The following is a 72,089-nucleotide window of genomic DNA, read 5'->3' as shown; positions in this document are numbered from 1 at the left end:
TTTTTCCAACATATCATGTTTTTAGCGTTTTTATGAAAATTATTAAGATCACAATATCCTTTATCATTCCATACTTTACGTATATTGGACAATAAAACAAAAGGAAAGGAAATTAATCGATTGGTGTGTACAAAGCCGCTTAGCCAAGAATAGTTTTCGTAATATTTATTATTAAATATACGCGTTACTTTATCACCTTTTTTTGGGATATTTGTAACATTGGTACACTCCTTCCTTTGCGAATGATTTCTAATTTTACGATATAAGTAGGGATAGAAATTAAAGTTTTCTCTAAGTACTTTTTCCAGGCACACTGAACCCAAACAAAGACCGCACGAATATGCTTTCATTATAAAATGAATGAATAAACTATAAATTAACCTTAACACATTAAACTATCACTGCTCAAACTTTTATAAGTTACTGAATTTATGCACTTGAACCGTTTATTTATCACCAACGCCATACAGCATTGTTCGAAGGTAAACAATAATGGCGATCGAATATGCTAATGATAATATTGCAATCGAAATTAGTCAAAATATGTCTTTAATTTTTTGTAAGTATGGGTACGAACGCTATTTTATTTTGATATGTAAACAATAAATAGAAACCATATTTATTGTTAACTCTCTCACTCTCCAATGATTCCTGGAAAACCTAAATTATTCATTTTTCAAAATTGAGACAGCGTTTGGTTTCATAGATTATTTTCAAAACGAAAGACTAATTCGATAATATTAGATCCTTAATTTTCTTAAAAGACACTAAAAGGTATTTACATTTGTGAATAATGTTTTTAATTCTAAAAAAAGAATAATGACCTTTAACAACAATAACAAACCAAGCAAATCATTTTATTCATAGAAAAAATGAAACACGTAATTAGAGAATAGAGAATTTATGAATGAAACTGTTCACACAAGACCGATGCTAATCTTGTAAGTACAAGCGCACGATTATAACATTACACGACACACACTACTAACTTGCACGCACACATCTAGCAGAACGATTCTTTCTTTGGGCGTGCTTATTTTATTTGATATTTCTATGCAACAGTAGAGGGCGTCATATGTCGAGTGATTCATAATAATTGATTTACCCTGCAATAGATAACATGAGATTTTTACGTGTTTTAAAAGGTAAATGTTTAGCATTTACGGTTAAAAATTAAAATACGCTTTTAGAGATATACGCTAAAGATTTTATTTTGTACGCTATGCGCCTCGCGCGCGCTGGTTGCGCTGTCGCCTGTCTAGCGACAATTGACCTAGAAGTTTGGCCGCTCATTACTAGATGGCGCTTTCATATATTTTTTACTTAGTGTTTTTTTAATTACAAAACTTTAATGGTCCTATCTGAAGGCTCTTTAAGACCCTGAGGGTAGGGTATGCACTGCTTATTTGCATATATGCAATGCACGCCACTGTATATACTAATTATTAACTACTTTTAACTTATTCTTCCTAAGTGGCTTCCGCATTACTGGGTAGGGTAGGTTATTTCTTCTTTCATAGTTCTAACCGACTTCAAATAAAGGAAGAGGTTATCAATGCATTTTTTTTTTTTTTTTACTTAGATTTAAGAATACACTATAATATCAACCAATGGATTTCAGAAGCTTTCTACTTCTCCTTAAAAACATTTAACATGAGATTGTACTTTCGCTCTATCTACATTTTCTTTAATACCTATACTTATAATTGAAATGTTCTGACCAAAATTAATTTTAATGAATATGTTGGATTTGATTGATTATTAATGTTGGCGTTGGTGCGTAATAGTTACGCGGATTTGCCTTTAACTGAAGAAAAATAAGTGTTTACAAACTCGACGTAGATATTCTAAGACTCGTAATCTGTCTAGATTTAAGAATTAAGGGGGATGGGAGAGATGGGGGTAATAGGTCAGGGTCTAAAGGGGTTACCATCCGTTTGACACGGGAGGACGGGGAGACCAGGCAATTTCAATGTGAACATGCTCGGATGTGGTTTATTACAGTTTAAAAGACTTTTACTTTTAACCAGTTTACTGGGGAGTCTTGAGTACATTATTATGATATTTTCATTTATTTATTTGATGGGGAAAGACTTTTTACCCTTAGCACATTTGCACGCTCGCAGTCGTAGTCGATTTCGCGTATCGAAACAAAACTTCTTACTGCAATCGTTTTAGTGTCGCAAATCCTGTATTGATTTTTATCCACTTACAAACGTTCCTTTTAGATCTACTGTCTAGGCTGTTGAAGTGTTTATAGGCTTTAAAACAGGGTTTGGATATACATTCAATTTAACTGAAGTATACTGCTACAATACTCGAAAGCAACTGTACCAGCGACGCTGTACTGTATTGCCAGTGAACAAACTTTTACTAAGGGTAGAAACTGTTACTTCCTAAAGTTGTATAATTTTAAACACTAACTCTTTTGATCACATTGTCCGTGCAGTCCTGGCTAGGAATAAGACTGCTCCAGATCTTTCCGTGGTGATGGATGGAAAAGGATGATCACTTGTGATGATGGAGCGACTAAACTGGAGAGCTCTACAGATATTCATGTAAACAGCATAAATAACTTTGATAAAACCTTAAACAATGTTTTTTACGTTCCGTAGTTGTCTGCAAAATTTGTTTTCTGTTATTAAATTATGTGAAAGAGGCATGGTTGTGATCATGAATGTAGATGGGTGTTTTGTCCATGACAGTTGTAGTATACAACACCAGCCTGTTATATCTGCCAATCTATGTGGGTGTATATAGAATGCAGTAGCGTGCATTGAGGCTATGTACAGGGTATGCAGATGATATAAAATGAAGAATTAATGAAAATGAAAATTAAATAAACATTTGCATATACTTTACATACCCTCTATGCACGTCACTGATAGAATGAATGTTTTGTTTTGCAAAAGAGCAATCGATGACTGTCCTACATCAAGCGCAGGAAGTCAATATTGCAAAGTTAGTTAAGTCTAATAATACTTAACATGAACACTGATTTATGGCATAGACGGTTAGGGTATCATTGTCTTAAAGGTATGTTCATTTCAGGATGACAAAGAAGATTTCAACAAGTTTGCGCCTGCCTGGAAGGAAAGCCTGTGGCCCGGGCTCCGAAAAGATCTACGAAACGTGTTGGCCGACCCTTGGAACTCATCCATAGTGACGTGTGGAGCCCTATGAGAGACTCCAGCTGTGGAAATGCAAGGTACTTACTCGCCCTTACTACTAATAATTTTTCTCTTCAAAACTTTAGATATTTATTCAAGAAAATGTGTGAAGTGTAAGATTGCTTTATCAAATAATTATTACGTAAGTGCGTAACATATAAATGCCTGCGTTTTGATAACATTGGTTTTGATTTTGAATTACCATAGGGGCAGTGTTAAGTGTTTCCTAGAGAAGAAGGGAACAGCTCACCAGCTTACCTTACCGCATTGTACTCAGCAGATGTATTTGAATACCAGAAGCAACACTGAGGAAGTGTGGTCCCGACACACTATTTGTAAAGGAAACCTTTGTTTTTGGATGCATTGCCTATTCATTAATCCCGCAGTCTAGTCTACATAATAAATTGAACGCTAAGAGAAAGTTGTGCATTTTTGTCGGTTATTCAGCGTTACCGATTTATAGAACCATTAAATAAATCCAAGGAAGGTTATTCTGTATAGTAAAAAGCACATTCCTAATGTACTTTTTATTGAAAATAAATGTGCTGACATTGATGAATATCGTAATTCTCGTCTTATATAATATAAATAAATCACATGATTTTTATATGAATTAACAGATGGTGAGTCTGGCGATGACTGCTGCAACAACAGTGAGGTAGAGCAGGCCTCTACTGATGCCGAGTCTTCTGCTGAGGAAAGGCGGAAGAGAGAAAAAACGACGCGAGACGTCGGCGGCGCTATAGTTGGAGGGGAAGTGGCGACTAGTACAGAGGAGTCTGTCAGCTGCCGATCCATGCGCAGTACACGTGGTACACCGCCGACGAAATATGGCGATTATAAAATAGGTATGTAGACCAGAATTTTTGAGAAGCCACAAACATATGTGTAGGCAATAAAGTTATCAAACTCCTCTGGTGGCAAAAAGCTATGAATGTAGAGTATCTGTCACTTTTGGAGAAAAAAGTTTGGAATTCAGTTGATCCACCTGCTGATAGTAATGTTATAAAGTTAGTTTAAGTGGACATACAAATTGAAATGTGATATAGGGAGAAATTTGCGGAAAAGTGGGTTGCGGGAATAATAGTCTTTTCGCAAACTAGTATCTATGTAGAACGTTGTAATAAAATCTAAATACTACCTCTTTTTCTAGAAGTACTATCAGCATTAAAAAGTTTTTGGAATTTATTTTCTTCCTTTGCATAAATTAGGCATAGGTAGGTAGGGACATAATCCCATTGCTATAGAAATTTTGGGGTTTCTGAAATCAAAAAACCGCGACAAGTAGTTTTGGCAGTCCTCTCGTGATGTTAACCTGACACTGCCTAAAGAATTCTGAAGAGACCGAAACAGGTGGAAATCTGAAGGTGTAAGGTCAGGACTATACAGCGGATGCATTACCACCTCCCAGCCAAACTATCTTAATTTTAGCTGAGTGGCTAAAGATGTGTTAGGTCTAGCGTTATCATGATGAAAAACCACACCTCTTCTGTTGATTAATTCCGGCCGCTTTCTCTAAACTTCTTGCTTTAATCTCATCAGTTGTTCGCAGTAGAATTCAGAATTGATGGTCCTGCCTGGTGGTAACAGCTTATAATGAATAATGCCCTTCCAATCCTACTACTACACACACAGCGTCACCTTGTTGCGAGTTAACCCGGGTTTCGCCACAGTCTGTGAAGCCTGATCGGCCTTTGACCGTGACCTTTTTCGCACTTTCTTGTCGTACATGATCCACTTCTCATCACCAGTTCAAAAATGGTTCGGTCATGATCCACTTCTTATCAGCTCCGTCAAAAATGGTTTTGTGGTCAATTCCCAGTTCTTCAGCTACATTGTACCTACTGATTTGCCCATCTTGGTCCACTTTTTCAAAAATGGCATCCATTATATCCGTCATAGGGCTCCTCCTAACCAGAGCGAGGTGCATCTTTGACATCAAAATTTCCGGATTGAAAACGCTAAACCCAAATTTTTTTCGCGGCTTGCGTTGCATTTTTACCTTTTTTGTAGTAAAATTTTAAAAGGTAAAAAGGAATTTCTTCATTAGATTCACTCATCTTCACACATTTTCCTAATTTGATACCAAAACCAGCCAGATACAAATAGTATAGCCAAAGAGATTTTATTACATGTTCATACATACTATAATGCGAAAAGACTTTTTCCCCAACCTATTAGATTTATTAGCTATAAATTTCATAAATAGTTCATAAATAATCGCTTAAATAAGCTTAAGTTATAAAATAAACACTGAAACAAGTATGTACATTGAACAATTTTTAATATTATTTTCTCTTCGTTACAGATTTGACTCTGTGTTTGTGAACGCGTGTGCTGAGTGGACTAATGAAGAGTTCGGTGGTTTAAACATACCCGCCGGTCGGGTCGCGTACGTGCACGGTTCGGTCGATCCGTGGCATGCGCTATGTATGACTACTACGCAGGACAACTACACGCCCGCTATCTTCTTTGAAGGTATATACTCAGTGGCGTGCATAGCCCTTGGACCCAGGGTATGCACAAGGTGTTCAACACAAACATAAAGTAAAATTAAAATTTAGATTTTAGATAGGTATGTCGGTTTATAATCAAATTACTTTACGAAAGTTATATTTTTGATTGATTTAATACTATCGTCTATCTACTGCTAATTGAATAAAAGTACATACCCTGATTTACGTCACAAAATTATGACACACCATTCGGCAGCATTTTCTAAGCACACTGATGATGATAATATTTTTCCAACATATCATGTTTTTAGCGTTTTTATGAAAATTATTAAGATCACAATATCCTTTATCATTCCACACTTTACGTATATTGGACAATAAAACAAAAGGAAAGCAAATTAATCGATTGGTGTGTTCAAAGCCGCTTAGCCAAGAATAGTTTTCGTAATATTTATTATTAAATATACGCGTTACTTTATCACCTTTTTTTGGGATATTTGTAACATTGGTACACTCCTTCCTTTGCGAATGATTTCTAATTTTACGATATAAGTAGGGATAGAAATTAAAGTTTTCTCTAAGTACTTTTTCCAGGCACACTGAACCCAAACAAAAACCGCACGAATATGCTTTCATTATAAAATGAATAAATAAACTATAAATTAACCTTAACGCGTTGACTGCTGCCTAACATTAACAAATACGGTACACGAGTGCGGCAGGATTACACGCTAGGCGTGTTTTCAGCACTGGTGAAGCGTATTCGAAACAGGCGCTACGAGCATGCGGCCCCACACGCCTGGCGTGTGTAAACTTATCGCGACAGCTATGCGGCCTTTACGCAATAGGTGTGTTATTACATCACTCGTTTTTTCTCATTTATTTATTGAATAACATGAAAACCCAACACTTGTTGCATTTGAATAGCAATTTGTTTTTTTTTGTTGGATAAAATAGAATAAAACTTAAATGTAGTCAACACAGATTTTCTTTTTTTCATAAATAATTATTTTGTAAAGAGCTTTAAATATTACATCTGGTAGGTACACTATTTTACTATATTCAAAATCGCGGCAACGTTAACCTGTGTGTAACTTGTGAATGTCATTGACGAATCATGATAAATAAATAAGTAAAAAAACAGTATTAATGGTTCCACACAACGAAAATTGTGGCGGGAAATTATTGAATGGAATTTTGGAAGTTTGTGAACTGTGATGGCTGAAATAAAAATATTTAAAACACCGTAGAATAATAATTCGGTGTTTTACATATTTTTATTCCAGCCATCGTAGTGTGCAAAATAGTTCTTTTTACTTATTTTTTCGTATGCAGATAGAGTGAAGAAAAAACAACATAGGATTTGGTTATATCTTTTATTATTTTTATACATGTTTTAAAATAGTTATTTTTCTTAGTAATGAAATTTTACTAGCTTCTGCCGCAAAAGTTCTGTTTTTTAAAATACAAAACCTTTTAATGCATATTGCTAACACACTATTAAGAATATGAGTAGTGTTTTCAACTTTATGAGTCATGCATCCATCTAACCAGCTGAACAATATTCTGTCCTTTAATTTTCTATTTAATGTTTTTTTTAACTCTCCCGTGTGTGAATTCATATTCAAAAATTCATTAATGTAAGTTGCACATAACTCAACGCATTGTATGAACTCAGCAGTAACATAGTTCAAGCTAGACTTTCTTTCATTATATTCCTTAAAACTATTAAATATGTGCACTGGTTCTATAGAATTCGATAGCATAATTTCTTTGCAACTCATACATGTATTGTTTTTAAGTTTTTTAAATACAAATCCACATCCAAAGGCACATGCCTGGTTCTGTCAATGTCAGTAACATCAATATCGTACAACTGATTAGGTGATGACACTGGTACAGGCGTTCTAGTTTTCAAATATGTGGTCATATTAGTTAATAGTGTGTTAGCATCATCTTCACAATTTTTACTATTACATTTATATTTTAAATTATTTACAATGCTGGTTTTCAAACCAGCAATAAATTGTTGCACATTTGGGTTAGGATTGGAACCAAAGCGGCCCCGTATACAACCAAAGAGATTTCTAAAGGGTCTTGGTTTAGTCTTCGGGTAGAAATTGCCTGTATTTTTAATTTTTGCAAATTATGCCAAAGCCTTTCTACAGCCCCAATTGTTCGTATCCACCCATTGGCCGAAGGATGGGTACAACGAGCCCCAATAAATTTAACATTCTTAAAAAATGTTTTTAATTCTGAGAATAGCTCTAAATGTCCACTTGATTTACTGAGATTTGATGAAAATTTCTTCCCTCTTTTTAAATCTGGATCTTCAGCATTTAATGCATCAAAAATAGAATCTATTTTGCTGATGAGTGTTGCTGTAACTACAGCATCAGGGGAAATGTGATCTGAAAGATACAAAATGAAATAAAATATCAAACTAACCATAATTTAATTTTAATAAGCATAAATTGATCTGAACAAAGGAAAAGTAAATTTCTATGCCTGCTTATTTCCTTTACTAAATTGTCATACAATTTTCGGTTGTTATAAATATCTGATAAACTAAAGTAACTACTGAATATATAAGTTCAAAATCTATAATAATACCATGCTAAAGGGTGTGCATTTATGTTTTTTTTTAATTCAAGGTCTTTTGTTATGATATGTAGGACTTGTCCTATTTGTAGCAACTCAAGATACACATTAATATATAAGCAACTTACTTGAAGACACTTTAGCAAACAATCCTGCAGCAACCGAATGACTTAAAACTTGTGCTGCTAACTTCACTTTCATTTTTTGCTTCCCATTTGGATTAATATGTTGTTCTGTGAGTGCAGGTTCAAATACGAAATTGGGATTTTTATTGTCCACTTTAAAAAAGTCTTGGATATGCTTCCATTTTGCCAGTCCTGAAATCGTAAAACAACATTGTAGTACCTACCAATTTACTTTTTATTGTCTTATTTACTATTGCAGAATACAATTTAATCATAATATATAAATTTAGATGGTACCTGTTGTTCCATGTATTGAAAAATTTTCTGGACATTCAATATTGTGTTTTAAAAAGTTGTTCCTAAAACACTTGAGGAGATGTGGGGGATCCATAATAGTCACAATTTCATTTCCTTGAAGTTGAAAATAAGGTGTCTCTAGTGTGGACCCTAGGGAATTTATGGCTCTTACATTTACTCCATCCATGTCACACACTGTTGCTACAACTTTAAAATTGTTTAAGTAACATTCTGCCAATACCTAAAATAAAAAAAAATGTGATTAAATAAATATAAAACAGGCATAGAATAATACAAAGGTACTTTCCACCATCTGTTCCTCTGCTTATATCTTTAAAGGTAGGGTTATTATGTATGGGTTTAATATTATTTAAAGTTAATATGTTAAAATATTACAGTAATTGTTCAAGGTATCTTTTAGAAGGTAATTGAAATTTTGCTGATCATACTTCTCACCCCCTACTTCTACTGTATATGGAATAACTACAAAGTTTAGTAAAGGGAGTAGTTATAAAATATTAGTGTTTATCTACGCACCTCTTTAATAATTGCTTGAAGTCTATCAGCTGTTACCGATTCTCCTGAGAAATAGTGGGCTATTGGTTGCTTCCACCTTTTTCTTAATCCTACCAACATAAAAACCAATGCATGTGATGCTATTTGTTGGCTTCTACCTTGGGAACCATGATCCTGGTATCCTTCAATCTTGTCTGTTCTTGGATTATATAACAAATTTTTTCGAATTGCCATCTCGTCAAACATTAATGTACACAAATTATCAGTTTTTGACTGTGTTAGTGTAATTTCCTTTAAATTTGCCATAACTTTACTGCACTACAATCTATAGCATGCACTGGATTTTTTATACATAGCCAGTGCTATGATTTTTTCATTTAAAGTCCAGCGACAACCATTTAATTTTCTAGGTGTATTAACCATTTGGCTTTGTAAAAGCACACCAAATGCAGGTTTTAAATTTTCATTCAATTTTTCTAAGTACTCACTCTGTCTGTATATTTTATTAATATACTTCTTGCATCTTTTAAAATGTTTGTTAATTTTTATGTTATTCAAATTGACAGGTTGAGTCACAAAAGTAATCTGGAATACAGAAATATCCATTTAATTTATATTACAGTTTGTATATTTTACTTTGTTTAGCAATTACATGTCACTTGCGTTGATGGTGAAGAGTAACATTGTGAAGGAACCCACATGCCTGAAAGTTGCATGTATGATGATGTTGGTGAAGATTATGAAAAAACATTGTTATGAAGCATAACAGAACATCCAAACTAATAATAATAAAAATACAAATACAAGGTTATTTGATTGTTACACTTTCACACTCACTGTTCAAGTGATCATCATGAAAATTTTTAATGCAAATTGTTACAAATGAAGAAAACAAGATTTCTTCCAGTAGAAAAAAAACCTGAATTTTATTTACATTTATCTATTTGAATGTGAGTGAAGCTTCGGGCAAAACTATTCATAGTAATGCAATCACTAACCCGTCTGCCCAGCATGGTGATTATAGACATACCCTTCCCTCTTGAGGGCTTTAGTCCAGCAGTGTACTGTTTTAGTCTATGGATGATGCATGATACTTACGTCCAATTGCTGTGATTGAACTTTTAGAGGAGAGTTAGGCAGATATTGTATAAAAGATTGCGAAGACACTGAAGTTGTCTGAAATAAAAAATGCAGATAAAATTACAACCCTTTTTTAAAGAAAAAATTTATAAAATTAACAAAAAAGTGTTAAATATCATACCGCTGAATCTTCCATTTGTGACAATTCAGCTAATAATGGTGGGAACAACAAATTTGGAACAGCATTAGGATTTAACCTTTTCATCGTCTCATTTGTGAAGGCACTGCGATCAAAATGCTTACTACACAATAACTTATGGCTCTTGTGCAAGTCTTTCAACTCCACTTCAGCAATATTTTCAAAACAATATTCAGCCCAAAGCCGAACCCTGAAACAAAATAACAACACTAGTAAGTAATATAGCAAAACCACTTTAGAAGTTAAAGAAATTAATGGTGTTTTTAGGAAATATTTTAGTCATTTAATAAAACGGCGAAGTGATAATTACATAAACTATATTATCTACCTTGCTTAATTAGATGCCTTTCCAGCTCTCGGGAAAGAATGAAAAGTAAGTGTAGGGTCTTGCGCAGCAGATACACCACACTTCACACACTTTCTATATTTATCTGCCATGTTTAACAACAATAGAATAGAGTCCTTTCTCACAATAATAAAAGAGTCCTGTCTCACAATAAAATTAGTCCGTCGTCTTGATCTATTAGGCTCAATCGCACTGCTGCGAGTTTCCTCAAGCAAACAGGGAGAGAAAAGTAGAAACACTTCGGAACAGAAAAACTTTTTACAAAGAAAATATGAAAAATTGCCGTTCGCTCCAAACGAAAACTTTTCATGTAAACTTGTGAACATAATATCCAGTTCCGACATTCACTTGTTTTATTGCCACTACTCTAAATTCCAGTACCGATTATCAGTGCTGGCAATACGAGAAAACATCGATTGAAATTGATTATGTAAAAAAGATTTTCAACTATTTTAAACAAATTAACACATGACGTTTATCAAACTATAGTTTTGAGTAGTAAAATTTTGAAATATGATTGTTTTACTATTATTTTAAACAAAAATATATTCACTGAAGTCGATAATGATGATTAATGAAATCGATTATTAAATTTCCATCGACTTTTTTTCTAATGGTAGCACCACTGTTTTTTTTCTCTTTTCCTCTTGTATATCTACCATTTCATTCTAAATGTTTCGACATACAGTCTGTCATAGCTTCATACAAAGTTGTTACCCCCTGGTAGTGTGCAAGCAGCTTGTGCCGTTAGCTCGTGCTAGACTGACGCGAATGAACTGTCTACCTGTGAACTAATAGATAAACGAGGCAGTTATTATTATACCAAGAAGATTAAACTTACCATGAGTTTTTTTTTAATATCACTATTATATTTTGGATTGGTTGACGGTATCAATCCGCCATCACGACTGCCCTATTACCTACCTATTGCGTATTTTATCAAACCCTGATTGTTATCACAGATATTAAAGATTACTCACGATAAAATATAATAGTCGAAAATCTTAAAGCCATGTTATTAGGTAGGCGGCATTGATAAGATATTTTTTGTTCAAGTAATAAAGTTATTAGATACAATAAAATTTTCGAGGCTTGTTCTGTAGGAATGGGTCAGTTAAAATAATTCAGGATCTGTATTCTATAATAACCTGTACAGTCAGTGGCGTGCATAGGGTTATCGGTCAGGGTATGCATTAAAAAAAAATAGGTACTGAACATGCTATTTTGATGTTACTGTATTAAATTTATTTGTGAGTAGGTACCTAACCTAACATTGTTTGTGATACCCATGTAGATCTTCTCATCATCTCCTATTTCCAGTATAGTAAGCTCTGAGACGACCGACCAGCGAGTTTTTAAAAATGTCTGCCATTGCGGCAATAAATAAATAAATAAATAAATAAATAAATATACTAAGACAATACACACATCGCCACCTAGCCCCAAAGTAAGCGTAGCTTGTGTTATGGGTACTAAGATGACTGATGAATATTTTTAGGAATTATATATAAATAAATACTTAGAAAATACATATAAACACCCAGACACTGAAAAACACTTATGCTCATCACACAAACATTTTCCAGTTGTGGGAATCGAACCCACGGCCTTGGACTCAGAAAGCAGGGTCGCTGCCCACTGCGCCAGTCGGCCGTCAAAATTACATTAAATAATGTTTTTTGAGTAAACAATAAACAAACATACTTATTATTATAAATAAATAATGAAACAAAAAACTGATCAATGCTATTCGCCTGTTTATGTAAGTCAGTCAGAGGTCTTTTTACGTGCCGCTCCTTGAAGGTGCATTCCTTCCTTTACGAATAACCTCAATTAAACGTTAGTTAAGAATTAGCTCTAAACTTACCTACATTTTCCAAGCACACTGAACCATCAGATCACACGCCGAATATAAGAACTTTCTTACACTAAGAATATTCCTCACAATCATTTACAAACAGTACACTGTTTGTAAATGATTGTCACAAAGGTTAATGTTAACAATAATAATTGTAACTAGTAACAAACAACCGTACAGCAAACGAAAAAAACAGTATTCAATTCTAATTCGGTGAATATGAGTTGTTATGACAGAAGAATGAAGGGTAGAGGTAAGGAGAGTCATCTGTGTATATGAAAAAGTGTCGTCAAAATGTATTAAATTAGGATGGCGCCACATTTGCATCAGGGTAACTCTTAAAAGAAGCGCCAAATATAAATATTGTTAGAGTAGGCTTGAAAAATAAACAAGGAAGTATGGAGATACAAGGAAGTAAGGTTATATTTACCACAATATTTTGTACAACGTAAGTTGTTGAAATTCTCAATAATTAACTACTTTAGTCGATAATGACATTAAATTTTTTAACTCGGCATACTTCAATTCATCTACGATTGCTACATTCATACCATACCCTGTGCATCCACCAGCGCCATTGTGGAGGATTTTTGAACTGTTATTTAGCGCAACAACTGGACCCTTTTTCAACTTTTCTCCCATATAAGATGACTCTCCTTACCTCCACCCTCCATAGACAGAAGGTAAAAGGTAAACAATAATGGCGCTGAGCGATCGCCAGCGATAATATGGAGGGTAGAGGTAAGGAGAGTCATCTTATATGGGAGAAAAGTTGAAAAAGTGTCCAGCAGGGCTAGCACGGGCAGGAGATATAAATTATATCCCCCGATTATATCCTCTATCAAGGGATATAATTATCTTTTCCCCTTGCCAGAGCACGGCAACAGGGGAGAGGATAAATTTATCCCCGTTTGACATTTCTCGTGGATATATATCCCCCGCCCATAGCATGGGAAGAAATGAAAGGGGAAAGACTATGCTTTTTTGACATTTGAAAGAGACAATTTTATCCCCGTCCTTAGACGTGGGTTTAAAATTCTGTTAACGAATTAAAGTCGAAAAAAACATGTCTCGTGCTTTCTGGGGCTCTTATTATTCAAGTGAAATGGAGAAATCTGAACGAAAATTACACCGGCGATCTATACGTGACGCCAGTAATCCGTTCGAATTTCTCGATGCAGAGTTCCAACACTTGTTTCGGATGGGTAAAAATTGTGTGCTGTACTCGTGCGAGGACCTTAAAGAGGCACTAACCACTAAATGCTGTCGATGGACTACCAGTGCACATAAAAGTAAGTTGTTATTAAGTACCTAAAATCACCTTGTGCAAAGACATCATCTATATATGAACGTAGGTTTAAAAAAAAGCATGGCTAATCACTTTTTGTCTAGGTTCTCACATCTTTAAGGCTATTAGCGGACGGTAGTTATCAGCGGGGACAGGTCAAGACCATGGCTGTTGCTCAAACAACAGTCAGCAAATAACTGACCCAAATTACTAGAGCTATTGTCAGTATGTGAGTATATATAGGTACTCACTTCCTAATAATTCTCATTAGTAAATATAAATCCCATCCTGTTCAAAGTGCAGTGATGTGATAACTAGTTTTCACTTTATAGCTGAGTGCCCCTTGTACGTGTTGGTAAGATGGGAACTACAAGGTAAGGATAGAATAAGTGAAGAAGACCTAGCAAACCTCACCTTAGGGGATATTGTTAGGTTCACCACAGAGACTGGTAGGTTTCAGGGGGGACCCTGCCGGGACACCAGTAAAACCTGTGTCTCAAACATGGGGAATAGGGTGGAATGGTCCTTACATAGGACTGATCACCCGTCTGGCAATGGCAGACATCCCCTCATCAAATATAGATATACTTACTTTAATAATAAAATTATTAGTCAGTACTTAGTACTTCAGTATAAGTACATAGCAAAGATATTCAATGCTAGGTACTTTAATTATTTTTCATTTCATTTTAGACTAATGCCAAAGTAGATATTATTCCCGGGAACAGACTCTGGAGATCCACGATAGATGTTCAACTGGTAAAGACAAATTATTTAGATCTAGAGTTTATCAAAAACTTAAACAATCAAGTAAGTTAATAATTTTAAAATATGTTTTACAGATTGTGGTGTGTGTCCATGACCAATTCATATTTATTAACTCTAAAGTAAAATATGAAAAGATACAGCTGTATGAAAGTAGAATCGGACAGTACTACATCTTATGTATGTTTTAAATAAAATGTGCAAACTTTCAAAACTTTACTTATTGTTGCCATTTACTAGTATAAAAGGGAAACAATGCAAATCAAAAAAAGTTACACACCTACCTATATCATTATATTATACTCCTCATAATTACCTAGAAATTACATGCCTAGGATTCTGCTGCATATGTTGTATACGACTAGTCTGGTAAATTATTTATATGAATATACAAAAAACAATGTCTCATTATAATAAAATTGTTTATTTGAGGAATTAGTACAAAAACTTGGCAGTAGATACTGTATTTAGTAATGAAATATAAGAAAATACAAAAAAAATGTCTGATAAATTATTTAACATGGGTTAATCATCACGTCGAAATTACAATGTAGGATTGTGCATATATTTCTATTCAACATTTTATTAAAATCTTGGAGAAAATCTGAAAAAGCAAAACAAGTAGGAATTAATTTACATGTTTAAATAACAAAGTAGAATTTTATTGGGGACTCAGGCTAAGCTCTAGGGCCTTGGATGATGACTCCGGATTTAGAAGCTGCACCAAATAGTTCTGCAGAGAAGTACACAAACTGGCACTGCCAAGTAAGAAACTGTGTGAAAAGGGCCAATAGGTACCTCAAAGACACATTCGCAGCTTGGGGATTGACTGGGTGCTTCATTACAGTCCCGAAAAAGCATCTCCACTTATATATGCCTGCATAACACTTTATAATATTATGCATCATTATAGGCGTGTATTGTAAATATATACTTTAATGTTTGGTAATATTATAAAATTATATCTTATAATAATGGTTCCTTATAAATCATTGATCCTGCATTTTCACATACAATTTGCCCTACTAATTTGGGTCAACAGTATTGAGCATAATATAATTTGTATATTTCAGAACTCTAATGGAGCAAATGACAGTAAATTTTGTAAATACGAGCGAAGAACGACATCAGACATCAAATATGGATCAAACAAGATTGTTAACAGTTGCTCGACAAAAAAGAGAAAGATTTATAAATACATATTTTAATTAATAAAATTTCTAAATTAACCTTTTCATCCTTTTTAATTTATTTTTGTGTGATAAATGAGCATCCTGCATTCTTCCATCTATACCTACTCTGGAAAATAAATAAATTCTTCACTTGGTTGACTTTACAGCAACATGTATACTATGTATATGTTGCCTGTGGTGCTGCATCCCCGTGCTGTTGCAGCTTTTTTAATGTCCTGCCACGTCTGCAAATAAAAGAAAAATTATGCAACTTGTTTGATGCCAACAACACTAATAAATAATTTAAATTTTTTGCACTTGCTTACTTTACCGCAAAATTGACTTAACTGTTTCCACTGATTGACCGTCCAGTCTGGCCCATGCTCCTTCAGTAATGACTAAGATTTGCCACTGGGAGTCTGCCCTTTTGGCTCCTAAGAGTTCCTGTGAATTCCCCAGTGGCAAGGTGGTTGTGGGTTGGCATGAAATCTACCAACATTTGCAATTGTATTTTATTACTTCTTGATCTGAATAAACACAAATTTGTCAACTAATGGGCCATAGAAAAAGGCAAGCACAACTTTAAATAAAATAGTACAAGATCAATAATTTGATATGTAAACAGGATTGGATCTTGATGATTAACGTCTCTGTTTACTTTCACTGTAAAACATTCATTCATTAGGTACGCTTCTAAATCAATAGGTAGTCACTTTTTCAAACATTTTATAATAGAAGACTTACTTTTTAGCACTCATTTTATTTTCTCGAAAGGTAGGTTTTATACCACTTTGAAAAATCCAGAATAAATAATATAAACAAACAGCCGCAGACGAGGAACATTTATAGATTAAAAAAACAATAAAAAACTTAGACAACTAAAACAAAACAGAAAACGAAAAATTTATTTGTCAAAATCATGAGCACAGATTAGAATAATTAATTTGTGACATTTACCGGGGGTTCGTCTTTCCCCTATTATATCCACCGTGGATATAATAGGGGACCCGTGTGCCCATGCTCGGGGGGTGGATATAAATGCGTGAGGGGATAAACGTTATATCCTTTCCCCGTGGAGAAGTGTCCCCCGCCCATGCTAGCCCTGCAGTTGTTGCGCTAAATAACAGTTCAAAAATCCTCCACAATGGCGCTGGTGGATGCACAGGGTATGGTATGAATGTAGCAATCGTAGATGAATTGAAGTATGCCGAGTTAAAAAATTTAATGTCATTATCGACTAAAGTAGTTAATTATTGAGAATTTCAACAACTTACGTTGTACAAAATATTGTGGTAAATATAACCTTACTTCCTTGTATCTCCATACTTCCTTGTTTATTTTTCAAGCCTACTCTAACAATATTTATATTTGGCGCTTCTTTTAAGAGTTACCCTGATGCAAATGTGGCGCCATCCTAATTTATTACATTTTGACGACACTTTTTCATATACATAGATGACTCTCCTTACCTCTACCCTCCATACTCTTAGGTGACGTTCGAATGACCCAAACTTTGTTTGTCCTAGACAAACGAAGTTTATAAACGTAATCCGATTGTATAACTGTGAAGCTTCACTGAATTAATCACTCAATTATTATTTACAAGCACTCACAGTTTCCTGACCAGAAATGCTTTTAAAATATAATGTTCATTAACAATATTTCGTGTTTAAATAAATATATATATTGACAATTCTTTGAAGATTATATTCTCTTTGGGTATCATTGGTATAAATTTTATTTTTTCAAGGATATTTTTCTAGTCTGTAATCTGTGGCTGTGCACTATGATGCTTATTCAATATGGCTACTGGTAAACTAATGGCGACTAGCGTTTTTGTGTATTCGGTAGTATTATTGTGAGGTTGAAAAAGTCGTTCTATACGTAACATCTATAAATAGTGATTGTGGATTTAAATCAAACCAATTTTGAATTATTGTTCACTACTGTACACAATACTGTAGCACTTCGGCGGCAAGTTCCACGATGCGTCGAAAGAGTGAACGCACCGCCAGCAAAAAAAATAAATCTTCTCCGGACAAGAAGGAGAAGGTTGAAAAAGCAAAACATACTAGAACACGACGCAGAAAACCATCCTCATCGTCGGCAAGTGAGACTACTGAAGAACCTCGTCCTGTAGTTGCAGTCGCTAAAATTGTTGAAACAAATGCAATCGAATCTAAGTTGTCAAAGGAAGATAATTCTAACGAGTCGGAGGATCAGGTATGGCAAGTTAAATCTACGGAAAGTTCCGGAGATGTTGGTGAAATTCAAAAGTTAAAATTATGCCTTGCTCGACCACCTTCAACACCTAAAAGAGTGGATAGGTCACCTAAAAGTAAAAGGAAACATCCTCGAGCTACCAGCTCCAGTGATGGCCAAAGTGTAGAAGGAGATGACAAGAAAAAGTCTAGGCATCGTTCTAAACGGCACAGTCACAGTGAGACGCAAGATGTGGAGAAAAATGTTGATCGAGATGATAAAACTGAAAAAATAAAAGATGTGTCACCAACCAAACCATGCAAGACCGAAACCAGTCAAAGTTGTAACCAAAAAACATCTTCAACTGATGAAAAACCTGTGTCGACAACTACTGAAGAAATTAAAAGTGATAACGTAGAAACCAATGAAGCAGAGAAAACTGAAGAAAAACCAGAAGAAGAAAAATCCACAGAGACAGAGTCTTCAAAGGATGCTGAAGTTCAAGACAAGGCTTCGGATGCTGAAGCAGCAACTGCATCTCCGAAATCAGATATTGAAAAAGAACAAAAAGATAGTATAATCCTACCAAATCAAGAAAGTCCAGTCAGGAAAAGAAGTCTTTCAGCAGAGAAATCAGAAATTTTGGAGTTGCATGCTGAGGAGAGCCGGTGTGAAACATCAGAAGTGAGTTTTAGTGAATCCCAGGATGCAAAATCGAAAACATCGTTTGAAGAGGGTAAGGATGGGAGCAATTTTGTTCCAAGTGAGGTAAGTATTAATAAAAGTACAACTGAAATTTCAGGGCAACCAGGGTCTAGTAGCGACGATAAAGTAACTCCTGACAAAAGCAAGGACAATATATTTCCTAACACTACTGAAGACAACATATTTCCTAACAGTACTGAAAACAAAATATTTCCAAACAGTACTGAAGAAAAAATATCTACTATCAATAGTAAGGATAACGTTATTCCTGACAATAACGAAGACAAAGTAACTCCTAAAAATAGTGAAGATAAAGAAACTCCCAATAATGCAGAGATCATAAAATCTCCTATAAAGAATGACATAGAGCATGATAAAAGTTTTGAAAAGGAATTAACAACTACCCCAGATTCTACACAAGATGGTGCTCCTAAAACAGAAACTGTATCCCAAAATAACAAAGAGAATTCTCAAACTACTCCAGATATTCCTAATGGGGAAATAACCCCAATGGTCATTAATAGAAAAAGAAGATGGGGTTCACGGCCTAGTAAATTGACATCCCAAAAATCTATAACAATTTCTACTGATGTTCTAAAAGAAATAATACCAGATGTGAAGCCTGCTGAATTTGATGAAGTGATTGAAGAGAAGAAGCATAAAAGGATAGGAGTACCTGAGAAAATTGACAGACCTATTCTGCCAAAAATAATCATTGACAATACAGACAATGTAGAAGTTAGTAAGAAGGAAAAAAAAATTGAGGATAAAGTTAATGAAAACGTTAAACTCAAGGACTCAAATTTTTCATCAGCGCGTAAAATATCAATCGTTAAAGATCATGACAGCATAATTGCAAGGCCACCTAGTCCACCAAGGCATAAGCAGTCCAGTATTTTGTACATTACAAACTTAGTAAGGCCATTCACTTTGCCACAGCTAAAAAATTTACTGCAAAGAACTGGAAGAATAGTAGATAATGGCTTTTGGATAGACAGGATTAAATCAAAATGTTATGTTAAATATGATATTGAAGAGTAAGTACAGTTACAATATGCCTTTATTTATTAATAATTTTCATATTCTGTATTAAAACTGAAATAATTTTATTGTTACAGCCAAGCCGTTGAGACAAGACATGCTTTGCATGGAGTCACATGGCCAGTCTCAAATCCAAAGACATTACATGTGGACTTTGCAACAGAAGAGGACTTTGATAAAGCTAAGGCTAATGAAGAATCGGATAATGCAAAAGTTTCTACCATTCCTGGTACAGTTGAAGATTGGCTGCGGGAGCAAGCTATGAAAAGAGAAAAAGGGGAATTGGTAAGATAATAAACAAAATTATATTTCATACTTATGGTTTGAATGTGATATATAATTCTTATACTTCAAGGAGAAACCATGGGAGCGAAAAACTGCAATGCGAGAATGGAATGTTGGTAAAAATGAAAAATCAAAGGAAGTAATTCGCCCCGATAAGTACCTAAAAGAAGAGCGACCTCCTGAGAAGAGAAGACATCGAACTATTGAGAGAAGCCCTGAGCCAGGTGAGAGGTTCTAATTGGAATTGTATTGCAATTGTATTGCAATTATTAAAGTTACTAACATTAAATCAATAAGCTGTATTTGTGGTCCATAATACCTAATAATGAACAAAAACTATTATATTATGAACTTACATAGTCTGTCTGTCTCTATGTATCAAAGTTTTGAGTAACAAGATTACGGTTTGCTTTTTGGACAATATGTATAATCCCGAAATAAAATGTTGTATTGTTTGTAAAAACTTATACTAGAAAACCCATTTGAGTATGCAATATTTTATTTGTTTATATAAATAATAACAAATATATAATATTTGTTTATATATAATAAATGGCCAAGTAAGATTCGTACTATGGCACTGAGGGTTCTATACTCCATCAGAAAAGTTATAATAATAACAAGGTTTATTGCTGATATTTAAAAAAATATTAAGATACTTTCCTTTATTTTTACTGTAAAGTTTACATACAATTCTATTAATCTAATTATTTGGAATATAGCTTTGGAAGAAATATTATATATATTATAGGTATTTTTATTTAAATTTTTGCAATAAGTGAAAAACAATTGTGTAAAAATGTTGCCTCTGCGCTAACACTATTGGAAATGCCAATAAGTCACATTGGACTTCTACAGACTAAAATCCTTCTGTGTTCCAACTTGCTGCCTAGTGACTGAGTTAATCAAAGTCAAAGTACAAGTCAAAAATATCTTTATTCAAGTAATAGGTGGCACTTTTGATGCGTACATAAGAATTACACGGTAGTGAGATGATGGCGATAACCACATTCGTAAACTTGAAACTAAAACTACGAGGGTTCCAAACGCGTCCTGGTCTAAGAAGAAGCCCACAACAAACTTAGCCGGGAGTTTTTTTTTTTTTTGTTATCACCATCTCACAATGTCATTTTAAATTATTAGAAGAGTAACCTGGTTAGAGCAATAATTCACACCCAAGCTTTTTTATCGATTACTTAGTCCTTTATACTATAATAGGACTTTTCTATAAGCTTATGTTTAATACAAACTTTGAACTTTTTAAGAGACATCTCCAAGATGTCAATTGGTAGTTTATTGTAGAATTGTATGCAATTTCCTTTAAACGAATTATGAATTTTATGTAACCTAGTATATTATTGCACTGTAAGTTTATTCTTACTTTTGCAATTATTTTTGGTAGCTGTGCTATTAATTTAAACTGAGATTATGTTATTGCCTGAAGAGCAGTGAAGTATGTGGATGGTATTTTGAATTTGAATGTCATTATGTTTTAGCGCGGAAATTTAAGAAGAAAGAAGAGGAAGTGCCTGCAAAGCTCTTGGATGACTTATTTAGGAAGACAAAAGCAACGCCTTACATATATTGGTTGCCGCTTTCAGCTGAAACAGTAAGCAAATTTTTACACATTACTAGTGCTTTACCAGTATTAAGGCAAGAGTGAATAGGCAAGCGCGCCTAACTTAGATCACATCATTGCTTTACATCAGGCATAATGTAGTGTAAGTGCAAGTCTATCTAGTATAACAAAAAAATCATCTCATGTATGCTAATATATAAATATTAAGTGACAAAAAAAGATCAACATAATCATTAGTCTCATTCACATTCAGTTATTTCTCTCAGAAGACCCATCCTGTTGCTCATGTGGTTTGAAGTTTTATGTTTTAACATAATACTAGATAAGAGGGATCCACTAGGTCATCGAATCGAATCTTAAGATTTGCAAATACCCTGAAAAATTTGATGAGTGTTCACACCCTAAAAATTGTGCTTAATAAATCCCCAGGCTATTATAGTGTTATTTGCAGCGACACTGTGTGCTTACAAGTTATCTGATTAGTAATTTTGCCTCAAACAACTGCTTTCTAACACCGCTTATCAGACAGCGTCTACTTATACGGCGTAAATTTAATTTAATTTAAGTTTTAAAATAAACTCCACACTGGGTACCTAGTGTGAGAGGCGATGATCAAGATGCAAGGCTGGAAGGTGTGAGTAACGCCATCTTGTGGCGAAACTGCTTCCCAGGGCTTTAAAAAGATGGCGCTCCTTGGATTCCATAAAAATGGTATTAAACTTTCACAATTGGAAATGAAAACGTACAAAAATCTCACACTAGGCACTCGGGTGCTACAAACTGACTCTCTACGCACGTTTCCTAGTTTGCAATTATTTTGCATTGTAAAGTCAGGATACGATGCCTTTTTAACCACAGCAAAACGCGAGATAGAAGGGAATCCAAGTGAAGAAGGGCATTACACCATACAGATTTGTCCAGTAGTCGCAAATTAATTAATTACCTTTAATTTAATTCGTATTATTATGCAATGTTGATATTTTATGTAAGTTTGGTGTCTTAATAATCCTATGTTTGTGTTGTTTATTTTCCATTCAAGATCGCCGTGAAAGAGGAGCAGCGACGGCAGCACATGGCTGAGCACGAGCGTAGGCTGCAAGAATTGCGACGTACTCACCGCCGACATTAACATCGTGGAGGTCGGTGTATGCCGTACGACACTCACTCGGACACACATACACACATTCACTAGCACAGCCACAAACATATACACACATATATACATTTCTATCCACACACATTGCATTCATACAATCCAATGAACTACATTCTACTACCGTAATATATGTCATATACCTACATTTAATTTAATATGAACGCTTTGTCGCGTTGTCAACTTTTTTTCCAGATTAGCTTCACTGTCCTCAATGACAGCTTTAATACGAAAATTTTGATGTTGCCTATTAGAACCAATAATAATTATTGTACGTATATTGTAAGTCAAGTTAGGTTTAGCGAAGATTATACAATTACGAAGACTCAAATAATATAATGCAACGGCAGAAAAAATGAAATTTATCTTATACGAAATGTTATAGAAAGGGCAACATTGGAGGAAAACCTCACATTTAATACGTCGACGGAGTACCGCTGTCGGTTGGCCGTTCGTGGCAGACATGTTGGATCTCCGCCCTGGAGTGTGCTCCGTTCCCTGATTCATATCAATTATTTAGAGAATCAGCGTTGGATTTGGTGAGCAGCTGCTTAACGATCACGAGGATATTGACGAAAACCATTTATCCATTCAAATGTTCGAACATACAGATATAACATTCGACTATAGCGAGGATATAGTCTGAAAAAAATTTAGAAAGTCATGTGTCAAGAATTTTTTTTTTTTTTTTTTTTAATTTATTGTTCAAAATAAAAGTAACAAGTATCAAAATAAATCCAGTTGTGGACAACCCTATTTTGAAGTCGTCGGGGGAAATACACATAGTAATGTCACAACAAAACAATTACCTAAATTATGTGAAATAACTACGCCGTTGAATTGATACCCTAATACAGATTCTTACCACTTTTTCGACTTGGAAATTTGTATCAAGTTTTATTGTAAAAATGTTATAAAATTGTATGAGAATTAATATCGTCTTCAATAATATAATACAGATCCTTTGATGTCTAATAAACGTTTCCCGATTACCTTATGTATTTTTTTTTATTTACTCTCCCTAAAATAGGGAGTAAAGAGATCAGAAGAAGGTCTTTGGTAGCTTGTGGGACACTGTACACAGTGGCGTGCATCTCATAGATGCAAATAAGCAGTGCATACCCTGACCTCAGGGCCTCCCAGACCATAAGGACGACCTAAAATTTAAAGATAGAAAAAAAATTAAACAATTAATAGAAAACTATAAAAGCGCCATCTAGTTAAAACCGGCCGCACTTCTATGTAAATCAATTCACAAGTCCCGTGTCATGGTTTAGAACTAAAATAGACAAACTGCATAATATTTCGACTATATTTTAATTTTGAGTTGTAAACAGTATCCCTAAATAAAAAGTAACGCTTTAAATATAATTTAAATCTCATAAAATTAGCTGGGGTTTTCACGATTAAGTATCCATTGCCGGGTAAATCGTTTATTCGTCGCTCGAATTAATGCGCCGCGCCGCCGCGGTCTCCATAGAAGCACGGCGATTGAAATTGAATGCATCTGTCGTTACTTGTGTGCGCCAGCACACAAGGAAGTTCTGGTGTGTAGTGATATAATCGCGTGCGTGCTTACACAATATTTGGCTCTTTCTATGTGTGCGAGTTTTCCAGGTTTCCAGTATTATGGAGGGTAGAGGTAAGGAGAGTCATCTGTGTATATGAAAAAGTGTCGTCAAAATGTATTAAATTAGGATGGCGCCACATTTGCATCAGGGTAACTCTTAAAAGAAGCGCCAAATATAAATATTGTTAGAGTAGGCTTGAAAAATAAACAAGGAAGTATGGAGATACAAGGAAGTAAGGTTATATTTACCACAATATTTTGTACAACGTAAGTTGTTGAAATTCTCAATAATTAACTACTTTAGTCGATAATGACATTAAATTTTTTAACTCGGCATACTTCAATTCATCTACGATTGCTACATTCATACCATACCCTGTGCATCCACCAGCGCCATTGTGGAGGATTTTTGAACTGTTATTTAGCGCAACAACTGGACACTTTTTCAACTTTTCTCCCATATAAGATGACTCTCCTTACCTCTACCCTCCATACCTAAGAGTAAAGGAAACGTCCGATTGCACAAAAAGTAGAAATAGGGGTAACACTATAGCAAACTTATCTTGAATTTAGCAACCCAAATAATACGACGGAATAATTTTATATATTATAATTAATTTAGGGTTTTCATTATTATTCATGAATGATTGATGAATTTATAAGTCCACCAATCCGCACTAGGTCAGCATGGTGGACTACGGCCTTAACCCCTTCTCATTATAGGAGGAGACCCGTGCACTGTAGTGGGCCACTAATGGGTTGATGTGATGATGATGGTGATTATTATTGTTTATGTGGATGAATGCGTTCAGAGTGTTATGATTTAGATCAATACTTAATATTCATTAATTATGATGAGAACAGTTTAAATCCTTTATTTCAATTACGTCAAACGGCTAACGCTTGGCGCTGCGGCTATTGCCAAAATTTTTCCATCATTCATTTCACTGCTTACAGTGGAAGATTCAGTAAAAAAATTATACCCTTATCAATTATTTATTAATGATAATAATTATTATTATATTGTACGTTCCATATGTTCTCTGGTGTTCTTTTATTTTTATTCGGCTAGTTAATCGGTGTTTTAGTTGCTGTACGATAAGAATGAACTTCAAGAACTTCTTTTATTCAACTATATTCCACAAAATATATTCCAACTAATTACATACATAATATTCCTCTAACAATAAAATGGTCATTTTTAAAATCTTAATAATCGATGAAATAATTGACAATTCAATTGTCTACTCACGACTATAGTCGTAAAAATATAATAGGCCCGTTTTGACATTTGTCATCGCGACGTAACTAGTTATGGAACCATAAGACTCTGTACTCGATACTCACGATAAATTAATTCAAGTTTGTATCAGTACTGGATTGATATTATTATGTATTGTAAAGTGTTCGTTCGTTCAAAGTATTCCTTTAACTTCACAACCAATACGCGTAACTGGCTGTTGATTATACGTCCACTTTTCAACATGTTGAAACAGAGTTAGTACTATATAAAAACAAACACAAAAATCGAGTCAAATCACTATGTTTAAATTAATGTCCAAAATAGAAGAGCCATAGTTAACGTAAAAGTAAACAATATATTTCAAACTTAAACGAGCGCACAGTCAACTTTACAAGATGTGGAACGAAAAACTGCGCAGTGCGCGCGGGGACGCTTCAGTCATGTGCCGCTTGGTCAGATACATCAACTCAGACTCATTATTTAGAACCCATTTTGAGAACCAAGCTCATTCGTTGCAGTAAAAATAACTACACAATATATAATTTCGATATTCAGTAAAAAAATGGTTACAGCTCTAGTATAAAAAAAAAAGACTGAGAACGTAACTGTTTTCGGAACGTTTCGCAACAATTATAAATTGCATGCTACTATGAAGTAAGCGCAAAAAGAATACTCGCGACATATTCTTTCGTATTATTTAACGTCCCAAAAAAATTTACGTATTTTTTAAAACACTGTATGTAATTGATTTTTATTTTTTTGTTTCTTTCAGTTTCGTTCCAAGTTACATTCTATGGTCTTGCACAAATGTCAAAACGGGCCTATTACATTTTTACGACTATAGTGCCACTGATTCCCATCACTATAAGTACAGTGACCAGGGGGTTATGGAGGGTAGACCCTCCATAATGAAAATTTATCCTCCCTCCATAATAAATGGCAATTTTTCATATTTTCTTTGTAAAAAGTTTTTCTGTTCCGAAGTGTTTCTACTTTTCTCTCCCTGTTTGCTTGAGGAAACTCGCAGCAGTGCGATTGAGCCTAATAGATCAAGACGACGGACTAATTTTATTGTGAGACAGGACTCTTTTATTATTGTGAGAAAGGACTCTATTCTATTGTTGTTAAACATGGCAGATAAATATAGAAAGTGTGTGAAGTGTGGTGTATCTGCTGCGCAAGACCCTACACTTACTTTTCATTCTTTCCCGAGAGCTGGAAAGGCATCTAATTTAGCAAGGTAGGTAATATAGTTTATGTAATTATCACTTCGTCGTTTTATTAAATGACTAAAATATTTCCTAAAAACACCATTAATTTCTTTAACTTCTAAAGTGGTTTTGCTATATTACTTACTATAGTCGGAAAAATGTAATAGGCCCGTTTTGACATTTGTGCAAGACCATAGAATGTAACTTGGAACGAAACTGAAAGAAACAAAAAAATAAAAATCAATTACATACAGTGTTTTAAAAAATACGTAAATTTTTTTGGGACGTTAAATAATATGAAAGAATATATCGCGAGTATTCTTTTTGCGCTTACTTCATAGTAGCATGCAATTTATAATTGTTGCGAAACGTTTCGAAAACAGTTACGTTCTCAGTCTTTTTTTTTTTTATACTAGAGCTGTAACCATTTTTTTACTGAATATCGAAATTAAATATTGTGTAGTTATCTTTACTGCAAAGAATAAGCTTGGTTCTCAAAATGGGTTCTAAATAATGAGTCTGAGATGATGTATCTGACCAAGCGGCACATGACTGAAGCGTCCCCGCGCGCACTGCGCAATTTTTCGTTCCATATCTTGTAAAGTTGACTGTGCGCTCGTTTAAGTTTGATATATATTGTTTACTATTACGTTAACTATGGCTCTTCTAATTTGGACATTAATTTAAACATAGTGATTTGACTCGATTTTTGTGTTTGTTGTTATATAGTACTAACTCTGTTTCAACATGTTGAAAAGTGGACGTATAATCAACAGCCAGTCACGCGTATTGGTTGTGAAGTTAAAGGAATACTTTGAACGAACGAACACTTTACAATACATAATAATATCAATCAAGTACTGATACAAACTTGAATTGATTTATCGTGAGTATCGAGTACAGAGTCTTATGGTTCCATAACTAGTTACGTCGCGATGACAAATGTCAAAACGGGCCTATTACATTTTTACGACTATAGTGTTGTTATTTTGTTTCAGGGTTCGGCTTTGGGCTGAATATTGTTTTGAAAATATTGCTGAAGTGGAGTTGAAAGACTTTCACAAGAGCCATCTATCTATCTATCTATCTTGTAATGAGGCCCGCTTCAGCGGGTGCACTTCGACCCTCCAGGATCTTTTGTGCTCGCCTCTTCCTTGTATCCCCTCACCCTAAATAGCTTCAAATATCCACTCTAAGAGTTTGATTGAAGCTTTTAGGTTGGAGCCACAGTAATCCTCTGGTTGTGGATAAGCCACTCCCAAGAGGTCCAACCGCTTTCTAGCCAATCTGTCGCATTCACAAAGTAAATGCTCCATGGACTCGACATCCTCGTTGCAGGCCCTACATGTAGGGTCATCAATTATGCCCATTTTGAGCAGCATGGACCCTGTGCCAAAGTGTCCTGTTATGGCCGCTATGGCGTATCTTGCCTGTCTCCTACTCAGTCTGTTAATCTTGTTTGGAAAACAAGCTTCAGTTGCGCCCAAGAATTTCTTGGAGTGCCTTAGACCTTCTAATTTGTCCCATTCTGCCGCAGATTTTTTCTTGGCATATGTTGATAGCGCCATATTCACCACACATGGTGCAAGCGCTATGCATGGTTCAGGACCAATGAATCTTCGTTCGGATCCCTTGCGAGCTAGCTTGTCAGCCCGCTCATTGCCCTGTATTCCTACATGGCCTGGTTCCCAGATAAGTTTAATTCTGTTTTGTTTGCCTAGGCTATTTAGGCCCCTTACGCACTCCAACACTATTCCAGAGGTGATTTTGGTGGAGTCCATTGACTTTAGTGCCGCCTGACTGTCACTGCAGATCAGTCTCATCATCTCACAAGAGCCATAAGTTATTGTGTAGTAAGCATTTTGATCGCAGTGCACAAATGAGACGATGAAAAGGTTAAATCCTAATGCTGTTCCAAATTTGTCGTTCCCACCATTATTAGTTGAATTGTCACAAATGGAAGATTCAGCGGTATGATATTTAACACTTTTTTGTTAATTTTATAAATTTTCCTTTCAAAAAGGGTTGTAATTTTATCTGCATTTTTTATTTCAGACAACTTCAGTGTCTTCGCAATCTTTTACACAATATCTGCCTAACTCGCCTCTAAAAGTTCAATCACAGCAATTGGACGTAAGTATCATGCATCATCTATAGACTAAAACAGTACACAGTGCTGGACTAAAGCCCTCAAGAGGGAAGGGTATGTCTATAATCACCATGCTGGGCAGACGGGTTAGTGATTGCATTACTATGAATAGTTTTACCCGCAGCTTCACTCACATTCAAATAGATAAATGTAAATAAAATTCAGGTTTTTTTTCTACTGGAAGAAATCTTGTTTTCTTCATTTGTGACAATTTGCATTCAAAATTTTCATGATGATCACTTGAACAGTGAGTGTGAAAGTGTAACAACCAAATAACCTTGTATTTGTATTTTTATTATTATTAGTTTGGATGTTGCTTCATAACAATGTTTTTTCATAATCTTCACCAACATCATCATGCATGCAACTTTCGGGCATGTGGGTTGTATGTGGGCAAATAAAACGACCGTCAGTTACGAAGACCGGTGTATTACTAAGTATAGGTATGACTTATGAGTAATGAGATACACATCATTCCTCCACACTTAATTTTTGAAACCTGGTAACAAAAACAACATCTTTAATTAACTTACAATAATTATAAAAAGGTAAGTAACTAAGTAAATTACATATTAACGAGCATCAAAAATATTTCCGGTAGTCAATTTTATTTTATTTAGACGGGGCCTGTGGCGCGATGGCCACATTTTCAACTTGAGGAGAGTGGTCACATTCTGAGGCTGACGTCATTGGCGGTAACGTTACTGCCACACTCGTGGCGTCAGTGCACCCTCGCTCACTCTCTCCGTCCTCACAGTCACCCCATTCTTCCCTATCACCCCCATCCGACGCACTTATATCATCGGGCACCGTTGTTCCTAGAGCTTCATCAGTTCCTATCTGCACCGCCCGCTCCTCAATGGGCTGGGTATTATTTGCGGGCAACAAGCGCTGGTCAACAATTAGCCCAGCGTTAGTGCTTTCAGCGACCTGTGCTGGCGGTTGTGTAGTGGACTGATGAAGCTTGCTACCATTGGCACTCTCGACAACTTTACGACCAGTATATTTAATTATTTGATCTGTATGTCTAATACAGCAAACTTCAAGGTCATAAATAAAAATTTTAAACATTTTGTTCCCTATCTTCTCTCTTATGGACCCTAACTGCCAAGTTTCCTTCCGTGCGCTGTACCATCTGGCCCAAACGAGATCTCCGATGTTAAAATGTCTTTTTCCCGTCTGTACTTTTAAGTTTAGATGATTTTTATCAAGTGGTAAAATTAGATCTAGACGGGATCGAAGATTTCTACCGAACATTAACTTGGATGGCGTTTCGCCAGTGGTGCAGTGCACGGTGTTCCTATAATTAAACAAATATCCTAATAACAGCTCGTGAGTCTGATGAGTCGTCGAGCTATTCTTTAGTATACATTTTAACATCTTTTTACATGTCCTTACAGAGTTTTCAGCCTGACCGTTACTGGGCGGATGATATATGGGTGTCGTCATGTATTTAATTCCGTTGCATGAACAAAAGTTTTTAAAATCGTTCGAATTGATTTTGACATCATTGTCAGACACTAGTACCTCCGGAAGCCCGAATGTAGAAAAGATACTTTTTAATTTCCCGATCAAGGCTTTGGTCGAAGTTCCATTGTTCATATAAAGGCACTCGAGCCATTTACTAAAAGAATCGACTACTACCAGGTACACCCGCTGCTCGACGGTCATGTAGTCTATGTGCAGGCGATGCCAGGGAGCGCGCGCGGCCGGCCACGGCGCCGGCGGCTCGCGCGGCGGCGCGGCGCGCGCCTGCACGCACGTGTCGCACGAACCGATCCAACGCTCGATGTGCGCGTCCATCTGCGGCCACCACATGCGCTGACGCGCGTTACTTTTACTCTTAACGATGCCTAAATGAGAGTCGTGCAATTCAGTCAACATCTTTTCTCTTAATACTGAAGGAATGACGATTCTATGTCCCCTAAAGAGGCACCCGTTTTCGAATTGCAAATCTGACTTGCATTGAAAATACGGCAAAACTGATTTACAGACTATTTTCCTAGGCCAACCCCGTTTCATATACCGAATAACCGTTTGCAACGTGGTATCGCTTTCCGTCATCTGTATAATGTCACGAGCTGTAATGGCCGCGGACGATTCATCCAAAAATCGGAGGGCGTAGTGAGCATCTACGTCGTCGCAATCGGTTTTATCGCTATTTTGTAAGGGCGTGCGCGAAAAATAGTCAGCCACTGCATTATTTTCACTAGACACGTACTGCACCGTATAATTGTATGCTGACAAAATAATAGCGTACCTCTGTAGCCGCAGTGCCGTTGTTACCGGTATACCCGTCTTACTATTAAAAATAGACACCAAGGGCCTATGGTCGGTTTTTAATATAAAGGGTTCTTTACAACCGTATAAATACTGGTGAAAACGTTTAACACCGAATATAATAGCCGTCGCCTCCTTCTGTATCTGGCTGTAGTTTTTTTCGCTGGCTATTAATGAACGCGACGCGTACGCTAGAGGGCGCTCGCTGCCGTCTTCGGTGCGCTGCGACGGAACGGCACCCAGCCCGTCGGGCCCCGCGTCCACCGCCAGCACGAGCTGCGCTGCGGGCTCGAAGTGCGCGAGTACGCGCTCTGAACACAGGTGGCGGCGCACGTCTGCTACGCTGCGCCGCTGGCGCGCGCCCCACTCCCACGGCGTATCGTTACGTAGCAAATCGTGAAGCGGCCTTAATAAGGCTGACGCGTTAGGAATGAAATGCCTATAATAATTTACAAAACCTAAAATCTTTTAACTTCGGTAACATTGCTCGGCTCCGGTGCATTAATTATGGCTTCGACCTTATCGGGACAGGTCGTTAACCCCGCTTTACTTATAACGTAACCTAGGTACTTCACGCTTTCTTTAAAAAACTCGCATTTATTCTTCTCTAAACGTAACCCGGCGTCACTCAATTTACTAAGAACTTCATCGAGCCTTTTCAAATGAGAATTCCTATCGGAACCCGTGATACATATATCATCGAGCCAAACACTGACTCCATCTATACCCGAGAGCAGGGTTTCCATCGACTTTTGAAATATCGCAGGAGCATTGGCTAATCCATATACTAACCTGGTATATTTAAAAAGCCCCTTGTGGGTGTTAATCGTGGTAAGCTCCTGAGAAGAATCATCTAGAACAAATTGGTTGTAAGCGTTCTTTAAATCTATTTTGCTATATCGCTCACCCCCTCCCAGTTTTGCAAATACCTCTTCGATTCGAGGCAGGGGATATTTTTCAATCAAAAGATCCCTATTTAAAGTGATGGAAAAATCACCTGCGATCTTAACTTGACCATTAGCTTTCAGTACTGGCACTATAGGGGTGGCATAGTGTGAGAAATTAATGGGAATTAAAATACCTGAACTTACTAATCTGTTAAGCTCTTTTTCTACCTTATCTTTAAGGGCAAATGGTACGGTACGCGGCTTGAAAAATTTGGGAACAGAATTATCTTTAAGTTGCAACTTAACTTTAAATTTATTGAACGAACCCAATTCATCGCGCCACAGTTCGGCATATTTTTCTACTAAGCTTTGCACATCTTTATTATCACTTAAAGAGTTAATTTGAGTAGTGATGATTAAGTTGAAGGCAGACATAAAATCCCTGCCTAATAGAGGTGGACCTCCATTTTTTATAACAAATACTTTCAATTTTTTTTTTAAATTATTAAAAATGACCTGAATACAAAAATAACCTAATGGGGAGATTTTATGTCCACTGTACATACACATCGTAACATTACTTTTTGATAGTTTATAATTTGAAAACTTATCACTAAACAATTTATCTGAAATAACGCAAACCCCAGAACCTGAGTCAAGTTCCGTAGTCAATTTAACGTTACCTAAAATTAAGTCAACTAGGATAGGTTTATCACTCACGTACCTTATGTTAAAATTTTCACATTCCTCACAAACCTGACGACCTTCGTTGGGCTCGTCATCCCCGACATGGTAAACACCCGAACTCACACTAGAACAAACCTTTTTAAGGTGACCTTTGACCCCACACTTTTGACACCGATACCCTTTGTAACGGCACTTGTCACCACTTCCATGGTTTCTCAGACCACACACTTTGCAGCGCGAACTGTCACGCCGATTCGCTGAATCATCTCCGCTCGCGCGAGCGCGGTCGCGCCGAGCCGGTGGAGCGCGGCCAGCGCGGCCTTGAATCTTCGCGCGGAATACCGGCTCCTCCTTGACTTGCACTGCATCGCTCCCGGAGACCGATACCTTCGCCTTCTTAGCACTCTCTGCTTGTTCTGCCAATTCAATAGCTCGAGCCAATGTGAGCGTGGACGGCTTCTGTTCAAATAGCTTATCGCGTTCTGGCCCAGAGCTCAAGCCAAGGACGAAACGATCCAGCAAATTCGTTTCCAAGGCGTTGCCGAAGTCGCAATAGGTTGCAAGACCCCTTAGTCGCGCCGCCCAGTCTCCTAATGACTCGCCTGAACTCCTGCACGCTGCATAGAACTTCGCTTTATCAGCAAATGAACACTGTCTGAGCTTGAAATGGCCGTCGAGTAATGTAACTAGCCCCGCGTAACTAAGAATATCCAATAAGGGTAAACCAAGTTACGTACTAAGCGGTACGTTTCATCGGTGATATGCGTTAGCAGAACTCCAATCTTACTTTCTTCGTCCAACACTTTATTAATTTTTAAAAACTGCACTAATTTTCCTGTAAATATTTGCCATTCACTTGTTTTGTGGTCAAATATTTGCAGATTCCCTAGGTAGGCCGACATTTTATTTATTAAAATTAACGAGGGTAAGTTATCCCGCCGCGTCGCCACTGAGATGTGTGTGGGCAAATAAAACGACCGTCAGTTACGAAGACCGGTGTATTACTAAGTATAGGTATGACTTATGAGTAATGAGATACACATAAGGGTTCCTTCACAATGTTACTCTTCACCATCAACGCAAGTGATATGTAATTGCTAAACAAAGTAAAATATACAAACTGTAATATAAATTAAATGGATATTTCTGTATTCCAGATTACTTTTGTGACTCAACCTGTCAATTTGAAGAACACAAAAATTAACAAACATTTTAAAACATGCAAGAAGTATATTAATAAAATATACAAACTGAAGAAGATGTTAAAAAAAGGCAAAAATTCTGCAGCAAGTAGAAAATCACCATTAGACTCTCTCTCAAAGAGTGAGTACTTAGAAAAATTGAATGAAAATTTAAAACCTGCATTTGTTGTGCTTTTACAAAGCCAAATGGTTAATACACCTAGAGAATTAAATGGTCGTCGCTGGACTCTAAATGAAAAAATCATAGCATGGCTATGTATAAAAAATCCAGTGCATGCTATAGATTACTGACATGATGCTGACATGTCCTAAAATCAGCTGTTCCTGTTTTAATTTTAATTTTTAGCTTAAGATATTCATTTAACTGTGTTTATTAAGCGTAAAACGTGCCGATTTACTTTTATTCATAACAATAAATCAGTGTATAAAGTCCAAACAACTCAGTGACCACGAAACCAAAAAAAATCTAACTGACAGCCCGGGGTTGTCGTTCGATTACTGAAGAGAATTCGAAATCCAACGGCTAATGACGTTGGATTTACGTCCATGGAATTATCCTGGGGAGTATTGCTTTCATTTTGTCATATTATTATAGCATAGTAATTACATCCGAGTTAGTATAACCATTGCTCCCTACACTTAATTTGGTACATTCTCGTAAATCACGAGACACGTCCTTCCTCACACTTTAAAGACAAAGCCGTTCTCTCTTTACTTGACTGATAAGTGGAAGTGAAGTAGAAGAATAATTTGAAGTCTCAGACAACATTCACGTTACACAAATACATATAGGTTCAAACTGCCATAGTAGATACCTTAAATACCTGCAACAATAATTAGTTTTCTTAAAGCTATTGAAATAGAACTTTAGTATTTCATTTTTATTTAGTTAATTACTATAATATAACTTTGTTAATTATTATAACCTGTTTACTTTAATAACCTAATTATATCTATCTTTCTTTTTCCTTACTCTTGTAGGTCATCTATTTTCCTTTTCTTACATAAACTATTTGGTGTGTTGCAGGGACAAGTTTTATAAAATGGCACGTCCAATGCAAACAAGAAGGGCGGCTGCTATGGAAGACCAATTAAAACTAAAAAATGCCCTGCGTGAACTAAAGTCACTAAAACAACTGAATACTCAATTACTAAAGGAACAAGATGATAATGAACTCGAACTGAGAGCAATTATTGTCAAGAACTCCCAACTGAAGACCGAACTGGCAGACCTAAACAGTGCTCATACTGTGATCTTAGAGGAGCGTGACCAACTACAGGTTGTGGTTAGCTCATTCAATCAGTGCATAGCAACATATGATGAGGCTCTGGAAAAAATTTCTATGTTGGAGGGTGAACTAGGCAGTGCACATAAAACTATTAATGACCTTCAGGCTCAATTAAGTAGTGCTGAAATGGTATCCACAAATAATTTATATGATGAGCTGCTTGCTTCATCCTCTACTGAACCAATGTGCATCGATCTGACTTGTGACAGCCCTTATGTCCAAAAAATGAAGCCACAACATATTCATCCATATCTAAATAGTCACAATAAATTAAAAAAATATATAAAAATTGGTAAAATTATCAAAAAAACTCAAAATCTAATTAAAAACCAGCAAGCAAGTACCAAAAACCTGGCATTAAGGAAAGAAAGGGTATTATTATTGAATAAGTTAAAAAGCTATTGTTTCTCACTTCAAAAAACAACAGCAAAATATGATACAGATGTCCAAAACTTGAATGATCAAATTAAACAGTTGCAAGATTCCTTGACAACTGTCACTTCCAAATATGAGCTGTCACAAAAGCAGATCCATGAGCAAATCCAGGCAGCTGATGAGTTGTTAGCCCTAGGAACGTATAATATGGCTCGTTTTGAGTCTTTAACAAATAAATGTCAATGTACTCATGACATACCTATACCTAGTCAAGACTGTAGTAATATATTCACTGACAATTTGGATATTTGCCCAGAGAGGTCTGGAAATGCAACACATGTTCCTGTATCCTTAAATTATACTTTATCTGCTAAACCTAAAAAACAAAGTATAGTAATATCTGACAAAATAGGTAGAGGTTTAGGTCCTATTATGAATTGTTACCTAAACCACTCAGTGACAAATATATGTTCACCGGGGGCTAGTTTTGATTGTGTCATTAATAGCCTAAATGAAAAAAATCTAGATAGGCATACAAATGTTGTCTTATTGTTAGGGGACAGTTTAAATGTCAAAAAGCATCAGATTATAAGATGCATTGAAAAATTACTGCTTTTAAATAACAAAACTAAATGTAAGTTTGTAATGTGTGCCTTTCCTTATTGTGGCACTCTAAACTCAAAACAAAATGAACATATTTATAAATTAAACTTATTAATCTATAATTTGACATACCGTCATAGCGACGCAATTTTTTATTTTGACATTAATAAATTCACGTCATCATTTGTAATGACAAGAGATAAATTGTATCTGCCTAAAAAGTGTAAGCAGCAGATAGCGTTTTTACTAGCTTATAATTTAAATGATACTGTTACAACTGTTGTAACAAAGTCTATTGACACTTTTACAAATTGTACTTCAAGTACTTCTATTTCTATTACTGACCCTAGTACTTGCGCTAGTACTATTAAGAAATTTAATAATGATTTAAACTAGTTAATAAGACAACGGAGGAGCTCTGCCATATGAACATTGTACACCAAAATATACAGAGCTTCACCGGCAAAGAATTAGAAATAGAGCTGTTTGTGGAGAAACTCAATGTACATATTTTGTGTATAACTGAGCACTGGCTCACTGGTACACAAGTAGCAGTAAACATCGATAACTTTATATTGTCAAGTGCGTTCTTCAGAAGGACTGCAATTCACGGTGGATCTTTAATTTTTGTACGTAATAATATAATTTGTAAAGAACGAAAAGACATAGTTGGTCTTTCTGTTGAACGCATTGCAGAACTGTCTTGTGTGGAGCTGGAGCGATTTATAATAGTGAGTGTATACCGACCCCCTTCAGGTGATTTTAGCGATTTCGAGAATGTCATGGAGGATGTACTAAAGCGTTTGTGTCTTTCTACTAAAAAAGTAATTGTATGTGGCGATTTCAATGTCGACATTTTACTAGAAAATGCAACAACTGCTAGATTGCTTAACTTATTTAAATGTTTTAATTTGTGTCACACTTTTAGTGAACCTACTAGAGTAACTGCAACTTCAGCATCCTGCTTAGATAATATTTTTTTCAATTGTGACATTTTAGATAAAAGAATAATTAATAATTTAAGGTCAGATCATTGTGGTCAACTTATTACTGTTTTAAATACTATCAATAAAAGCAGACAAATTATAAAGTGTAGGCCAATAACTAAGACTAAATTAATGCGATTTAAACGTGAAATTACTGCGAAAATCCCTGGTATTGCGTGCGAACATTTTCATCCGGACAGTCTTTATAGTGCACTATTTAATACTATAAACAACGAATTTAATAGAGTATTCAACTTTAAGCACATCAATGTCAGTAATAAATTAAAATTTAGTGACTGGGCTACTGTAGGTATATATAAAAGTAGGGAGAAGTTGTATGAGCTGTATGATGAAAAACAATTTAATCATACTCCAACTTTCGTAGAACACGTAAAAAAATACTCTAAAATATTTAAGAATGTTTGCACTAATGCGAAATCGCTACACATTAAATATAGTATAATGAAATCTGATAACAAAATACAAACAACCTGGAAAATAGTTAATTACGAGTCAGGAAAAACTAAATCTCGTGATGTGGATTTTGAACTTATTGTTGATAACAATAAAGTGACGTCTGACAGGGAGGTTGCTAATACTTTCGAAAACTTCTTTCAGAATGTTCCCATTTTGTTAACAGATTCTCTAAGCTCTTCACCAATAGCAGCTCAGCGTATATTGAGAGATAATGTTAAAGAGTGCAATGTTTTATTTAATTTTAAACATATATCTGCAATAGATATTGTAAAGAATTTCAGGTTATTAAAGTTGAAAAAAACCGGTGATCTGTGGGGTATGTCGGTGATGGTCATTTCTAACATTATTGACGTTATTGCCCCTTATCTAGCTGTAATTTTTAATGAATGTGTTGATATGGGTATTTTTCCGAACCTAATGAAATGTAGTAAATTAATACCCCTTTTTAAATCCGGTCATAAAAATGACCTTAACAATTACAGGCCTATTTCAATCTTGCCAACTCTTAGTAAGGTCTTTGAAAAAATTATACTTTATCAACTTTTAAATCATTTTAATGTAAATAACTTACTTCATCCGGAGCAGTACGGCTTCACTAAAGGTCGTAGTACAACGGATGCAGGCGCAAGACTCATAAAGCATATTTACGATGCCTGGGAACGTTCGCAGAATGCCATTGGTGTTTTCTGTGATCTGTCCAAAGCATTCGATTGCGTTGAACACAAAACGTTGTTATTAAAACTAAGCCACTATGGCATCAAAAACGTTGCACTCAATTTAATTGCCTCTTATCTAAGTGATAGAGTTCAAAGGGTATGCGTAAAAGACATAAAGTCTAAGGGATCATCTGCCTTAATGGGTGTCCCACAAGGCTCAATTTTGGGTCCCTTATTGTTTCTGGTGTATATAAATGATCTGCCACACCATGTCAGGGGCACTTGTGAGATTGTACTGTTTGCAGATGATACATCTCTCATTTTTAAGACTGATAGAAACAAAGATAATTTTGACGACGTAAACCGTGCTTTGTCACATGTGTCAGACTGGTTTACTGTTAATAACTTACTTTTAAATGCAAAAAAAACTAAGTGTTTGGAATTTGTTTTGCCTAACGTAAAAAAAATTGATAAAAACATCATAATAAATGGAGAAACACTTGAAATAGAAAACTCCACTGTTTTTCTAGGAGTGACCTTAGATTGTAAGCTACAGTGGGGTACCCATATAGAAAGCCTAGCGAGTAAACTCAGCTCGGCTGCATATGCAATCAGGAAAATTAGACAGCTTACCGATGTTGAAACAGCTAGGCTTGTTTATTTCGCATACTTTCACAGTATTATGTCCTATGGGATCTTGCTGTGGGGAAAAGCTGCAGATATTGAAAGTATATTTATACTACAGAAAAGAGCCGTACGATCAATATATAAACTTGGATCACGCGAATCGCTTCGTGAAAAATTTAAACAAATAGGTATTCTTACAGTAGCTTCGCAATACATTTATAGTAATATAGTCTTTGTGAGGCAAAATATTACTCTTTATAAATCAAAAGCTGAAATTAACAATCGACTTACCAGAAACGGTCATAAATTAGTGATATCTGCATATCGTCTGCGAAAGGTGCAGAACTCCTTTGTGGGGTTGAGTATACGCTTTTACAACATGATTCCTAAGGAAATTCTTGACCTACCAATGCATACATTTAAAAAATGTGTAAAAACGCATCTAGTACAGCGAGGTTACTATACATTTGATGAATTCCTCAATGACAAGGTAGAATGGAAGCAGCCAGCCTCGCTCTCATCTCCCGCAAGATAGCAAAATGATTGTAAATGTTGATGTTGGAAAAGAGCAACTACTGAGTTTCTTGCCGGCTCTTCTCGGTAGAATCTGCTTTCCGAACCGGTGGTAGAGTCACACAAACATGCATACTTGACGTTTCAAAAGTGCTTATAAAGTAGGCCTACTTGAAATAAATGAATTTGAATTTGATTGTTTAGAAGATTGTTTTGCTTGTCAAACCCTGGTACTTTAAAAAGTCTTTTAAATAAAGTAAATTTACCTTGTGGAATTGACAGTAAAGTTATGGCAAATTTAAAGGAAATTACATTAACCCAGTCAAAAACTGATAATTTGTGTACATTAATGTTTGACGAGATGGCAATTCGAAAAATAATCGTATGTTATATAATCCAAGAACAGACAAGATTGAAGGATACCAGGATCATGGTTCCCAAGGTAGAAGCCAACAAATAGCATCACATGCATTGGTTTTTATGTTGGTAGGATTAAGAAAAAGGTGGAAGCAACCAATAGCCCACTATTTCTCAGGAGAATCAGTAACAGCTGATAGACTTCAAGCAATTATTAAAGAGGTGCGTAGATAAACACTAATATTTTATAACTACTCCCTTTACTAAACTTTGTAGTTATTCCATATACAGTAGAAGTAGGGGTGAGAAGTATGATCAGCAAAATTTCAATTACCTTCTAAAAGATACCTTGAACAATTACTGTAATATTTTAACATATTAACTTTAAATAATATTAAACCTATACATAATAACCCTACCTCTTAAATCACTCGATCTAATGATGAAACCAGTAGTTTTAATGATATAAGCAGAGGAACAGATGGTGGAAAGTACCTTTGTATTATTCTATGCAGATACCTGTTTTATATTTATTTAATCACATTTTTTTTTATTTTAGGTATTGGCAGAATGTTACTTAAACAATTTAAAAGTTGTAGCAACAGTGTGTGACATGGATGAAGTAAATGTAAGAGCCATAAATTCCCTAGGGTCCACACTAGAGACACCTTATTTTCAACTTCAAGGAAATGAAATTGTGACTATTATGGATCCCCCACATCTCCTCAAGTGTTTTAGGAACAACTTTTTAAAACACAATATTGAATGTCCAGAAAATTTTTCAATACATGGAACAACAGGTACTATCTAAATTTATAATATATTATGATTAAATTGTATTCTGCAATAGTAAATAAGAAAATTAAGTAAATTGGTAGGTACTACAATGTGGTTTTACGATTTCAGGACTGGCAAAATGGAAGCATATCCAAGACTTTTTTAAAGTGGACAATAAAAATCCCAATTTCGTATTTGCACCTGCACTCACAGAACAACATATTAATCCAACTGGGAAACAAAAAATGAAAGTGAAGTTAGCAGCAAAAGTTTTAGAATAGAATAGAATAGAATTTGTTTATTTATCAGAACAACACAAACAGACTTACATACGGAGTAACTTAAACATTTAGTACTTAATTATTAATAGCTTAAGTCTAAGATTTGTGTCGTGCCAATAAAAAGGTTCGGACTCAGCTTAATGTTCCGGATACTAATGTACCCACAACGCTGGTATTCTGTCAGTACCTATTTAGTTGAGGGAAGTCCGGTTATGAAATCACATATAAAAAAAAAAAAAAAAAAAAAAAAAATATATAAACTTGATAAAAGAAAGAAAACTTCATTATGGAAAGGAGATGAAAATTCATTTTTGTTTAAGTAGTAATGGAAAAGTATGTTAGTCAGATAATAATTTTTAGTTTTTTTAGTAGTTACTATTGTGTGTATATGTGCCACATTAGATTTTTGAATGTTCAGTAGATAATAGCGATATAATTTTTTAAAGCAAAACTTTGATTTGGCATTTCTAAAAGGCGGTGGGATGTCGTTCCAGCATTTGGTGGCAAGATATTTAAAACTGCCACGAAATGCTGCAGACCTGTGGCGTGGCATCGATAGTGGTGGCGCTGTAGTTCTTTTACCGTAGCTAGGGTCGCGCCAAACTAATTTCCTATACAGGTACGGTGGTTCTTTTGTTTTAACAACACCAAAAAGAAGAGTGCCTACTAGCAGATTATATCTATTTTTCATGTTTAGTAGGTCATGATCATTTAAAAAAGGACTGATGTGAGATCTGGGCGGAATAGTAAAGCAAAATCGGGCGCAAGCATTTTGTATGCGCTGAATTAATCGCCACGATTTACCTAAAAGACATGGACCATAAACAGTTAAACAATAATTTACTTTCGAAAGTACCAGCGTGTCACAAAGTTTCATTCGAAGATTGATGTTAATGTAAGGTCTAATCCTGTACAGTACTTTTAGTCTATAAAAACAGTTTCGTACTAGATCCACTACATGTTTTTCGAAACGTAAGTTTTCATCCATTCGAAGTCCTAGATTATGAGCATCACTTACATGTTCAAGGCATATTCCATTGATATTCAACTTTGGCTGGTAAGTTAAAATTTTACTAACTTGCTTTTTAGATCCTATTACCATAAATTTAGACTTGATAGGGTTAAGAATAAGAGCATTATGTTGACACCACAGTGAAATTTTATCAAGGACTTTATTCAATTGCCCGACTGCGTTATTAACGTCTTGGTGATTAACAGGAACATAAATTTGAAGGTCATCGGCGTATGAATGATATTGACAGTTTTCCATACAGTTAATTACATCGGCAGAGTACAAAATAAATAACAGAGGACCCAAAATTGACCCCTGAACTTGAAATTGAACACCTCTACTAACAGGCTTTAGAGTCGAAACTAGGTCTTTTCCATCGGTTTTCATATAACAACTTGTTGCATTCTATTCTGAAGGTAACTAGCAAACCATTGCACTGTTGCTGAAGAAAACCCGTAGTAAGAAAGTTTAGCAAGCATTAGCTTAATATTAATCGAGTCGAACGCACGAGAAAAGTCTAGCAGAACAAGGATACTACCCTGGCCTGCATCTCGGGATGTGAGTAAATCATCTATGACGTCTGATAAAGCGGAAGATGTGCTACGATTTTTCCTGAACCCTGATTGAAAATATGGTAATAAATTATTTTTTTCACAATACTTTATGACTTGGTTGTAAATAACTTTTTCAAGAATCTTAGAAAGATATGATTTCAGATGGGTTATTATTCTTGGGTGTTCTCCAGCATGAAGGAAATTTCGTAGATAATATTGATTTATTAACTATAGATGTGATGACGTTAAGAGTAGTCGGTAGTGTAAGAATAATCATAACCAAGTTTACTTCGTCTATTCCTCGTGCGTTAGATTTAATTCCTAGTATAATTTTTGCTACTTCATAATCATGTACAGTCTCCAGTTCAAAACTACTAACCGCGGAGAATTTATGAGTCTCGAAATAGTCTAAAACAGACGGGTCAATATCATTATCATTAGGTATATTTAAAAAATGGTCATTTATTACATCGGGATTATCAAAATGTTCTGGTAGGTCACTAGTGTTCTTAAAGCTTGGTAGGACATGTTTCTTGAGATTTTTCCAAAGATAAATTGAATTATGTAAATGTGCATTTATATTATAATCATAATAAGCTTTTTTTTCACTATTAGCACTGAACTCGGAAAGATATTTTAAATTTTTATAGTTGGTTTTATTTTTATCGTTTTTTAATGTTTTATATTTTGCATGTGCCTTATCACGCAATTTCATCATAAGACGAACATTACTAGTTATCCAAGGACTATATTTATCTTTAGCAATTAATGTTATTTCAGGAGCATGTTTATTATAGAGGTTGAGAATTTTTTCATTAAATAACTCCACCATACTATCAATGCATCGCTCGTTAATAATAGCACTCCAGTTTACGTTCTCAAGGTCTTTATTAAAATCTATAATATTATTGTTTTTAATTTGTCGATAGGTTATTCGTTTGGATGGAATTTTGGGTTTCTTTATTTTTACTTCCGCTAAAATCATTGCGTGGCCGCCAAGTTCAGGATTATGATTGACGCTAAGATTAATAATTGGAATATTTGAACATATTACATCTATGAGTGTACGGCTGTGTGATGTGAAGTGAGTTGGTTCAGCAACGTAGTTATTAAAATTACAGCAGGTTAAAAAATGTTTTAATTGTTGAAAACTGTTGCTGGAACTATTCAGCAGATTAATATTAAAATCACCAAGCAAAATAATCTCATCAAATTTGGAAAAGAATAAAACGGAGTCTGTTAGGGCATCAAAAAATTTGTCTATGTCGAGCCAAGGTGGTCTGTAAGCAATGCCTATTAAAATATTATGTAAATTTATACTAAGTGATATCCACATCTGTTCAACTTCTGCCAGCCCCCAGGGGTGTGCACACTTACGGACTCTAAATCCTCGTTTAACATAGAATCCCCCACACACACACCCCCACCACGGGAGCGGACTTCAGTTGGACGTGGCAGATGAATGAGTTTGTAGCCTTGTATATTGGGTGCACGAGCCTCTTCGCCTGCCTTAAGCCAAGTTTCGTTTATAGCCAAGATATCAGGTGAATGAGATTGCAATGTGACAGCAAACTCATCATGCTTAGTAGTAAGCGACCCTGCATTGAATAAACCTAATTTTAAGAAGTCTTGCCTTTTATTTTTAAGTATGACTTAAATAAGAAATAGAAACTACTAATTGAAAAAGATGACTAATAATTGAAATGAGAAAAAAAAATAAGCGAATAGAGATTCGGATTGCACGAACACTTTTTTTGGCACGCAACGCGATAACAAAACGAAGTGTATGTACAGATAATTAAAAAAAAATTACAATACATCTATCCTGACGCATACCGACTATACAAATTCGATTAAAGTATTCTATATAAGTGCACAAAAATGAGACTATATATTCAATAACAAAAATAGTACATATATATTTACTCAGTTTATGAATTTCAGTAATTGTTTTATTCATACATGGTTTATAGGACAAATTATAAATATGAAATGCACTGTAAAATTTATAAAAAAAATAGGTACAGTTAATCTTCACTGTGTGTAACACTAGAACCAGTAAACAGATTTTCCACCTCAGCTTCTGTTTGCAATAAGTGTACTTCACTGGACTCCGAGCGTCGGGCATAAATTCTACCTTCTTTAGCCCAAACATATCTCCATTTCGAAGACCGAGCTGCATCGCGCGCCTTGATGAAGATTTGTCTGTTAACCTTGGTGAGTCTTTCATTGATAAAAAACGTTTGGGCTCATGCAACGGCAAGCCCAAGTCACCGGTAGTTGAGCCACGTCGAATACGCGCGTTCTTGAGAAGCTCATTGCGAGTTGATCGACGCGTAAGTCTAACGACAATTGGCCTTGAGCGAAAGAGTATGTGGCATTCGATGAGTCAACAGCACCTCGCTTCGGACCCATGCGGGCAGTACTGGCTATGTCTTGTTCTTCAATTTTTACTCCAATTTTAGCTGCCACTGTAGTTATGACATGGATTAACGATTCATTTTCAAATTCCGGTATTCCCGTTATTTGCACGTCGTTGGCCAAGTTGGCTTGCTCCCTGACATTCAGCTCGGTCTGAAGACTATTAATGGACTTCTGTAAACTTAGATTCACGGATTCCAAGTGATTGAATTTGTTTTTATAACTTCTTTTTTGAGATCACAAATTTGAGCAGATAGGAAGTCTGTTGTTGCAGAGAACTCAGACTTTAACTTTTCAAGGGTACTGCTTAACTCGTAACGGATGTCTTTAGCTAAAGAAGCTTTCATAGTCTCAAGCTTCGTGTCCAAAAGAACAGCAAATTCATGATAGGAAATAACCCCCGGTGAGTTCGTGTCACTTTTTTTCGCTTGAGATTCACTAACAGTATTTGATTCAAGATCCGTCAAGTCGCCGCTGGACAAATCAAAAGTTGTTTCCGACGTAGCAAGCTGATGCCGGACAGGTGTGTCACTATCTTTACGTCTGGATGTGACATTTTCACAGGACAGACAACGCCATTATTTATTAATGTTCAAAAAATGGTCTACAAAGTAGGCTGAGGCCATGTTTAAACATTTATAATGACAAGTCCCATTACAAGTAATGCATTTTATCATATCGCCTTTGTTTAACTCGTAAGTACAGGCAAGGCACTTCATTGTTACACTTAGCGATAACTGACAGCTCACTACCGCGCACACAAATAATACTATAGCTAATTTATCACACTAAAATATCGCCACCACTCGCGATTCTTTATGATTTTATTGTTTATTTATCAGGTAAACACTATTTCATTACTTTTATGTACAGAAAATAACTATTTAATATGAAAATGATTATTATTTAACGTGCTTTTGTAAATACGTATTATTGACAGTAGTTTACGAACTACCCTCCAGCTTTAAGTCATTCGGTTGCTGCAGGATTGTTTGCTAAAGTTTCTTCAAGTAAGTTGCTTATATATTAATGTGTATCTTGAGTTGCTACAAATAGGACAAGTCCTACATATCATAACAAAAGACCTTGAATTAAAAAAAACCATAAATGCACACCCTTTAGCATGGTAATATTATTATAGATTTTGAACTTATATATTCAGTAGTTACTTTAGTTTATCAGATATTTATAACAACCGAAAATTGTATGACAATTTAGTAAAGGAAATAAGCAGGCATAGAAATTTACTTTTCCTTTGTTCAGATCAATTTATGCTTATTAAAATTAAATTATTTGTACCACCAAACTGTACTCTCTTGATTTGTATTTATATCTTTGTAACTACTTTTTGTTTCTTTGGTGTACAATAAAAGTGTATTCATTCATTCATTCATTCATTCATTATGGTTAGTTTGATATTTTACTTCATTTTGTATCTTTCAGATCACATTTCCCCTGATGCTGTAGTTACAGCAACACTCATCAGCAAAATAGATTCTATTTTTGATGCATTAAATGCTGAAAGTCCAGATTTAAAAAGAGGGAAGAAATTTTCATCAAATCTCAGTAAATCAAGTGGACATTTAGAGCTATTCTCAGAATTAAAAACATTTTTTAAGAATGTTTAATTTATTGGGGCTCGTTGTACCCCTCCTTCGGCCAATGGGTGGATACGAACAATTGGGGCTGTAGAAAGGCTTTGGCATAATTTGCAAAAATTAAAAATACAGGCAATTTCTACCCGAAGACTAAACCAAGACCCTTTAGAAAATCTCTTTGGTTGTATACGGGGCCGCTTTGGTTCCAATCCTAACCCAAATGTGCAACAATTTATTGCTGGTTTAAAAACCAGCATTGTAAATAATTTAAAATATAAATGTAATAGTAAAAATTGTGAAGATGATGCTAACACACTATTAACTAATATGACCACATATTTGAAAACTAGAACGCCTGTACCAGTGTCATCACCTAATCAGTTGTACGATATTGATGTTACTGACATTGACAGAACCAGGCATGTGCCTTTGGATGTGGATTTGTATTTAAAAAACTTAAAAACAATACATGTATGAGTTGCAAAGAAATTATGCTATCGAATTCTATAGAACCAGTGCACATATTTAATAGTTTTAAGGAATATAATGAAAGAAAGTCTAGCTTGAACTATGTTACTGCTGAGTTCATACAATGCGTTGAGTTATGTGCAACTTACATTAATGAATTTTTGAATATGAATTCACATACGGGAGAGTTAAAAAAAACATTAAATAGAAAATTAAAGGACAGAATATCCTTCAGCTGGTTAGATGGATGCATGACTCATAAAGTTGAAAACACTACTCATATTCTTAATAGTGTGTTAGCAATATGCATTAAAAGGTTTTGTATTTTAAAAAACAGAACTTTTGCGGCAGAAGCTAGTAAAAATTCATTACTAAGAAAAATAACTATTTTAAAACATGTATAAAAATAATAAAAGATATAACCAAACCCTATGTTGTTTTTTCTTCACTCTATCTGCATACGAAAAAATAGGTAAAAAGAACTATTTTGCAAACTACGATGGCTGGAATAAAATATGTAAAACACCGAATTATTATTCTACGGTGTTTTAAATATTTTTATTTCAGCCATCACAGTTCACAAACTTCCAAAATTTCATTCAATAATTTCCCGCCACAATTTTCGTTGTGTGGAACCATTAACAGATGGCGTGGCGTGCACATTTTTGTATGTAGTTGTACTTTTCTCCTTGGAGTAATATTGTTCTGTCTTCTTCTTCTTTGAGTTAATGGCTTTTTGTCATGCCGGAACGGCACAGTTTACTTCGCCAATGACGGGTGGGTAGCTTGAAGAAAACACAAAGGAGGATGGTGAAAATGTCTTGAGACTATTTTAGTTCGCAAAACAATAGCAGGGTAGCGTTTTAGTAACTGTTAATATCTAACATTACAATATACTATAGATATTTATATATATATATATATTTTTTTTTTTTTCTTTTTTTTTAAATTATAGACAAAAAATATATGTGTTGTTATGCATAAAATGTACTGAATGTAATAGATTAGTGTATTTACAGTTTAATGTTGTTACGTTTAATGTATCTGTATAAGAATTTAACATGCGGACTAAACACAAGGATTAATAGACATTGTACACTTATAGGACGAGGGATCTTGGGGGGAAGAACATCATAAAGTGTATGTAGGAGTTTAGGGCAAGAGAAGAGTATATGAGAGGTTGAACCTTCATCCAGACCGCATTCACACATTGAGTGATCTCTAATTCTTAATTTAGCTAAGTGTACTGGAGTGCAAGCGTGTCCGATCCGCAGACGAGTTATAGTTGAGGCAACCCACCGAACCATATTTCGGTGATAGAAAAACCAGGGTCGACGGGGGATTTCCGGTTGCAACGTAGCGTAGTATTTACCTTTGACCGAATTTGATAGGTTCCAACTTGATTTCCAAGAGTCAGAAAGATAAATTTTAGCAAGAGCGCAAAGATCTTGGGTGTGGTTCTTAAATTGGGTTAGGGAGCCTGACTCAATAGCAAGTTTTGCGAAAGCGTCCGCTCTTTCATTTCCTTTAATTCCAGTGTGACCGGGGATCCAAGCCAATTTGATAGAGAGTCCTTTTTTATGGCAAAGGAATAAGGTTTCCCGGATTTTGAAGACTGAAGAAACAAGTGCTCTACTACGGAAAGGATTTCCTTTGAGTGCTTGAAGGCAACTTAAGGAGTCAGTCAATATAATGGAGTTTTGTATATTGTGGGACTCTATAAAAAGGATGGCTTCCAAAATAGCAATAGATTCTCCAGTGAATACCGATGTTTCTGGGGGGCACTTGTATTGTAGACATATTTTATACTTTGGGATCCAGCATGCTATACCAACAAAACCGTTAATAGACAATTTTGAAGCATCTGTGAATATCGCCAAACAATCAGACCAATTATTTTGGAAAATTTCGTTAAACTTAGCATCAGCTTCGACCGTATCTTTACTTAATCCTAAACTTTCAATCTGTGGAACGTAGGTCAGCCCTGGGAAGGGGGTTGAGTATAATGGAAGCTTAGGAGAAGAGTGGAATGGATGTGGTAAACGAGTGAACTTACGGTAACTCATTAGAAGACAGGGGAGATTTTGATCGGATCTTAGGACAGAAGACAGTTTTTGTAGGCAATCAAGGAGAGGATGGGAGGAGAGTTGCAAAGTCCTGCAAATAAAACGATCACTGAGATATTGCGTACGTATAAGAAGGGGTGTAGGGAGTACTTTGTGCCACGACTTCAAAGGACTACTCGTGAGGAACTTTCAAGTTGGAGTGTAAAGTATTCCTAAATATCTCCATCAGTGGCTCCAAGAAGCTGTTGTGTACACAGCGGCCACACCCCGGAAAACCGCGTTTTACTCGCGGGCTAAACCTGATGGAGGTTACTACGTTCACAGACGTAGTTTGCGAGTAGATCCCTCGCTGAGTACACAAAGTCTGCATTGGTATGGAAGGCGAACACTGTCGATATGGCAAACGTTCTCGGCTTCTATGGCGGTGTAGCATGGCACTGTGATAGGCCATTAAGGGCGCATGTTAGGATATTTTTTAATAACATGCGGCTACATCACTGCATCCTCTGGCTCAGGCCAGTCGTAGCGGTAACCGCTCCACCGGCTACAGAGTTAGGGGACGAGGGAGTGGGCTTGTATCTGCGCAAATGTTTGCCCACTATAATATACTCACGCGCTGATGACCCTTGGCTTTTCTATCGGTTATAAGTGTAAGTCCTGCGGCGATGGAGCGTCGGTGGGAGTGGTTGGATTTGGTGAGTCTGACTGCTAGCTGATTCTCTGCACACAGGCGGTCAGACGAGAGTGGTCGCTCCTGAAATCGAACAAGACGGGAGGACAGGTTCGGCAGCACGTCTGGCGACAAAGCAGGCCTGTTCAGGATCGCTCTGCTTTCCCCAATCCGGGGAGGGGCCTAGAAAAGGTGGCCTAAACATTGTCCGTCTTAAATAATACCCAGTGGCACACCGCAGTCACTTGGGCACCAATTTTTATTGCGGTCGAAAGAGACATAATTATACTAAACCAAAAACACTTATTGTTGCAACATGGAATGTGAGAACTTTATTGGATAGTGACAGAAACCAGTGTCCCGAAAGGAAGACTGCTCTCATTGCTCGGGAATTGGGTAGATATGATGTGGACATAGCTGCTATCAGTGAGACTCACATGGCCGAGAGTGGAGAGCTGTGCGAGGAATTGGGTGGTTACACCTATTTTTGGAGTGGCAAGCCTGCAACTGAAAGATCATCGAGTGGCGTTGCATTTGCTATCAAGAATAAGCTTGCAAGATCACTAGCTGAATCCCCCAAAGGCATCAATGATAGACTGATTACTTTGCGCCTACATACTACCCAAGGAAGATACATGCATCTAGTTGCTGTCTATGCCCCAACTTTGACCTCACCGGTTGATGACAAGGACAAGTTTTATAATGATCTAAGACAAGTGTTGTTAACCATACCATCTAGTGATAAATTGATATTGCTCGGTGACTTTAATGCGCGCGTGGGTACAGAATACGAAGCCTGGAAAGACGTTCTAGGCCAGCATGGTATTGGAAAGTGTAATACCAATGGAATTTCCTTGCTTACCTTATGCGCAGAGTTTAATCTTACCATCACTAACACTTTTTTCCGGCTTCCTGAAAAATATAAAACGTCATGGATGCACCCACGTTCTAAGCACTGGCACTTACTTGATTATATAATAGTCCGTAGAAAAGACGTAAAGGACGTTCTTATAACGAGGGCCATGCGTGGAGCTGAGGGATGGACTGACCATCGTCTCATCCGATCTAAAATGCGATTCATTTACAAACCTCCTCGCAGAATAGAACATAAAGTACCTCTAAGGCTGGCATACAAAAAGCTGACCTATTGTGAGGAAACCAGGCAAAAGCTCAATGCTGAATTTGAGTCAATTGCATCCCATTCCATAGATGTTTCAGTTAACGAGGAATGGCACCAATTTGCTGATTCACTGAATGACATCGTTGTTCGAGTTATTGGAAAATCACCAAGGAAGAATCAGGATTGGTTTGACGATTCTGATGTGGAGCTAAGGAAACTTTTTGATGACTTTAGACTTGCTTTGAAAAATACAAAAGATACCAAAAAGTGTACTGAAATTCAGCAAAAACTAAAAATCAAAGCGCGCGAGGTCAAAAATAGGTGGTGGACTAAGAAAGCCACAGAGCTGCAACATCTGGCTGATACACATCAAACAGGTAACTTCTATGAAAACCTTCGTATGATTTTTGGACCTAGGTGTAAGTTGTCAGCCCCTATCTACTCGCGCGATCGTGAGAAACGTCTAACAGAACCGAAAGATGTGCTGAAGAGATGGGCTGAGCACTTTCAGGACGTTCTGAATCCGGGCACTCAGGTCGCCGAGCTTGCATACATAAACTCACTTCCAACCTTGCTGACATCATCAGAGTTGGATGAACCTCCTAGTTATCAAGAGTTTATGTACGCAATTAAACGTTTGAAAAATGGAAAAACGCCGGGCTCGGATAACCTGCCCGGGGAGATATTTAAATATGGCGGTGCAAATATTAGCAACAAGCTATTTGAGTTAATAACTCGAGTTTGGGAAAGTGCTGACGTACCTCAGGATTGGAAAAATGCATCCATTTGTAGGCTTTATAAGGGGAAAGGTGATCTTTCTGAGTGTAGCTCGTATAGAGGCATATCCCTATTGTGTGCAGCTGGCAAGGTTCTAGCTCACATAATTAATAGGCGCCTTAGCTCTGTGGCGGAACATATCCTGCCTGAAAGCCAATGTGGTTTTCGGCCCAGGAGAGGCACTGTTGATGCAATTTTCGTAGTTAAACAACTTCAAGAGAAAAGCATTGAACAACAACGTGACCTCTACATGTGTTTTGTTGATTTAGAGAAAGCATTCGATCGAGTACCCAGGGACGCCCTATGGATTGTTCTTAAGAAAGCTGGATGTCCTGAGAAGTTTATACGCATTGTAAGTCAATTTCACAATGGAATGATGGCTCGGGTGCAGTGTGACAATAGCTACTCGGATCAATTTCCAGTAACATACGGTGTCAAGCAGGGCTGCGTTATGGCTCCCACTCTCTTTGCTATTTATTTTGCTACTGTTATGAAAGACGCACTTGTCAACTGCTGTGGTCAAATAACGCTAAATGTTAGATCTGATGGGAGTGTCTTTGACTTGTCACGTTTTAGAGCACGGTGCAAAGTTAAAACTCTACCTATTTTGGAGATTCTGTATGCTGATGATGTTTGTCTCATGGCTGACTCCATTGAATCCCTACAGAAGTATCTTGATCATCTGGATGCGTCTTGTCGAAGATTTGGCCTAGTTATAAGCGTTTCTAAAACGCAGATGCTCAAGCAACCTGTTAAAGGTCTACCTGAAAGTAATACTTTCCTTAAGCTAAATGACGCACGCGTTGGAGAGGTGTCATCTTTTCGTTACTTGGGTAGTATAATACGAAAGGATAATCGTTTGAGTACCGAAATAGCATCTCGTATCGCAAAAGCTGCTGCTGCTTTCGGCAGATTAAATCGGAGGGTTTGGACATCACATGATCTACGGTTGAAAACTAAAGTAGAGGTTTATAAAGCCATCATTCTGCCAATACTTCTTTATGCTTCTGAAGTTTCGTGTCTGTACAAAACAGATATTAAGCGTCTGGATATTTTCCATCTCAAATGTTTAAGAGCAATATTGCGTGTAAAGTGGCAGGATAAAATCACAAACTCTGAAATTCTGAGGAGATCGGGCATGGACGGCATGGAAGCATTAATATTGAAAGGTCAACTCAGATGGTGTGGACATTTGACGCGCATGAATGACACCCGGCTACCGAAAGCAGTTTTTTACTCTGAGCTCAGTAATGGTAAACGAAAGTCTGGTGGTCAGTACTTGCGCTTTAAGGATGTTCTAAAACGCAATCTAACATCATGCAATATACCATGGAGCAATTGGGAGCGAATTGCCACGCAGAGGTCTAAATGGCGCAAACTGATAAGTGAAAAATGTAAAACCTTCGAAATTAAACGTCTAGAGCACATTGACTCAAAGCGCTACAACAAAAAAATTAGGCCTAAGCCTTCCTATACGTATAGTTATAATAACAGCGGTCAACTTTACTGCGGGTCGTGCAATCGAATCTTCAAAACTAAATTTGGCTACGCTAGTCATATCCGTGCACACTCGAGACGATAAAGCCAAGGTGTCGCCGTTGACGGATACGTCATGGAGGACATCATCACGTATAAGAATAGGTGGGTCAACACATTCAACCTGTAGTACATTGGTGGGAGAAGATTTCATTGCACCGAGGATAATCCTCAGGCATTTAAATTGTAATTTGTTGAGTTTTTCTGTGGCAGATTTATTTAAGGGACCTAATATAAACAGCCCGTAGTCCATATGGCTGCGGACTATAGCATTATATAAGAGCTTTAGCGTATAAGGATGACCACCCCACCAGACTCCTGATAGAGCTCTAAGGATGTTTAGGGAGCTTTCACACTTACGGATAATATGTTCAGAGTGAGCTACGCCATTGAGTCTAGAGTCAAAAATTACTCCGAGAAATTTGGTTTTGTGAGCAAGTGCAATGCGATGATCATCGAAGAAGATATTTGGAACTGGAATTTGTCTTTTTCTAGTAAAAATGACGGTCTTGCACTTATCGATAGATAATGAAAGCCCATGATCTGACAACCACTGACTTAGATAATGCAAAGCCGAATTCAAGCGAGGAGAAATTTCATCCACGGATGAGCCGTTGGCGTAAATAGCAATGTCATCAGCATATTGCAAGACTTTGCAAAAACTCTCCACTGACAGTTCGAGATCGACGGTATAGATATTGTAGAGAAGTGGGCTCAGAACCGAACCCTGAGGTAAGCCTTTCCAAACAACTCTAGGGGAAAGATTTAGGGAATGTGTTCGTACCAGAATAGTTCTGGATGAAAGCAGATTAAATATGATCTGTGTCAGTCTCGGCGGGATGCTCAGCTGTTGCAATTTTTGCCTGAGTATCGGGAGAAGAACGTTATCATAAGCTGCTGAAATATCCAGGAATACACCCACAAGGTACTCTCGCTTAGATAGGGCTAATTGAATATCTGTAGAGAGGATACCAAGGCTGTCGGTTGTGCCAAGGCCCTTGCGAAAACCAAACTGGGATTTGGCAAGCAACCCTTTGCTTTCCAAAATCCATTCAAGACGGTTTTTTATCAAATGCTCCATAATTTTAGTCAAAGAGGAGGAAAGAGCGATGGGGCGATACGAATTAGGATCTAACGGGTCTTTACCGGGTTTCCTTATGGGAATTATTATTTGAGTTTTCCAAGGTCCTGGGATGATTCCTGTATTTAGAAACCAGTTTAACATGTTGAGAAAGCAGATTTTTGCTTTATCATTAAGCTTAACAATGAAAGAATATGGGATCCCATCTTCCCCTGGGGAAGAGTCCTTCAGGTCTGAAAGAGCACACTGTAGCTCGGAGAAACTAAATGGAGCATCCATAGGATCTGAAGAAGTCAGTGAACTAGGATAAGAATGAATGTTTTCACAAGGAACAAAGGGAGGGGCAAGTTTATCTGCAAAGGCCTCTAGCCAAACGGCAGGGTTGTTTGAAGTTGGGTCGTTGGAGGATACCGATTGCCGGAATCTTTTCATTCTATCCCATACCAGGGTAGATGGGGATCGAGGATCCAAAGATTCACAAAAAGTTGTCCACCCTGTTTTTTTCTTTTTGGAAGTCACCCTTTTGACCTTAGCATCTGCTCGTTGGTATTCCAGGAAATTTTCGTGTGTCATCGAGATCTTATAAGACATTTCTGCATCTTTACGTTTATGTATTATGTTGGTACACTCCTCGTCCCACCAAGGAGGGGATAATATAAAATCACGTTTAGCCCTTTTGAGAGGTATGTGGACGTCGGCTGTATCTTTTAAAATTTTTATAAAGTTCTCATAATAAAACACTATATTCTCTTCGTCTACAGATTCTGTTAAACTATCAATTTTAATATCAACCGATGCTGCGAATGAAGACCAGTTCGCTCTGTTAAGTTTGTGTTTGAGGAGCGGATTGGGGTTGAACAGAGGAATAGTTTTTTGGGCTATAGATATTGTTACTGGGAAATGATCACTTCCATGGCAACTTGGGAGAGTTCTCCAGGAAGTAAGAGATGCTAAAGAGGGAGAACAGAGAGTTAGATCGACGGCAGACTTAGGATTTTGGTGAGGGTATACTCTCCTTGTTGGAGAACCGTCATTGAGTATACACAAACTTAATTCATCCAGAATATCTAACAAGAGAGTCGAAAAGTTATCTGAGAAGTGGGAACCCCAGATTGTGTGATGGGAGTTGAAATCCCCCATCACGAGTATTGGAGGCGGAAGAGAAGAAATAACTGATTTAAGTTCAGAAATAATAGAATGATTAGGGTGAGGGATATAAATTGATAGAAAAGATACTTCAAGTGCTCTCACAGCCACAGCGTTAAACTGACGTGAGTGAGCCGGTAAGGTAAGACAGGTATATGCAAGAGAGCGCTTAAGAAAGAGGGCACTACCTGCATATCCATCATCTCTGTCATCCCTAAGGCAAGCATAACCTGGAACTCTGAAGCGAGAATCCGGCAAGAGCCATGTCTCAGAGATTGCAAGTACAGCGGGTTTATGTTCATTGATAATATGAAAAAGCTCATGTTTTTTGCGGCGTATACTTTGACTATTCCATTGAATTATCTCCATGGACGCCATTGTTGAGAAGAGATGCGATTTTGATAATAATTTGTGCAACGTTGGGCGGTAGGGGATGTTGATTTATATTTTCAAGAATGTTGTTTAATGAATTGGTGAGGGAAGGTATACTTCTATCATCGGGTGGCAAAGCGTAGTCGTGCTCAATATTTAAAGCACTACCATTGGGAAAAGATGTGGGGCAGTTCCGGATGATGTCATGGTGTGCTTGACGATCGTAGCCCTTTGTTGGTTGAAGCCTGGGACGAGGAGTACGGAAAATTGTTTGCCTGTAAGAATTTCTTGGCGTTTGGGGATAGTGTACCCTATTAGAATTGGGAATAGAAAAGACTGGGGAGTAAGTGGGTTTAGTGAATAACTCTTTTGTCATGTCAGCATAAGAGCGTCGCACTGGAGGGAATCTAGCAGAGGCATCCTGATACGATAAGTTTTCCTCTGACATTAACATTTTTATTGATTGCTGCCGGGAGTGTTCTGGGCAGCTTTTGTTTGTGGCCATATGTTTGCCAGAGCACAGAAGGCAAGTCGAGTTTTCAGTTTCTATCTCACAAGATTCACCTGAGTGGGGTTGGGAGCATTTGAAACAACGCGGTTTCGATCTACATTGGTCCTTGATGTGCCCAAATCGACAGCAATTTAAACATTGGATAGTAGGGAGTCTGTAAGTATGGATAGGGAGAGAAGTGTGATAAGAAAAAATCTTGGGTGGGAGGGTTTGCCCTCTAAAAGTCAGAACGACAGACTGTGTTGGAATCCAGGTCACCACGCTATCGGTTGTTACCTTACGATTAAGACGACGAGCTTTAAGAATCTCCCCACAACCTGCGGGGAGCTCTAGAGAGTCAATAAACTCATCCAGGTGCCAATCAGTGGGAACTCCTCTTACTAATCCCATACGGGTAATATTAAATGTGGGGATAAAAGCTGTAAAGTTAGAAGTATCAAGTATAGGGTTATCTATAAATTCATTGGCCGCCTGCCCAGATGAGAACTCCACTGATATTTTATTTCTTCCAACACTTTTCACACCATCATTGAGTACTGACGTGATTTTGTTCTTGTGTAGAAACTGACCAAATTTAATTGCTCTCATAGAAGCGCCGGCTGAAGGGTCAGCGACTTCACGCGAGACGTATACTATATATGGGCCTTTATCATCATTAAAGTATTTTTTTGGACAATCAGAGAGAGAGGGATGCAGGTAAACAGATTGCATAGAGGGAGCTGTTGAGCCAGGATCTGTAATAGTTTTTTTAGGGAGAGAACCCGTTTTATAAGTGTCATTTAAAGGAATAGTTCGCTTAGTGCCACGGTGGGTAGATTCAGAGTCCATAGGTATAAAATGTGGGCTCTCGACCTGCTCTGCCGAAATATTCATATTTCCCCCCGGATCAGGGGGTTTAGGTGGGGGTTGAACCTCCATTAGCCCTTCACCACCTATCACCAACACAAAAACAAAGTACTCACTCCCAGACACCAGCTATTGTATAGAAAACTCAGTTGAATTTAATAAACAACCTCACTAACACGTGTTTCCAACAAACCCTCAATATTGTTCTGTGGTGGGAGCAGTCGGGAGCACTATAGTCGTAAAAATATAATAGGCCCGTTTTGACATTTGTCATCGCGACGTAATTAGTTATGGAACCATAAGACTCTGTACTCGATACTCACGATAAATTAATTCAAGTCCAAAATAGAAGAGCCATAGTTAACGTAAAAGTAAACAATATATATCAAACTTAAACGAGCGCACAGTCAACTTTACAAGATGAGGAACGAAAAACTGCGCAGTGCGCGCGGGGACGCTTCAGTCATGTGCCGCTTGGTCAGATACATCAACTCAGACTCATTATTTAGAACCCATTTTGAGAACCAAGCTCATTCGTTGCAGTAAAAATAACTACACAATATATAATTTCGATATTCAGTAAAAAAATGGTTACAGCTCTAGTATAAAAAAAAAAAAGACTGAGAACGTAACTGTTTTCGGAACGTTTCGCAACAATTATAAATTGCATGCTACTATGAAGTAAGCGCAAAAAGAATACTCGCGACATATTCTTTCGTATTATTTAACGTCCCAAAAAAATTTACGTATTTTTTAAAACACTGTATGTAATTGATTTTTATTTTTTTGTTTCTTTCAGTTTCGTTCCAAGTTACATTCTATGGTCTTGCACAAATGTCAAAACGGGCCTATTACATTTTTACGACTATAGTATGGAGTGTAGAGGTAAGGAGAGTCATCTTATATGGGAGAAAAGTTGAAAACGTGTCCAGTTGTTGCGCTAAATAACAGTTCAAAAATAAATCGTGCGTTTAGAGTGATTTTATTTCGTAAACAGTCAATAGTACGGTTATTGATATATAAACATTTAATTTTATGAAAAAGTGAGTGAATAACAGAACAGTTATGGGTAAAATTTGTGTTGTGAAAAGTTGTCCAAGTGGACGTAAACCCCAAAACAAAAAACCTCACCTCTTCGTATTTCCAACCAACAGTATGTAAATCAAAATTGTCAAATGTCTGCTAATTTTAGTGTCGTGAAAAACTTACATTATGGTAAACGAAAGCATATTAATTTTTTATTTATCTAATTTCACAGACACCGGCAAGATTACAAAATTGGAAAATTTCGCTGGGTATTGAATTAAAAGCTACTGATTACATCTGTCATCTCCATTTTAAAGAGGAGCAAATAAAAATGTACGAGAAACTGTACATAAAAGAAGAGCTCGTAATTATGCCTTTAGGAAAAAAAATACTAAAAGAAGAAGCTTTACCAACGATCCAGCATCAGTTTATTCCGGTATTTGAACATGAGTTTTTAACAAGTACTGTAGATGAACTGAAAATACCAAGCTTACATTCGAATAACAATGGAGACGAAGAGCTATTTCTAGTGCAAGAAAATAACATCGAGCCCCAGACAATATTAGTAAATGATGTTCCTGATAATCTAATAGATGATGGTGTTCAAAGGGAGCAAGACTTGATAGAACCACCTTTCAGTCAACACGCCTGTAAGGATTCGAAGAATCTACAAGAAATCGAAGCTCCAAAATTGCCACCGTTTTGGTTGTATATACCCGAGCCCAATGGATTTGTATTTATGCGAATGGATCCAACAACTCAGCAGATCAAAATTCGGTTACGCTTAAACAAGGATACATCTATTACTGTATGTATCAATGAATGTCCAAGCAGATACATCTATTTTTTTTTAACAATCATTGATTATTATTTTTTTTCAGGTTCTTTTTCCTAACAATGACGAACTGCCTCTAAACGAAAAAATTAATTCATTAAGTTGTATCTATGACTACTTGAAATCAGTGGAAAGATGGCCTTTATGTGTTGGTACTCAGATTGACAGTATAAAGTAAGGATTGCTTGTTTCTGTTTAAGTGATTCATACAAGAAAAGGATTCATACAAATTGAATTAATATAATTACATTAATTTTCAGGTATTCAAAACTTTGTAAAAATGTGATTGTTGGTGATGACACTTATAAAAGGAACCAAGCTAATCCAAGATGTAAACCTTGTCGAATATTACGGAATCGATTGCAGAGTCGAAAGTCGACTTCAATTAATTTGGAAACAACAATTGCTAAAAAAAGACGTGCTTCAAATCTAGTTAGGCAATGCAAACATTTAAAAAAAAATGGTAAGTTTTATAAAATACAATTGTTTGTGACTTGGAGCAGCATTTCATTTCGTTTTCGATTTTATGTTTTTTGGACAGTATTTAATAAGACTCAAGATCAAATAATTTTATATACCTCCCGATATTTTTGTTTCATCAAGGGTGGTTTGTACATATAAATTTGTACATATATTTGTACATAATATTTAATAATTTCTTTGATTTCGGAAAAATAAGAATTGTATATTAAATTAAATAACTTCTGTCATTCAAATTATAACATAATACAGAACTACATAAAATTTTTTAATCTTTTATTTATAAAATGATAATAAAATTCTCTTTCTTTACTTACATAAATTAAATAGCTGAATCTAACAATTTTTTATAATGAAAAAACTCTTTTTTAATTTTAATGTATTCTTGAGTACAGAATACCTATTATTAGTTAATATTAGTATCGCACTAATATTAAGTCGCATAATTATAATATACCTTCAATAATTTTTATAAGGTAATTGTGTCAAACCTTTCTATTTCATAAATTTTACCGTGTCACCTAAATTTATGTGTGTACCATTTAACTGTTTTTTTATTTGGTAACTGATAAATTACTGTTAATTAGCAATACATCATTACTTATACAGTGTAATATTACTTAAGTACCTAGTATATGTTATATTAAATAAATTGGAATTGAACTTCAACGTTAATCATATTTTAATATAACTTCGTTAGATAAGTACATAAACATAATCTTCAACGTCAATAAATTAGACAGTCTCGATTGTGCTTAAATAATATATAGAATTTTCTTATCCTATTTTATTCACGACGCCCAAAATTTTTAACAGCTACACTGTTTACTTACAGAAAATTCAACTGAAACAGAAAATATTTATAGCAAAGTCAGAGTGTGCTAAGAAGTCAAATGCTATAGTACAAGAAGCAATCCTGAAGTTGCCGACAGAATTCCAAAATGCCGTTAATTCGTGATTTGAGGCTGCTAAAAAAAAGAACGCTAAAGCTCGACGATTTACCTTAGAATGGATATACGAGTGTATATTGATTCGTTTAAAAAGCAAAAACACGTATCAATTCCTGCGTCACAGAAATATTTTACCTCTTCCCTCGATCAATACACTAAATAAATTTATACGGCAAATTAGCTGTTCTGCGTACGGCTTCCAGCCTGCTACTTTCTTTGCCTTAAAAGAAAGATGTCAAACAATGGAGAAAGGAGAAAAACGAGGAGTTATTTTGGTTGACGAGATGAAGATGTTTTTTTTGATCAACAATCAATGAAATTTTCTGGTTTTGTTGACCTCGGAAAGCACACCCCGAGGATTTAAAAAATAAAACGGCAGATCATGCTTTGGTATTCAAATTTGTACCTTTTAAAGGTCGATGGGTGCAATCATTGGGCTGTTTTCTCTCAAAGAACGCTTGCAAAAGCGAACCATTACATAAACTCATCGTGGAATGTATTATACTTATGGAAAATAGCGAGATCAATGTTGATGCTGTTGTTATGGATGGTGCGTCTTGGAACCGAGGTGTTTGGAAAATATTCGGCGTAGATGAGAATAATATCAGCTGTGAACATCCATATGACAGCTCACGACGACTATGGATGATATCGGATTTCCACCATTTAGTTAAATGCTTCCGAACCTCGACCTTAGATGACAAGCTGCATGAGTTTAAGGTATAATAGAGTACATTTTCTTATATTACGAAATTTTGCTATGTTATTCTTGTTATCAAGATTATATATTTTGCAGACTCCTTTTGGGACAGTAAAGAAACGGCAATGGGAAGCATTGTTGGAAGAAGAAAATTATCGTCAGCCAAACTTGAAAATCGCTTACAAATTAAAACCTGCGCATTTAAAACCAAAGGGTTTCCAAGCAATGCATGTTCCTCTTGCTACAGAAGTTTGTTTAATATTTTGATATTTCTATCTATTAATGAATTATTCTATTAATTAATTAATCTATTAATTAATTAACAATTAATTAGTTTTATTATAATATTTTAATTTCGATGCTTACTTATAGGTATTCGGTCATGAAGTATCCGTTGCCATGGCTCATTATCAATCAACCTGCGACGAATTAATAATAATAATAATAATAATAATAATAAAATTTTATTTCAGGCATAGCCCATATAGTGTGCACTTTACAGTTTTTAAAAATAACATAAAATGAAGCACAAATTAAATTAACAATAATAATAATAATAATAATAAAAATAATTAAAATTAATAAAATACTAATAATTAAACACGAAACAAATATTAAAATAAATAAATATAATGTTAGTAACAATACAAAACCACTATCCTATGTTAGACAACTTAAATCCTAAACTATACCGGCCCAACAAACCAAGCTCTGGGTGTGGCCCTCCTATAGCCCGTGTGTGCACCATTCCAGCACCTCCAGAGGGGGCTATCCAGCTTATTGGCCCATGTGTTAAGGAGGGTGTTGGTACTGCTCACAAGCCTGCACAACATAGACGCCGCACGCTTACGCATGATCGCGAAGAAATCGTCCACACGAACGTCCGCAAACATTGCTGACGCACTGCAGTGTCGAGGCTTCCTCAGCACCGCCCTCAACACATTGTTATATTGAATACGCAGGGCGCTGTAGGCTCGCTGCGTGTAGTTTGTCCACAGACTGCACGTGTAGAAAGATTGACAGTAGGCTCTAAACAGGGTTATCTTTACCTGCGTCGTACATCGTGCAAATCTGCGAGCCAACATATTGCCTCGAACAGACAGCGCCCGGCGCTCACGTTCCATGTCGCTGTCGTCACCCAGGCGTTCGGTTACTATATGCCCTAGATATTTGAACTCAGCTACCTGTTTCACGGGAGTTCCACCTAATTGTATACATGGTTTAAAATTTATCGGTTTGTTATTTCCCCTATTAAAAGATTCAACTCCGACGCAAAATTTTATTGATCTAGTTTTTAACTTGATCCAAGCGATGTCATCACGTATACCGAGAGATGCTTTATATGTAAAAGATGATTGCCGTCAAAGACAGGTAAGATTGGTTTTGAAAATAAAAAATAATCAGAAGTTAAAAAATTGTAGGTTTCTTTGGAAGAATATCACTCGACTAAGCTTTGACTCGACGATCATGGCAATAGTTACCACGCCTAAATTGTCAGGTACTCAATGCCGAACCTTTATGTGTCATAGTAAAAGTATCTTAGAAAAATTTATCGGATGGAGATTTTGATAAATTAAGCATATTTTAGAATCATTTCGTTAATTTGTGTGATAAAATTTTATTTTATACACCGTTTTGACTTTTTAACACTTCATTTCATATTAAACATCTTTCAGGCGATTTTCAAATTCTTAAAATTCCTTGAAGATTGGGAAAAGCTTGAGAAGAAAATACCTGTTTCGAGAAGTACCTTACTGGGATTAAAAGTGACCTTACGAGCAACTATTGAAATTTTAGAAATGCTTAAAATCGAATGTAATTTTAAATATTTAATGACTGCGACTTTATCGCAAGACCCGTTGGAGGTTATTATAATTATAATCATTATATTATAATTTTTAGTAAAATTCGTTCTATTTTCTAATAAATATTTATTTATTTTCTATTTCAGAGATTTTTTTCAGTCATGAGACAATCATGTGGAGGTAACGATCATCCTGACCCTAAAATGTTTGCTCAAGTATATCGCTTAGCATCTTCCTTCTCCTTGATACGTCCTCCAAGAGGGTGCAATGTTTCAGGAAAAGATCTTTTACGGAGTCTTATAGAGGCTAAGCATGTCTTAACAACATCTGATACACAAGGCAAGGATTCGTGGCTTGAAAATATTGACGAAATGTTGCAAAGTCCTCAATCATTAGATGAAAGCTCCTCAATCGACGTGGACCACGATTATAACCAGGCGGTAACTAGCGATGCGGTCCAATCGTACATAGCTGGTTATATAGTTCGAAAATTAAGAAAAACCATAAAATGTCAAATTTGTTTAGAAGCTATAGAGACGCATGCTGAAGTTGGTAAATCAATAAAATGGACTTATATGGTGGACTGCGGTTTGCAAGTAATCAATTATTTGATATGACAAAGCAATTGGAAACGTGTGTGTTAAGAGCTGTCAGTAAAAACTTGACTAATGTAGAAACAATTTGCGGAATAACTATGGAACTCAGAAAAGAAACTTATGAAAATTGGGTGCTTGCAACATGAAAATAGTTTAACTGCAAAGGTTATAGATATTTATATTGTTATGTTATTTATTAATTATTAATTGTTATTTATTATATTTACAATAAAATATTTAATTTATTATTGATAATGTTTGTATGACATTATGTCTTTTATTGCTGTTAATTTATATTGTTCATTACGTGTTCAGTCCATGTTACATGACTGCTTTTGTAGTAATATTGAAATATACTAATTTATAGAAATAAATAATTTTTTTTAGCGAATAATATTGTTTTAATACGTTCAATGATTAAAGGTATCTATGTTTTTTTCTAAAAAAATTTTAGATGCAGAAATTGATTGCTTACAGGAGAAAATTTTTATATTTTCGTTTTGCTCCTGATGAACTTTTGTACTCTAATTTTAAACACATTCGTTTGTTTATTTTATTATATTTATGTACTTATTTATTTTGTATAACATAGTTATTTCTTCTTATTAATATATTAATTTATTTTTTGATAGTCACACAAGCGTTAAATCGTTAAATGATACATAAAAAAATAATCATAATATATTGTTTCCCACTTTATGCGGATTTTTAAAAGCGCGCCATAACTTAGCGGAAGTTTCTCTTTCCTTGTTTATTTTTCAAGCCTACTCTAACAATATTTATATTTGGCGCTTCTTTTAAGAGTTACCCTGATGCATATGTGGCGCCACCCTAATTTAATACATTTTGACGACACTTTTTCATATACACAGATGACTCTCCTTACCTCTACACTCCATAAGCACTAGACAGCTCACGGAGTACGGAGTACCTATATAGAACCTACCTAATTGATGACAGGTACAAATGTCAAACTTAAAAATGATGAAATGATACCAGATTTTAACAAAAGTACAATAGTTCAATCCCACAGTATGATACATCGGAAATCGTACATCATTTTTTTATGCTAGTCAAACATTATTTTGTTTAATATCCCATTAAAATAAGACATATTCCCGAATAACGTTTCCCAAAACTTCGTCCAAAGCTGGAAAGTTTTTAATACCTTTTTTTTGGTCCTAAATAAGAGTCTTATTAGTTTGCGACGGATTCTTAGTTTTTCTGAAGTATTGGGAGCCAAAAAACTGTGAATTTTTTGCACTTTTTATAGTTTTTACTTATAACTCCTAAACGACGCAATTTACTTAAATTATTACTGAAATCTTTTCTAAAAAAATTTACATTTTGGTGGAAATTTGTAGTGTTGGTGGACTTTTGGAGTAATCATTGTTTAGTCCGAACGCCCCCGTGATCGTGGTTAGGATCCACGTCCGGATGACGTCAGAAATCGGGGCCCTCGTCTTCGCCGGTGAAGACACTGTGTTGGTTGTGTGCTGTTGGGACACATTGTCGGTAGTTATTTAATCGTCATTGTCGTAAAGGACATGTTTCGGAAGTGGACGCCTCGACCACTAGGCGGTTGGGGTGTCAGACTGCTTTTTCAAAGTAGGTCTTTGATAATTTTGGGCTATCGTGGGAAGGTCTCGGTGGAGATCTACGTTGCGCACGAACCACGGGCTGCCCGTGGCCATGCGCATAAACTTATTCTGTAGGACTTGAAAGCTCATGTAAGAGATGTGAGGGCGAATACGACACTGGCGTATGTCATCATGGGACGTATGCACGTTTTATACAAGGTTACTTTTTGACTAAAGGATAATTTGCTTTTACGGCAAATCATCGGATAGAAGTAAAATTATAGGTCAAAACACCTAGATACAGGACCTAAACTAAAAAATTTAATAGTAAGGACCTAATCGATTCTTTGACGCTCGGTCTTCTCGTTAAAACTAAACTGTCATATCTCCGTACAAAATATTTTATTTATATCTAATAACAAATATGTAGTGATAAACAGAAATTAAACGTTAAAGTGTAAAATAGTGTAAAACAAAGGTAAATAATAAAGTATACATTAAAATAAAGTGTAATAATAAAAATATAGTAAGAATAAAAACCAGTTAAATACGAATCAGCTGACGAATGTGTGACAGTGCGTTGTACCCATTGCAAGCGATAAACGCGGTTACGTGTTCTGCGCAAGTACCTTTTTTGCGTGATCTACATCGCCTCTGATTTATTTGCTACCCACAACAGTTTTTGGCCAAAGAATAAAAGAAACAGAAAGGCCATTTATCGACGGTAAACTCTGAGAGTCTTTGATTTGTTTCCAAGCTGTTGAGTAGTGCTAGTTAATAAAATGAAGTGCCACGGCTGTTTTAAATCTATGAAAGACATAAATAAAATAAAATGCTCTGCACCAACATGCGAAAAACACTTCTGCTGCTTATGCATTAATTTATCAGGACTTAGTAGTGAAAACAGAGGAAACTGGAAGTGTCCTGATTGTTGTGCGTCTCAGAGAAAAGGAGGTGACAATAGTTCAACGCCTATTAGATCCACGAATGAGAATATAACCCTGCGGAAAAAGTCCGACACAGTATGCGACGCCGCTGCTACTACCACAGAGGTAAAAGAACTGACCAGTGAAGTTCGTCTTCTAACGCAAGAGATTTGTTCGCTAAAAAAGCAGCTTGAGAGCGCTATTTCATCGTTGTCCAGCTGCGAGAAAAGGCTGGATGAGTTAGGATCTGCGATCGCCACTAATGATAGCCGTATAAAGCAGCTCGAAGACCGGAAACTCGAAACAGATATATTAAAGGCCACCGTAAAAGACCTGCGACTAGAACTGAATGCGCAGAATCAAAACCACCTGCGAAATGAACTGGAACTGTCAGGCGTACCAGAAACTTCCAACGAAAATATCCACCATATTGCACTCTTGGCCGCCCGAAAATTGGGTGTGGAGCTTGATGATCGTGACATTGACTGGGTGTCACGGGTTGGCCCGCGCGGTAAGCCAACTACTGCTACGGACGGCAAAACGAAATTCTCTAGACCAGTGGTTGTGCGTCTTTTACGTAGGGCTAAGCGTGATGAAATCATTAAAGCTGCAAAAACGAGACGAAACATTACTAGCGCTGACATCGAAATACCTGGAGAGTCTCACAAAATATATTACAACGAGCGGTTGACAAAACCCAATCGTGAACTTTTTCGTGAAGCTCGCAAGAAAACCAAAGAGTTGGGTTTCTCGCACTGTTGGTGTTCCCAAGGGACTATCTTCATCAGGCAATACGAAGGCAAACCAGCTCGTTCGGTCCGAAATCAGGATGACCTCGCTGATATTTTTTCAATTTCTAGAACCAAATCTTGAAATCCCTACTTCGACTGGTAACATCTGCCATATCTATAGTAAGTCTACGGATACTAAGATTAAAATATCATCTCTATTGTTTTTAAATGGTAATAGTTTTTATTTATTGTTTTGCCTGCGTATGATAGTAATTTTAAGTATTAGCTTTCAAAATAACTCCTTTATTGATGTTGCACTTAAAAAATGTTGTTTCTGTTTTAAGATCAATGTTCCATATAATTATAAAATAAATTTACAGTTGTGCGGTGGTTTTACAATCATGTTCTGTTGTAGTATTTCACTCTGCTGTATAGATAAAAATAATAACAGGTGATAGTCATATGAATAGTTATGAGTTAAACACAATACGTATAAACTGCCACACAACACAGGAGCCGGAGCAGTGTGGAATGTATATAACACAGAATTATAACTTTAAAATACTTAACTTCAACATAAGAAGCCTAAACAAGAATTTTGATATTTTTTTAACAACTTTAAAGAGATTTAACAGCTCCTTCGACGTAATAATCTTAACGGAATGCTGGCTTAATGAATTATCTATTATTCCTAAGATAGATTCCTAATTGCTAGTTATACACAAAACATAATCAACCAAAATAGTGGTGTTGTAGTATACATTAAAGAATCATGGAATCCTACTTTATCAGAGCCTGACCTAAAGGACGCCCCAACTCTTTGCAAATCCAAATTTCTAATAAAATTACAATACTGGCAATATATCGTCCGCCGTCCTTTAGGAATACAAATAATTTCTTATGCTCTCTTAACACTATACTGAACACACACTCTCACAACAAATCGACGCTAGTAGTGGCTGGTGACTTAAACATAGACTTGTTAACCGCAACAAGTAGTCAAGATATAGAGTACTTGTGTTTATTGGCTGAACATGGTCTTTTTCCTGCCATAACAAAACCAACCAGAGCGGAAGCCTGTCTCGACCATGTCTTTGTCAATAAAACGGAGAGTACTATCGGCATAGTCTGTAACAGTGACATCACTGATCATGACATAGTTTTACTTGGTCTGTCTTAAACAATGCCACCAAGTTCAAAAACAATCAACCGTGCAAAGCTGAAACAAGATATAGATGCGATCAGAAAAGACCTAAGTGTTATAGACTGGTCCCAAATATTCGACTCTCGTGACCTTAATAAAACTGTTATTTCTTTTTGTTTCCGGCTATCTCAGATTATAAGCAAACACACTAACATAATCACATTAAAACGCAGAGAACGAGCTATTAAACCCTGGATCACTCCCGGTCTTATCCGTTGTATGCGTCACAGAGACCGGCTGCACATGCAAGCACGGAAGTATCCAGATGATATCTTAAAACGAATCATCTACACTCGTTATCGCAACTTTTGTAATAATCTACTGCGTAAATTAAAAGACAATATGATGATGTTAGCTTATCTACTAATTTAAATAACCCCAAAAAAATGTGGAGATCCATAAAAGACATTTGTCATCTCACTACAAAAATACAAGATCCATATGAACTACTAAATACTGAAGGTGCGGCTGATGCTAAAGTTTCTTTAGATAAATGCAATATATACTTCTCAACAGTGGGGCAGACTCTAGCTAATAGTATTTATTACACGAACTACAAACTGATGAGAAAAAACTGGCAGCGAAAGTTAAGCCAAGGCATCAAATTTTGAACTCTTTCTTCATGACACCGACTGACGAACACGAAGTAGAAAACATTATTATGTCACTTCAAAATGATAAAGCTCCAGGTATGGACGGACTTAGCAATGCTCTTCTAAAAGAAATTAAAGATGTTATTATTCCGCCTCTAACTACCATATTTAATCAAAGTCTGTTGACTGGTGTCTTTCCCGAGCAATGGAAGATTGCGTGTATTAAACCAATTTACAAAGCCGGAACTAAGAATTCTCCGCAAAACTACCGACCGATCTCCTTGCTGACAGCTTTCTCGAAACTACTCGAGAAAGTGGTTAGTAATAGGCTTAACAATTTCATTGAAGCCAATAATTTAATCTCCTCTAGGCAATTCGGCTTTAGAAGTGGTAAGTCAACGGAAGACGCAGTTACTTTGTTCACATCTACAATAGCTGGTCATTTGGACCATAATAAAACCAGTTTGGCTGTATTCTTAGACCTGTCCAAAGCTTTCGATACTGTGTCGATCCCAATACTACTAGAAAAGCTAGAAACCCAATTTGGAATAAGGGGAGTTGCACTTGATTGGTTTCGAAGCTACTTGACAGAAAGAAAACATTGTATAAGAGTTGGTGCGTATGAAAGTGATATGGTAACAGTCAATTTTGGCGTGCCACAAGGGAGCATTCTTGGACCCACACTTTTTGTTATGTACATAAATGACATACATGCTAATGTCGGTGTCGGCGAAATAGTTTGCTACGCGGATGACACAGCAATTATCTACGAAGGTTCAAATTGGCTAGAGGTATTTGAAAAAGCTGAAGCGGGAATGAGACTTGTATCTGAGTGGCTATCTTACAATCTGCTTACGCTGAACAAAACAAAAACCAAATACATCTGTTTTAGTAAGACTGCAATTTCTACACCTAGCCCGACATTAAAACTAAAACTGCACAACTGTACACATCAAAATCAGTGTAATTGTACGGCGCTGATCAAAGCAGATTTAGTTAAATACCTTGGAATCCTAATAGACCAAAATTTAAATTTCAAAGCTCAAATTAAATGTCTTTCGGGTCGCGTCCGCAAAATTATAAATATTATGAAATTACTTCGAAATTCTGCATCACTAGAAACACTACACTCTGTTTACTTTGCCCTTTGTCAGTCTCTAATCACCTATTGCATAACTTCCTGGGGTAATGCTTCGAAATCACACTTGATTCAGTTAGAACGAGCACAAAGGTCAGTACTCAAAACTATTCTTAAGAAGCCTTATAGATATCCAACCGTCAAGCTATATCAGGAAAGCAGAGTCCTTAGTGTACGTCAGTTATATATTTTAAAAATGGTACTTAGAGTTCATCAGTCAATAACATCCACTAAAGATTATAAAACTCTACTCAAACGTCGGGTCTTTAAGCTCCCGTTGCCAAGAATCAAGTCGAGCTTTGCTAAACGTTTCAGTCCATTTATAGACTCCTTTATTTATAACAAAGTTACCAGTATTTGTGACATTAAACATTGTTCCGTAAAACAGGCAAAAGCAAAAATTGTTACCTGGCTTGCTACCTTAACCTATGATTCAACAGAAAAACTTTTCTTGTGTCTAGCGTAATATCATACAAAATGCAACTTTATCAATAATTAGAGTGTATTGTACGAATTGTTTAATCGACTGTAATTCGAGTGACAACATAAATTTAAGCTGTTAAATTGTAAATAGGCACCCACGAAACAGGAATACCTAGTGTGGGTACCATCGGTAACATGGAATCTGTAAATGTTGTTTTTGATAATAAATATTTTTTCATTTTTTTTTTTTTTTTTCATTTTTTTTCAATCCGTTTATCACAGATATTTGAATTTTATATCCAAGTTGATTGCTCCATAACATTAAATGATACTGTTCATTTTTGCTCAGATTTGGCTAAGAGAAAGGACTAAATACTATGTTGTCCATCACAATTGTGATGGTTAAATAAACCTGAGTAGGAAATAGAAGCATACATTTCTCAGCTACATATTGTGTAACAGTATTTATACCACAAAATAACAAAAAGGAGGCGAGTCGCAGCTGCTGCCACATTGTGAAGGGCGTTTTTTCGAATAGCATAGCTTATTATTTTTTTTACTTTAACGGTCTTTTAATTCCGATATTAGAAAAAAAAACGATAAGCGATTGTTGTTTCAAGCACTATGCTTTTTTATGATCTTTATTTAGAAATTATTCGTTCTAGTTTCCGCCATTATTATTGAGGTCACTCATTCAGTATTTCAGTTCCCATTCTTAGTAACTTAAATGTTACTAAGAAACCGGGAAGTATTAACGTAAACTATTTTCATACGAAATATTTTGAAAATAAAATGTTGATTTAAAACCTTTATTTAATATTATTAAACCATGATGGTTGCATACTAATGGGTAACTTGGCAGGACAGGCTATGGTTGTAATATAAGTTATAATTTTTATAATTGTATTATATAAAAGTAAGAAATGAAAAGTTGTAGCTGTTGACATCTGATAGGAAAACATTTTATTGTACAAGTCAGTAGTGGCCTTATTAGCAACCTAACACTCAGTGGCGTGCACTGGGTTTCTTACCAGGGTATGCATACAGCAGGAAAATTGCATAAAATGGAAAAAATCCTCCTTTTATACGGGCTATATTTAAATTTTAGGGTATGCAGTGCTTTTGTGCATGTACAAAATGCACGCCACTGCTAACACTTATGTTTGAATAACAACTTGCTAACTTTCTAATGCAAATTTACAACTTTCTAACTGTAGGAATTATTTTAAGGATAATATGTGAATTTATTAAATTTCAGTCAAAAATATAAAAAAAAACCGTGTGTGTACTTATGTACACGCGTTAGATCTTATACTTCTTTGGCGTACCAAGATAAAAATATTTTAAAAATTAATCTACGTTTTAGAAAAAAACTACAATAGAAAAAAGGTAAAAAAAAGAAAGTTGTTATTATAAAGCATTATCTAGTCAAATAAAGTTTATTTAAATATCACCCAGAAAAAAGGACATATAAGGTAAACGTAATTAAATTTGGAATTCTAGCATTATCGGACAACAAAGTTTCACACAACATTACAATTTTTGTACAATTGAATCAATTAGATCACCGGAATTAGTCCGTATACTTGGAAAATTGAAAGTAAACACTGTCAAACCTTACAGCTAACTTCAGGGTGTCGAATTTTTGAGACGGTGTGCGCGCACATCGTTAAAATTTACTCTCATCATTTTTTCCTAACGCGCCAAAAGAAGTATAATTTTAATAATTGTTTAATTATTTTTAAAAAGAGATTCAGTTGAAACGTGAATACTAAATAATTATCTTTTGAGAATTATCTTTTGAAAGTTTGTGTAAATTTAAGTAAGTAAACTGGCAATATTTTTCTCAATGGTACCAACATAACAATCTTGAAAAACTTCCACCTCCAACTATTGCTGATCGAATTTTATTATCA

The 72,089-nt window shown here is 35.9% G+C and overlaps 3 protein-coding genes, 2 long non-coding RNA genes and 2 pseudogenes across 7 annotated transcripts; 5 read left to right on the top strand and 2 right to left on the bottom strand.

The window, feature by feature from the left end:
• Nucleotides 1–9,730: 9,730 nt before the first annotated feature.
• Nucleotides 9,731–10,754, bottom strand: LOC120636871. Its single transcript, XR_005659411.1, has 3 exons — nt 10,427–10,754; nt 10,264–10,341; nt 9,731–9,750 (listed from the first exon to the last, which is right to left on the bottom strand). It is a non-coding gene; the product is annotated as an uncharacterized LOC120636871 (long non-coding RNA).
• A 6,942-nt stretch (nt 10,755–17,696) lies between these two features.
• LOC120636867 (apoptotic chromatin condensation inducer in the nucleus) lies at nt 17,697–23,373 on the top strand. Of its 3 annotated transcripts, none has more exons than XM_039908429.1 (7): nt 17,697–18,811; nt 18,878–19,817; nt 19,899–20,106; nt 20,177–20,330; nt 21,603–21,715; nt 22,725–22,824; nt 23,224–23,373. In XM_039908429.1, the coding sequence occupies exons 1-6, from the start codon at nt 17,860–17,862 to the stop codon at nt 22,812–22,814; spliced, it is 2,457 nt and encodes an 818-aa protein (XP_039764363.1). In that variant the 5' UTR covers nt 17,697–17,859; the 3' UTR covers nt 22,815–22,824; nt 23,224–23,373. The 3 variants fall into 3 exon arrangements, with proteins under 3 accessions (XP_039764363.1, XP_039764362.1, XP_039764361.1); XM_039908428.1 differs by lacking the exon at nt 23,224–23,373 and adding an exon at nt 23,034–23,215; XM_039908427.1 differs by lacking the exon at nt 23,224–23,373 and having other exon boundaries at nt 17,698–18,811; nt 22,725–23,025.
• A 5,433-nt stretch (nt 23,374–28,806) lies between these two features.
• LOC120636872 lies at nt 28,807–34,077 on the top strand. The gene is made up of 3 exons (XR_005659412.1): nt 28,807–28,833; nt 28,918–28,995; nt 34,023–34,077. It is a non-coding gene; the product is annotated as an uncharacterized LOC120636872 (long non-coding RNA).
• On the bottom strand, nt 29,471–33,767 carry LOC120636869 (annotated as a pseudogene).
• Nucleotides 34,078–39,882: 5,805 nt separating the features above from the next.
• LOC120636865 lies at nt 39,883–49,557 on the top strand (annotated as a pseudogene).
• Nucleotides 49,558–58,326: 8,769 nt separating this feature from the next.
• Nucleotides 58,327–59,668, top strand: LOC120636864. The gene is made up of 4 exons (XM_039908425.1): nt 58,327–58,339; nt 58,445–59,020; nt 59,094–59,221; nt 59,308–59,668. The coding sequence occupies exons 2-4, from the start codon at nt 58,544–58,546 to the stop codon at nt 59,666–59,668; spliced, it is 966 nt and encodes a 321-aa protein (XP_039764359.1). The 5' UTR covers nt 58,327–58,339; nt 58,445–58,543.
• A 6,272-nt stretch (nt 59,669–65,940) lies between these two features.
• Nucleotides 65,941–66,957, top strand: LOC120636863. Its single transcript, XM_039908424.1, has one exon. The coding sequence runs from the start codon at nt 65,941–65,943 to the stop codon at nt 66,955–66,957; it is 1,017 nt and encodes a 338-aa protein (XP_039764358.1).
• Nucleotides 66,958–72,089: the final 5,132 nt, after the last annotated feature.

This window comes from Pararge aegeria (genome assembly GCF_905163445.1).
Source record: "Pararge aegeria chromosome W unlocalized genomic scaffold, ilParAegt1.1 SUPER_W_unloc_6, whole genome shotgun sequence".
NCBI lineage: Eukaryota > Metazoa > Arthropoda > Insecta > Lepidoptera > Nymphalidae > Pararge > Pararge aegeria.
The sequence above is the reverse complement of the archived record's forward strand: the minus strand, read 5'-3'. Positions and strand labels throughout refer to the sequence as shown.

What these genes read in the sequence shown, in the direction of transcription:
- LOC120636867 (XM_039908429.1), top strand. Translation starts at nt 17,860, where the DNA reads ATGCGTCGAAAGAGTGAACGCACCGCCAGCAAAAAAAATAAATCTTCT. An exon ending in AAAGAGAAAAAGGGGAATTG is followed by an intron (nt 20,107 to 20,176) that starts GTAAGATAATAA and finishes TTATACTTCAAG; the next exon opens with GAGAAACCATGGGAGCGAAA. An exon ending in TGAGAGAAGCCCTGAGCCAG is followed by an intron (nt 20,331 to 21,602) that starts GTGAGAGGTTCT and finishes ATTATGTTTTAG; the next exon opens with CGCGGAAATTTAAGAAGAAA.
- LOC120636864 (XM_039908425.1), top strand. Translation starts at nt 58,544, where the DNA reads ATGTACGAGAAACTGTACATAAAAGAAGAGCTCGTAATTATGCCTTTA. An exon ending in ACAAGGATACATCTATTACT is followed by an intron (nt 59,021 to 59,093) that starts GTATGTATCAAT and finishes ATTTTTTTTCAG; the next exon opens with GTTCTTTTTCCTAACAATGA. An exon ending in ACTCAGATTGACAGTATAAA is followed by an intron (nt 59,222 to 59,307) that starts GTAAGGATTGCT and finishes ATTAATTTTCAG; the next exon opens with GTATTCAAAACTTTGTAAAA.
- LOC120636863 (XM_039908424.1), top strand. Translation starts at nt 65,941, where the DNA reads ATGAAGTGCCACGGCTGTTTTAAATCTATGAAAGACATAAATAAAATA.